General features: G+C 48.1%; 2 protein-coding genes and 1 long non-coding RNA gene across 3 annotated transcripts; all 3 read left to right on the forward strand.

Annotated features, from left to right (window-relative positions):
• The first annotated feature begins 5,975 nt into the window (after positions 1–5,975).
• On the forward strand, positions 5,976–21,291 carry dusp3a (dual specificity phosphatase 3a). The gene is made up of 3 exons (XM_086140145.1): positions 5,976–6,351; positions 11,615–11,847; positions 14,690–21,291. Exons 1-3 carry the CDS (start codon positions 6,161–6,163, stop codon positions 14,917–14,919), a joined length of 654 nt encoding a protein of 217 aa, XP_085996271.1. The 5' UTR covers positions 5,976–6,160; the 3' UTR covers positions 14,920–21,291.
• A 22,125-nt stretch (positions 21,292–43,416) lies between these two features.
• On the forward strand, positions 43,417–47,454 carry sost (sclerostin). The gene is made up of 2 exons (XM_086140144.1): positions 43,417–43,895; positions 45,759–47,454. The coding sequence occupies exons 1-2, from the start codon at positions 43,604–43,606 to the stop codon at positions 46,166–46,168; spliced, it is 702 nt and encodes a 233-aa protein (XP_085996270.1). The 5' UTR covers positions 43,417–43,603; the 3' UTR covers positions 46,169–47,454.
• Positions 47,455–54,785: 7,331 nt separating this feature from the next.
• LOC147215413 (uncharacterized) lies at positions 54,786–56,957 on the forward strand. The gene is made up of 3 exons (XR_015104234.1): positions 54,786–55,128; positions 56,191–56,311; positions 56,447–56,957. It is a non-coding gene; the product is annotated as an uncharacterized LOC147215413 (long non-coding RNA).
• The last annotated feature ends 14,922 nt before the right edge of the window (positions 56,958–71,879 follow it).

Consider the following 71,879-nt stretch of genomic DNA (forward strand, 5'->3'; position numbering starts at 1 on the left):
GACCACAGGGAAAAAAAAAAAATCAAGTGAAAAAAAAATTGGCCTCCATTGAATTATTCCCTTCTTTTTCTTGTTAATCCCTTGAAGGAACAACCTGTATTAAAACCGATTAAAGCACCAGAATTAGTTTTAAAAACAACTCCAGGCCCTGAACCTCGACAAACAACGACAGACTCTGAAACGCAGCACTCCTGAATACTCCGGAAGGATGTCTCGCTCTGGAGGTCGGCTGAACGTCGGACAGAGGTGGATGCAGCGTTTTTACCGGACGCCACTCTCGTACCCTAGCACGCATCTCATCACCTTTTCGGCAGTTTTCAATGAAGTTGGCGTTAAAACCTAATGACGGTTGCGAAGAAGGTCACGGCGGATCGGATCCGGGGCCGACGGCCGATTGGCCGGACTCGGGTGGCCGCCGTTGGATTACGCGACCCGGCGGAGCTTCACGGGGAGGGACGGCGTCAATAAAGAACGCCGGTAAATCAGCGCTTGGTCGGGATTCCTCCGAGCCAGATGGCGGCCTTCTTCAAGAACCCTCCTCCCACCCCACCCCCCGGCGCCGCAGCCATAACTTATCTCTCTTTGCATGTTTATGTCACCTCAGCGCCGCGGCTTAGTCCGCCTTGAAACGGGCAATAAAATGAAATTAGAAAATAAGAGGGGAAAAAAGGCAAAGGGTCTGATTGTCATGTAAAGAGCTCACAGCTGTTAAAGAGAGGAGGAGGAAATTGGCGTTTAATGGAGGAGCGGGAGTTTAATGCAAGGCGAGTCACCGAGGTGGTGAATCTGGAGGCGCCGAAACTCGGACGGGGTTTGGGTTATTTTGTTTTATCTATTTATTTTTTTAAAAGGAAATTCCAGTTGGTTTTCTTTTTAAATCGAAATTGCTTTCTTGCTTCCAGACGTTTAGCTGGTTGTTTATCGGCAAATCAAAACGCACCAAATAAGCAGACGCTTTTTAAATGTCGTTTTGAAAATCAGTCCTTTGCAAAAGATGAGTCTTTGCATTCATTTGAAAGTTTGCAGGTAATACACACACACACACACACGCACACACACACACGCAGATACTCGTGCTCCATATACATGTTATTTGCATAATGTGCTAAGCTAATGTTCCATTAACTCTCAGTTGGTCCTTTTCCAGCAAAAGCAGGGGTCAAGTCGAGCTGACGGTCCGATAGAATCTGCCATCAGGTGACTGGATCAGGACACACACACACACACACACACACACACACACACACACGGTGCTCCAATCTCACGTGTGTGTGTGCTCCGTATTTATTCCACAATATGTGTTGTTGCCATGGCATTGGACTGCATCCCCTCATATCGCCATGGAAACACAAACGGGCCGGTCCCGCGGACGCTCGGGACCCCGGCTGACGGAGACGGTCATCACTTTGACCGCTAGCCTCTCTGCTAGCCCTGCTAACGGAAGCGGGAACCAATCGTAGCTGTTATCCGACGGGAGGCGGGGTTTAACCCGGACGGGCCGCCTGTCAATCAACACGTGCAACGACGTTCACCCTGTACCGAGCTTCTGACGACCCCTGACCCCGTCAGCCAGGGTAAGACCAGTTACACAACACACCATACATAAGTTAACCTGTACATTTTTAAGATTAGCGACATCAGCTATGCAGTTCTTGTTGTTATTAGCGCGTTACACAAGCTGCGTGCTCGAAGGCCAGAACACCCACATGTCTGTATCAGGATTCTTTTTCTGCCGCGAGCGCCATTTGTTTCATATTTCGGCGTCACAAACGACAAGGGCGACGGCAGTGAACCGAGAATATAACTCCATAATTCTCCGATTAGCCCCGAAACTAGCGCGTACTGATCGGGTGCGTCGGCTCATTCCGGGTTAGACGTGCCCCAACGCCTCATTTCCCTCCTCCAGACCGACCCGTTCCGCCGAAAGGCGCCTGAACGCAACGCGACGAGGTGATTACGTGCAAATTCGTGTCTGCGGTTTCAGTTCCAAGAACATGCCGGAAAATCATTACGGGTGTGTGAATGAGAGGGCGAACGGCTGTATGAGCCTCTCCTCTCGCCCAATTCCAGCCCCCCTGGATCCCTGAGTGAACAAATGAATGCATGGCTTTTGTTATTGTACTTATTTCTTCTAAAAATTAAAGCCTCATCATTAACAACGAATGCAATAATAATAATAATACCGTGATTTCCAGGCATATATATTATATATAAACCACAGGTGTCCACGTTGTAACATGAGATATTTACACGTGCATTTATCTAAACTTTTAATCAAATACATCCACAAATTCATACTAGGGATGCTTTTTTCTGAACAGTGCCCGTAAATACGGCTGATGAAAAAGATGAATAATAAATAACACAAGGAAGAGTCCGTCCATGTTGAATCCCTGCTTCGTCCTACTCCAGCTGATCGCTACCTTGGTCTTCCTCCCGCGCATTAAAACCATTAAACTCATCTTTTTCGGTGTCTGAATTGAACGGCCTCAGAATTTCACGGTCATGATGTGACAAGGCTAACTGTTTTGGCGGCGTGAAGCTCCCAAGCTCCCCCAAAAATCCATAAATTAGCCACGCTGTTGTTTAGTAGCGGCTTTTCGTCCAAATATTACAGTAATAATAACTGGATTCTGGGTCAGAGGTGCTCAGTTTGCCTCGCGGGCCGATCCGATCCAAGCTAGCAAGCTAGCTAGCTAACTAGATAAACAGATGACTTTGTTCATCCATGGGGGGGGAAATGAGAAAAGCCGAAAACAAAATGTGAGAAACCAATAAGATTAGAAACATTTCAATGCAAAAGACAAAAATGCAACGAGAACAATCGGCAGTGCAGTTTTTACCAACACATTAGTGCATTTTGGGCCACTTCTCGCTCTTTCTTTCACACGTCTCTGTCATTTTCACAAATTGTGTCTCAAGGTACCGCCGCTTGATTTCCCCAAAGTGTTTTCTTTCCTTTATCTACGTACAATAATTAAATTGAACTGATAGCAATTAAGCCTGCTTTGGGAGCCACGGATGTAAACAACGCAGTTCCAAAGCACATTTTCCAGCCCACGGACGTTTGGCTCCCCCTTGTGGCCGAAGATCGTCTTTGCAGCCCGCTGATTGGCTCGTCCGTGCTTTTCCAATAACAAATCGATAATTTGCATATATTTATATACTGCTCCAAAAGAAAATAAAATAAATAAAGGGAAAACTTAAACAACACAATGTACCTCCGACTCAAACTGTCCACTTAGGGAGCGACACAGATTCGTTTAAGGATATTACATCAGCGTTGGATCAGCCTGGAGTGTGTTTTTCCACTTTCACGTTCAGTGTGACCTCCGTGGGTTCATACATTTGATTCCCATTGATCATTTCGGTATGATTTTGTTGTCGGCACATTCAACTGAACAAAGTATTTCATAAGAATATTTTATTCATTCAGATCCAGGATGTGTTCCCTTTATTTTTTGGAGCAGTGTATAAATATATATATATACACACACATATATGTGACATGCATCAGGTTTTCATGATTGACTTCTGAAAAGCAGCCGTGCTTTTGTGTTGATTTGATTTTATCTTCACTGACAAGATTTAAAAAAAAAAAAAAAAAAAAAAAAAAAGATTTTCCCAGCGACGTGACAAACGAGGAGCTAAAAATAGATCCAATAACATCATCACGTCAGACTCCGTGGAAAGCAGACCCACTCGCCGTGTCTGCCGCCACCTACAGTCGGGCTGTGTCACTGCACCCACGCCCCCCTCCCCCCTCCCCCCTCCCCACTCCCCGTGATGCGTTCAAGTGATTCGTGACGCGCGTCTGCAGAGACTCCCGTGGTCTCCCACGCAGGAAAAACCAAACCCACTGGGGAACATCGTGGGGTTGCGACTGCCCCCTAATTTCCCATCGTGTTTGCAAACGGGAGGGGGTGGCGTCGGTTCCACGCGTGGGAAAAAGGTGTTTCCCGGTGAAGCTGGTCTTTCCGGAGGCCCCTGAAGGCGGCACAGCAGGTGTCGGTCCGGCCTCCGGGCCGTCTGACCGCGCCGGGGTGTGTCTACCGTGGGCAGCCGCCGCCGCGTCAAGACGCACGCAAACTGGCGCAGGGAAACCGGGAAGCGTGATAATGTGACAGAAAAATAAAAGCTTCATAAGAATAAGAATAACTTTATTAATCCCGAAGGAAATTGCTGTGCCAGAGTTACAGAAAATATAACAGTAATAAATAATAAAAGAAAAGGCAGAATTAGAAATAAAAATAAACTATAAACTATAAAGTGTCTCAGTGAAACTATAAAGTGTCTTAGTAAACAGTGATAAAACTAAAAGTGTCTTAGTAACAAGTGAGGTAAGGAGTGCACAATAGTATGATAGAAGGGAAAATTGTAGTGTAGCTGTTATGAGATGAAATATTGCACAGGAATATCACGAACATTGTGGGTCAGCGATGCGCAGATTGTGGAGCAGGTCGATCTCATCCAAGCCGGACTTTATTTATCCACGGGTGGAAGTTAAATTGCAATGGCGGGAAAGAAATTGTTAGAGAGCGGTGAGAAAAATATCGACGCAAGAGAGGAAAAATACGAGACAAACCGGTGGAGAACGAAGCAGCGCGGTGGACCGGAATAACAACAAAATAATTACGATGAACAACAATACAACATAAGTAGGAGATTTTTTTTGCAACATTGCATTCCAATGTCACGACCTCGCTCGTTCACACCATTGGCTAATTTTGTTTTTAATCCATGTTGTCGTCACTCTGCTCTCATCCTGTTTATTATTGTCACCGTTATTGTCGCTTCATTCCTATTCTTATCCTTGTTGTTGTTCACTCTACCGTCTATTTATTTGTAGATTCTTTTGCTATCATTTACTGGTCTCTTTTATTTACATTTATACTATATTATATATATTACATTCAAATTTATTGATATTGTCATTGTTGCACTGCTGTGACAAAAGTATTTCCCCTTTGGGAATCAATAAAGTATGTCTTATTTTACTGAGTCATTGTTGTGCTCATCTGAAGAGACGCCTGGTTAAATACTGTGTATGCAAAAGAATATACTTAAAAACACATCATTTACAGAAGCTGGAAATAAATATGAGTTGTATTTCATTAAAAAAAAAAAAAGGCGAGTGAACTCCAGCTCAGGTCAAACATCATTTTTGATTCTACTATTTTGTCACTTTTATTGTTCTTATCTTTATTATGCATATGTATGTGAATGTATAGATGAGTGTCGACTAACACGACCAAACGATTAACTAGTTTAAGGTGGTATCACTTAGCAACGGGGTTATGTTCAAGTATTTGCATACCATTTGTACCGTACTAAATCACCTTTCCTTTTCCTTTAAGATCTATATTAGCATGAATAGAGGCCAATTATAAGGGCGTGCGATGCTGCCAGTGCATTCTGTGCATATTTTAATAGCATCGCAAAACCTGTGTCGTTGAGCGAGGACCACCTGTATTAGCATTGTTGGAATATTCAATATATTGTTTTTAATCGGCACTGGGGTGACAGTAAAACGTGTGTTTGTATAATTTTGTAACTTTTACTACTTAATTCCAGGTAGAAAAAAAAAAACAAACGTGTTGATTGCATCCCAAACCACACCCGCATCATTTCCCAACAACCCCAAAATCACAAGTATTAACATAAACACTGTAATGAGTCACAAATGTTGGGGTTCATGTTGATGCCTGTTTTCTGTGTGATTTTGAGGGTTGCTGGGAATTTTGTGGGTGTAGTTTGGGGTGCAAGGAATTTTATTTTAGTTTTTTTCCCCAAAATTGAGCAGCAACTGTTAGTTGTATTGAGTTTCGTGCGGAAAACAACAACTATTGCTTATTAAACCGACGTTTTATGGTCAGCGCGGTGTTTGGTGACTCGCTACGATATTGCCGCCGTGCTTTTATTTTGAAAAGACTCAACCGGAAGTGCGTCCGCGACGCCGCCGTCCGGCTTGACGCTTCCGGCGCGCGAAGGGAACCTCCGCGGAGCGCCTCGCGCCCCACGCGCGCAGACGAAAGCCCTCGCGGACGGAAGACGGGACGTCGCGCGCGCACGTGCAGAGGTTGTAGAATGCGGCGCCGGCCGTGACACACACACACACACACACACACACAGAGGCGTCCGTGCATCCGGACCCCGCGACATGAGGAAGCACCAGAGCCCGGCCAAGCAGCCGCAACCGCCGCCGCCTCCGCCGCCGCCGCCTCCGGCCACGGACGCCCCGGAGGTGACCGTCCAGCGGCTCAACGAGCTGCTGTCCAACGCCAGCGGCTTCTACTGCCTGCCCACGCAGCACTTCAACGAGGTCTTCCCGCGGATCTACGTCGGCAACGCGTGAGTCACCTCGCGCCTGACGCGCGCGCACACACGCACATATATACACAAACAAACAACGGAAGAGGCTGCGCGTGCGCGCGTCCGGACGCCGACAGGTAGCGCGGGTACCCGGATGCGAGCGAGCCGCCGGGTGCCGCACGCGCACACGCCCGTGTATTTGTTTAGCGTCGAAGCGGCGACCGGTTGATCGCGAGCGCGTGCACGTCGCGCGCGGAACGACCGCCTGTTGTTGTTGTTGTCGTCGTCGTCGTCGCCGCCGCGAGCGAGCGCACCGGCCTCGTGTCTGAAATTGTGGATGTGAGGGAGCGCGAGCGCGCGCACGTGTATAACGACAGATTGGAACGGAAGCGCCGCGCGTGGGCGGAAGGGACGCGCCCGCCCGGTGTCTGTGAAGGACGACACGCGAGAAACCCCGCGCGACGCCTCCTCCCGTGACGTGGAATCACGTCTCCGCGCGCGCGCGCAGCGTGCCACGTCCGTAGGAGCGGACGCCTCGTTCAGGCGCGCGCGCGCGCACGCACGCACGCGTCACGATCTTTTGTTGTTGTTGTTGATTTTCGGTCAGGAAACGGTTTGATGGTTTTTGATGAGCGAAGGATAATTTGCATCTTTAATTTTTTTGTAAATTCATATATGTGAACTCGTCTATGTTTTAAATATACATGGACTTTATTTATTCCTACATCGAAACTAGACTCCAGTTGAATTACACTTGGAAAAAAATAATAATTTGAAAAATGAAATCAAAATTATTTATAATATAAAAGGCATTATTTTTCATTTAAGGCTGTTCTGAGGAGAAATAAGTGATGAGAAAATAAATATCCAAAGACTGGACGAAACCACAACAGTAAACATTGATTGAAAAACTATAGATTTTAAATGCACTCAATATTATCCATAAAATTGTGCATCAAATAAAAAAAAAGTCGAGCATAAAATTCAAATAAACACGTGTTATTATTATCATTATTCATCAGTTATACCATTTGCTCAAAACAATCATACAGTTAATCCTATTTTACTTCTGAAATTCAGAAGTGTTCAGACGGGTTTATAGAGACATAAGTGACACACACACACACACACACACACACACACACACACACACACACACACACACACACACACACACACACAGTATATATGTATGAGAGTACCAACCATCAATATGGATGGAATACCGACTAGCCGACAGGCTGAATAACAACGAACCCGTTGGCCGATCGTCCTCTAGCATTGATTAATCGTCAAACCCGAGGGTAGGCGTGTTTCCGCCGCCCTCCCGTCGCGACGGCTCGTCCCGTTAGTGACGACGCCGGGACTTGACGGCTCCCGTTACATTCCCGACGCCGTTTAATGGAGCCACCGACCATAACAACCTGTTTCGTCGTTATTAATGTGTAATTACCGTACCGTTCCCCCTCCTACTGTATGATAAAGGTACAGGGGAAAATAGGGTTTTCGATCTCTGCAAGTTCAACACACACACACACACACACTTTGTGTATGACCATGGCAGTGCCCGGGCCATAAATCGCTGCTAGTTGCTCGGGCTGGATGCTATCGGGTTTCTAATGAACGTGCCGACTTGGCGGGGATTTACAGCTCGGTGTCGTGTTCTGTTGGAACGAGTTCCCAGCACGTCCTGCGCGCCCGGCAACGTGCCGCCTGGCTGCTTGACACACACACACACACACACACACACATACTGTTGTTACAAGGATGTTGTTGTTGTTGTTGTTGTTTTCCCTCTGAGGACAAACTAAAAGCTGCCCAGTTTTTGCTAACTGGTGTCTCTTTGAGGGCTCACTGCACCCCCTAGTGGTCAGTTGGGGGAAGTGCACACACACACACACACACACACACATTATTATATCTGTTCAAAGATTTTTTTTTTTTTTTCCAGAACCAGACATTTAGCTTGTTGTTAAGTTGGACCCCTTTGCTAATACCCCGTGTTGTAGCATCGCCCCAGTGGTGGAATTGCGAATATGATCCGCAAACAAAAAAAATTAAACTCCAATTGAAAAATGAAATGACGGTTTCATTGTGAAAACAAGACGTCCAGAAATCGGCGACGCGTCACAAAGTAAAACCAACGGGCAGAGAAGCACCTCGGCGGCGTGACGTGACACCGGCGGTATCGGGAGGTCGGCGTGGATACTCTGCGGTATAAATGGCCTCGGGCCGCCGAGCGCTCGCCTGAGAAAAAGTCATATCGGGTCCTAACGGCTCACGTCGGGTGGTTTTTCCAGCGCCTGATTCGGGGAGGGGGAACCGATATTTCCAAGGTTTGATTTCCCGGCTCGTCACGTAACACGAGCTCCGTCAAAGCGGCTCCTGATCTCCTTTTAATAGATTTCAGATAGAGAGGAGGGTGGACGGGGTGTCAGAGCTACAAGAAAATCAATGGATGTCAGCGTCTCCGGCCAAGTGTTGTTACCGATAAGGGACGGAGACTCTGGTAGCGTCCGAATCAAGCCCTGAAGGGCGGAGCGGTCGGTTCGAACATCTCGACGGCAAGCTGGGACCAATTGCTAAATCTCGCGTTAAATCCCCGGGGTGTCGTCAGGCAAATATGGGACAAACCGTCTTCCGGTGGTCGATTAGAATTGTTTTGAAAAGAAAAAAAAAAAAAAACAATGAGCCGACCCGGCGTTTCCATAAAATCCAGGTGATTCTGCCGAGTCACCCCGATGATTCGGATGTGATGCGGATCCAGAGGCGACCCGCCGCACCTTTAGTCGTTCGTCTCCGCCGCACCTGCCCTGCGCCTCGGCTACTGCTCAGCAGATTTTTATTTATCTATTTATTCATTTTTGCAGCGCAGGAAGTCGCTGCCGCTGCACTTCCAGCCGCACCGCTAAAGTTGTTAAAGTTCCCCCGCGGCCGACGTGACCCGCTTTCACCGGGTTACCAAGCGTGCCTGACATCGCTTTTCCTTTTTTCGGAGGGGGAGGAATAACATACGTCCGTCGGAAGCCATTTTGACTTTGGAGGACACGGCGGCGTTCGATCAGAGCATCGGGGCGCGTTCAGATCCGTGGTCGTCAGCACTACGGGGGGACGGGGGGGTCTGGTATTCGCCCCGGCTCTTTGTGAAGCCGGTGTTTAATAATGGATGCTGTGGGACTGCAGATCCCAGGGTGGTGGGAGGGGCCAGGTGAGCCGCTGGCTGCGTCAGCCCTTCGACCTGAAATGCGAGAGTTCAGCTCTGGTGCTTCGGTGGAGGCGCTTCCGCCCTTTTTCCCCTCACACACACACACACACACACACACACACACACATACATATACAGAGGATGGTGTCAGCGTTGAGGCACCTCGGCCCACATGTGTGTTTATGAGCGATCCGCCCTCGAATTGATGTACATTTGAAAGAAAAAAAAAAAAAGTGTCATCAGGTACTCCGAACCAATACCTTGAACCAATGATGCGTTTTTTTGTTGTTATTTTATGAGTGATTCCTCCTAGTCTGCGGTTAAATGTTCAGTAGGACGGATTGACCGGGTATTGATGATCAGTGCTGACTACATGTAGTTAGACATAGACGCACACGGCAGGGTGATAAATCCTATCAAAAACATAGCATTCTGGTATTTCCCCGCCCCGTCGTGTCAGGATGTGCTTAGTCATCGTGGGCTCGGTCCTTATTAGCAAAAAATGCTAATATCCCTCCTCCGGCGTTCACGTTTTCCGCTACGAGAGAGAACCTCGATGGGGGTGACGGCGACCGACATTAGGAAGCACTAAGGACCGCAATGAAAATGAGAAGCTCCTCCGGAGGCGCTCGTCTCCGTCCACGCCGGTGAAACAGAGCAGATGGCCTCCTCGTCCTCTCGGCGCCGCCTGTGACGCAGAGGCACTGGCGATAGCAGGGTTTTCATCATCTTCCGCAGACCCTCTGGCGGCGCCTCCCGGGAGCCGACCGGGGTCACCTGGCCTCGCCTCGTATTGACGGCGAGCAGATACGGCGAGAAAAACACGCGCGCGGCGCTGTCGGGCTGAATATTACAGATGAAGATTTATGGGGGCCTCGGCTCCGACCGGGAGATTGTCCTGCTTGTGACGCAACTTTTGAAAAATCAATCGTGCGAGGACGGCTTTGGCTCGCCGGACGGGAACGATCTGACGACGTCGACGTAAACCAGCCCGAAACTATGAAACGAGACAAATATTCTGCCTTCTCCCTCGGCGCCGGAGTCAGACGGACCCAAGGAAAACAAGCATCCCAAGCCGAGCGTAAGGCTAGTAAGGCGACTGAGTTTATGCAGCGATGCTAACGTTAAACGCTAATCGATCTCCAGTATGGGAAAATAATCCTAAAACGTGACATATGCGCTTTCTATTTAAAAATAAAGGCTAGATGGAGTGGACGTAGATCTGTCTGACAGACCTCTGAAAGCGACGGCCGCACGTTCCGGCTCTTTCCGCCGCAAACAGTTGCTCCGCTAGCGAGTTGCCGCAACCAAGTTTACAAAAACAAACAAAACAAAAAAAATCAAATAAATAAATCTATGCATCTTTGTTTCAGTACAGCTGCAATGCTCTTCAACACCCAGTGTGTGTGTGTGTGTGTGTGTGAGAGAGAGAGTGCAGCACAGCAGGCTTTTCAGGAAAATATGCAACCCATAAAGTCTGAATATCACCTTTAAACAACTTGTGCTGATGCATTACTTTTATATAGATATGTATATATATATATATATATATATATATAATTTTTTTATGACAGCAGTTTTGTCCAGGATGCCCCGCCGGGCTGAATTCGCACTCGTCCATCACTCTTTTATTTATTTTTCCTACTTTCTAGTCAGAGAATCAGCAGTATTCTTGAGGACACCGACAACACCTGGTGTGATGCCTGACTCATTGATAACACGGGTCTTTTTTTTTTTTTTTAAGTGTCTACGTCCGTTTACTTGTATGCAGAGTTGCAGATTCTTCAGAGAAATGAGGAGATGGAACTTAGAGGGTCAAAAAACTCCATAGAATGAAAAATAGAATGTGATTTTTAGAATTTAAACCTGAAAAAAATGAAATAAAATTCAGTAGTGCCTAGACTCGTTAGTGAAAAACAATCATCAGCTTATCAAAAAAATCCATAATCAATGAGCTGATCGGAAATAGACAATTCATGTTGGCAATATTGTTTTTCCGATCGGTCGTCGATCGACGTCATTGCCGACGACAGAAAAATTAACCGTTGAACATACAAGGTCCGATCCATGTGGTCTCACGCCTCTTTTCCCGCCCAGGTTTGTGGCCCAGAATGCAATGCGCCTGCAGAAACTGGGCGTGACCCACGTGCTGAACGTGGCGGAGGGAACCTCCTTCATGCACGTCAACACCAGCGTGGAGTTTTACGCCGGCACGGGCATCACGTACCACGGGATCCAGGCCAACGACACGGAGCAGTTCAACCTCAGTGCCTTCTTCGAGGAGGGCGCCGACTTCATCGACAAAGCCCTCGCGCACAATAACGGCAAAGGTCAGTCCGACGTTTCCGGGAGATGCGACAGACGAGATTCCCGACACTGGTAGAGCGAAGACGCGAGCGGTAATAATCTCGTGCTAATTGCGACGCACTCCCGAGCCCTGCTCTATTTTCCATTATCAGGCCACCTCCCTGGGTATCGGCGGCATCGAACGCGTACCTGTGGCGCACGCTAAACACGCTACAAAGCTACAGTTAATACACAGACGAGATGATGGGATGTAATTCCGCCGAAAAGACGGCAAAGATTATACTTATAGACGACATGATGATAGACTTGAACGATGTGCATCTCAGTGTCCACTCAGTGTTAATAAGACCCCCGGACCACCAGGGGGCGCTGTTGTTTTCCCAGCTAAGCCCAATCGGCACTTAAGTTATCAAATCAATAGCGGTGAGAAAACAAAAATGGAAGAGCGTATTTAAGAAGGCGGGGCCGGTGAACGCCAAAGCGAGAAGCGTCGTTTAGAGCATCGATCCGTGTCAGGGTGGCAGAATTGGACCGGCAGAGGACGCAGGAGAGGACGGGAGGACGGGAGGTTGCGCCACGGCGATGTCAGGGGTGGTCGAGGAGGAGGCGCGGCGGCGGCGTCGGGTTTCAGACAGAGTGCAGAATCTGCAAATCCGGGCCGAGCCAGGAACATCAGCTCCTGCCGGTTGCCAAGTCGAAATCCCTCGCGGGGCTTTGGCTCACCGGCGGTAAAAAGTGTTGCGTCGGACGCAGCCAGGTTCACACGACGCAAAGCAGCTAACGCTACACGACCCGTCGCCTCCGCCCGCCATCGACCAGAGATTTATTGCATAGCGAAGCCAAAGCACAAAGGACCTAATGTAACTTTTATTATATCTAACTTGACGTCTTGTGACTACATTTGGATCCATGTCTTCATCCAGGACAGGATGTCCTTCAACCCACCAGGCACGAAAGGAGAAATTGATTCTAAATACAATGAGGCGTTTAACAGCTGAAGGACAAGATATTTTCCCCTCCCCTGGCTGGTCGCACGGGATCCGTGTCCAAGTCCCGGGAAGGAAGCGGAGTTGTACTTTCCTCACGTTTCTGAGCTGCAGAAGCAGGCTTTCATGAAACGATGAGTCCCGTTATCCTCGTAAGTAACGGCGCCTGTCATCGGTTGCCTATTAGCTCAGGCAAACAACCCGACTTATTAAGGGACGCGGGACTGCGGGGCGGCGCCCGGCTCTTCCCACGCATCGATTTCGTCCAGATTTACGGATGTTAACCCCGATATGATCTCGAGGCTCCGGAATTGAATTTTTTTTTTCTTTACAAACCCCCGACACGGTACATTTGCACAGGACTGAGATCCCAGGTGACCTCTGCTTTTATTACGACTTGCTGGAGCTCCCCAGGTAAGGCTAGTCCCGTTTTACGAGGACTCTGGCAAGATTTTAGGAAGTTTTTATTGACAATGTGCATTTATAGGATCAGCTTTGAAAGATTTTCTGTGCTGTGAGAATGCCTGAAGGCCTTCAGGTACTGAGAGGTTCACTCCCGACTTCCTTCAGCGAGGGTTCGATGCAACAACCAACGGCCAGGGGCCGGTGACCGACAGCTGGGCCTTCCAAACGGCTCCCGAGTGCGAAATTGAAAATTGAGATGAGATGAGAACAACTTTCTCATCTCATTCATTCACTTTCTCATCCCCATTCTCATCTGACATGCGAGGTTGATTATCTGGAGGTGTCTCTTTCCGCAGAGACCCATCAGCTCAAATCTAAAACGCTCCGCAGTAGCGTGCGGAAATCGATCAAACCCGCAAAATCATTCATTGTCGATTCGGCTTATCCTGCAAACAAGGTCCCGGTAGGACTTGAGCAAATCCCAGGTGTCGCTGGAGCAAGAGGTGGGTTTAAGCCGGACCGGTCGCCTGCCGATCACAGGGGCCGCATCCAACCGTTCACTCTCTAATTCATCGACGCAGCTAATCTGAAGACTCCAAATTGCCCCTAAGTATCATTCGGTCGAGCAAACGGTTGGATGTCAGTAGGAATTCCTGTAAAATCCAAACTCGTCCATTGGCCTTTGTTGGGGTGGATGAATCTACGTAACCTGGAGATTCCAAGGTGAGCGTGACCGTTGCTATTCATTTAGCCCCACTGTCATTTACTGACCATAATTGGCCCCTGGCACAGCGACCGATCCAAACCCCTCTCAGGAGCTCTTCCTGCCGCTCCGTTGGCCAACGTCCTCGGTGATACTCCTTTGGCTTGTTAAGAGGTTGCGTTCGCCAGCAGTTCACGGAGGTCCGTCCAAAAAAAAGACCTTCTTTTCATCAGCCTCTTAATCCTCGCCCGTGGCGTCTCCAACATGGCGTTTGCAAAGAAAAACAGATCAAGCCAACCCCCACAATTTTCCTGGCAGTCCATGAATCAGGCCCACCTCCAGGCCTTCTGAAGCTTACCTACACGTAACTCTTCTACAACCGTGCCATAACACCATGCAGGCACTTGGCTGGACATCTGTGCCCTTTGATTACTGCTTAGCATTTGGGCTGTGCGGTTCGCGCTTTTGATTCCCCCGCAAGTGTCCGGTTTGGGATGCAGGATCCACTGATGCACGTTCATCGGAGGTTCTTTCAAGGTCCTCTACCATCCAGAGTCTGTAGTTGTGAATGACAGTGTGCCTCTGTATGGCCCTGTGACCTGCCGGTGGCCGCTCCAGATTACCTCCTACCCCCACACTTCCCGGCCCGGCGGCCCTGTGAGCAGGATCAGCGAAATACATAATGAATGAGCTCCATGTATTATTGATGCTGTAAAACAAGCCTTGCAAAAATGAAACCGGGTACTCATTCTACTGCTTTGTGCCCTCTAGGGAAGGTGTACGTGCACTGCAGGGAGGGGTACAGCCGCTCCCCGACCATGGTGGTCGCTTACCTCATGCTGCGCCACAAAATGGACGCTAGGCTGGCCGTGGCCACCGTGAGGCATAAGAGGGAGATCGGCCCCAACGACGGCTTCCTCCGCCAACTGTGCCAACTGAACGAGAAGCTGGCCAAGGCGGGCAAGCTGAACGGGGAGGTGGGCAAACTAAAGACCAAATGAGAACAGACCTCCCACCCCGTCCCCCGTCATGCCTTTCAAGGGTCTGCTCTTGGAGACTGCCCCCACGCCGACCCGACCAGCGCCCGCCTCACACAACTGGGGTATTCCCAAACGTACACATGCATTTATCTTTGTATATTCAATCATGTATACACACACTCTCATGTTCCACAGTCCACGTCGGTCTAGAGCAGGGGCGGGCAAACTACGGCCCGCGGGCCACAGCCGGCCCGTTGGTCTTTTAATCCGGCCCGCCAAAGACCGCTACAGAATTCATACTTGATGTAAATCAATTCAATCAAACAGGAGATTAATTCATTTTTGGAGCTACTTCCCGAGCCGTACGACACAGATTAGCTTTGTGATTTAGCTTTTGCTAAACACATGTGAACGAGCTGGGCGTGAAGCTACGTAAAGGGAAAAAAGAAAACGGTTTGCACGTGAAATGCAAGCAAACGTCAAGAGCCTTCAAAACCAAGCCGGTTTCATTTTCAAAGCAAAGATAACTTTCAGACAAACGTCAGACGAGTCTAATATGTACCGTAAACAAATGCGTATCAATATGTATCCTATCTTGTGCTGACCCGGCCCGTCTGTCAAGTTTTAAGCCGAAAAGTTTGCCCACCCCTGGTCTAGGGGGCATCAGCGATCCTCGAACTCAATCTCCTGGGACACAAACACACACACCCGCACACACACACACACACCCTTTTTATACTCTGACAGGCATCACACTCTAGCTCCCCGTTCATGTCAAATTCAAGCTGAGCTACTGAAAGCATTCCTTCACGTCCCCAAAGGTGAACGTCACCCTGATCTCTAAAGTTCCTTGGATACTTTATAGCACAATCATTCCATAGTTCTCCACTGCCGGGAATATCAGCGATGTCTCTGCGAATTCCCCCCCGAAAAGAAAAAAAAGGCTAAATGCTAGAGCAGACACGACTTGACGGTCTGCGCCCACACATGATGCAAGTTTTCCACAAAATGATGCGTGAATGAGTGAAGTCTAAAAAGAAAAAGGAAAAAAAAGATACATTCCATTTTGTTTGAAATGCCCCCGGAGTTTTGTTTCTTTCTCAACCATCAAAAAATCCCTTTTTTGAATTTACCGTCAAGGGCCGATATTTTATGCACAAACAAGATACTCGCGCACACACACACACACACACACGCACACACACACGCACACACACACGCCACGTCGCGAGCCGCCGCTCCGTGGCAAGCATGAGACTTGGCGCCCTGGAGTCTTTGGCCTCTAATTTGACAGTGGTAGCGTTAATGTTTTTTGGCAGCACAAATGGTTGTTTACGCGAGAGAGTCCCGTGTCAGTGAACCTGCACCATTGAAGCCTAAAGAGTCCCGTTAATTAAAAATAATGAGCCGCACGTGTTGTTGAAACAACCAGCTGTTTGAAAAAAAAACACCGATTCAAAGCCTGAGTGTTTCAGCCTCTCCTGGAAAAGGTTTGTGTTTTGTTTTTTTTTTTATGAGAAACTGCCCCTCTAGTAGAAATTAAAGAGAGGGTCTTTAGATGGGTTCGATTTAACGTCGATCAATTCTGCTGCGCCTGGGAAGTAAACCTTAAATCACTGCATCAATATGCCGACTGCAATCATCTGGCCATAACCAAGCAGACAGGGCTAAACTAGGCTAAGCTATTGAAACAGTCAAACCGGTGCAGAGGATTACATCCTTCCTAATACGGTGTGATTAAGCTAAAGTCGGTCTCTGACTCTGTTTCGCAGCTTAACCGAAACCGCCCGCTTCAGATCCGGAGTCCGTTTTCCGTTCATCTTTTTTTGTTGTTTTTTTTTTTTTATTTTCACTCTCTTCTTCCTTAAGGGTTCAACGCTGCTAGCAGGAAACGTCACGCTGCTAATTGATTAGCAGGGCGGTGCAGCCCAGCTAGCGTGCAAAGCTAGCTGTAGAGCGGGTCAGAACGGCGACACCGCAGGAGCCAGTGTCCTACATGAGCTAATTCCACTCATCTGACCGCAGTTCCCCGAAACTACAAATTTGCACGTTCTGTCCTTCATGCACATTAGCATCATAGCAAACTGTACATTGCTAATCATTCATAGCATGGGAATGAATTCTGCATGACCAGCGCGCCCAGAGGAAAACATGATTTGCGGGATTGTAGGGTTGAAAAGCCAAATGGAGCGCATTTTTCTTTGCGGGAGGTGTATTTTGTTTTTGCTGAAGGGGCTCCGGCGGTCGCCGTGTTTCCACGTCGCCGGGCGCCACGCCTCACACGCCAGCGCGTTTTTTGTTTTTTTGTTTTTTGTCGGCGTTAAAAGCCCCTCGCGTCAAATTTACCACCTTCAAACTAGAGGCCTCGGTTTTCAAACTGTCAGAGGCATCGCCACGGGAGGAAGCTGGCCGCTTCCAACAGAAAGTTCCAGTCGCCCCGCCAGGGAGTCGTCCGCTGCCAATTCCCTGATGCAGCATCCAGCATTCATCAAGCACGCTCTGTCAGAGGTCCATGCACAACATGTCACCCTGTCTCACTCCCGAGTGTGTGTCATAGAACTGACTATGCACACACACACACACATGCACACACACACTTACACAACCACACAGATCCCCCTTTTTTTGTTTTGGAGTACTTAAGCATTGCAATATATGTCAATACCCCATCAGATATCTAGAATGTAACGTGATTATTCAGGCTGTAGGAGTTACAGGTAGGTAACAGTAGTTCGGCGAGACACGCTGTATCTAATACTGGGCATATTATTGTAAATTAGACCCAGAGACAGCAAGAAATTGTGATTTTGAACCCGTGCGGTGGAGAATCGGACACAGGTGCAGTTTACGTCGCTTCAGGGAGGCTCACGAAGCCCCCTGGTGGCTTTTCGCCCGAATATCACGTCTCTGCATCTCCTACCGGAGGTTTGTTTTTTTTTCTTCGTGAAGCGGCGAAAAAACACAAAAGCCCAAATAAACTGCGCCTGTGAGGTGGATGCCCACGAACCCCAAGAGCGTACGGAGACTGTACTTACTTCCTGGCAGAGAGGGTCCGGTGTAAACGTCCACCTCCCAGCGCTTTAACGTGACCTCCGGGAAAGTCGTCCCGCTGAGAGAAGAGGGGAAAAAAAGTAGAACTAGGTTATCTCACCTCATTAATGGCACTATTTATTCTTCCACTGATATATATGTATACATATGGATATATACATGTATACTGTATATACATATTTAAGTGTTGACATATATGAATGTATGAGCAATGTGTCTATAATGTGTAGGTGTTGTCCTTATATATCATGTTATCTATGTGTGTGACATCACGGCACTTCTCTGTTCATGACATGAACACTCATATTCCAAATATGATGTACATGTACGACTTTCTGTGGAATTGTGATGTTTACGATCACAATTGTGCAAAACTCGCTTTTGGAATTGGGTTTTTTTTTTTTTTTTTTTTTTTGTTGGCTGCAAACTGTAGAAAGACCGAGGCGTGCCATGATCGCGTCAAAGTGGCGTTTTGCCCCCGTTTTTCCCCCCCGGCGCCGATGCTAATCTCTTCAGGATAAAGGGCATGATGCAGGTGGCGGCGCAGGATGTATACGGATTAGCCCGCGAGCGAGGCGGCCGCGGACACGTCGTTGCGGCGTCTCCACGCGCTCTTCGGAGCTGGGAACTGGAAGCCAGAGTGCAGACACGCTTCATTTCCATGCAGTGCGAGACGCTAAACTCTCACCGGTGCTAGATTTTAGGATCCCAGAGCCACGAATGGCTAAATGCTTCAGTATTTGATCTGTAAAATAACCAAACCGGCGTTTTTTTGTTTTGTTTTAACATTGGCTAATCTTTAAAAATCAGCGGATATCGGTTTAGCGACAGCTTACAAGTTGAGTATTTGCAGCCCCCCGATGCTGCCGTTGTTCCTTCGGTTACGTAACCGTTGGAAGAATTCCAAGCCCAAATTTATATTAAGCCGTCTGACGGTTTGACGAGGGTCAATGGGGAGAAAGAGAGAGAGAAAAAAAAAAAAAGAAAGTAATGCCGCCTCAATTTTAAATAAATGCAGCCAGATGCACTGCAGCCATCTGATTTAATAAAATCCAGCTCTTGGATGGGAGCTTTAAAACATGCATCGAAATGTCAAGCGCCGCCGCCGCCGCCTCTTGAGTGGCCGGCCAGGAGGAAACGGCAGGGAAGGTAATATTATCACGGGGAGTTGGAAACCGGGGGCGAGCTGTTGCGGACGCCAGCGGCCAGAAGGCGAGTGCGAGCTACGAGGTCTCTGGCGAGGGGGCGTCACGGGTTGTTTTTTTTTTTTCCTTTTTTTCACGCCGTGCCGTCGACTCGAGCTCTGGCTCGTCTCTCCGGTTCACGCTCGGGTTGATCCCGTTCCACGCCGAGCGCGGTCGTCTTGAAGAAAAAAAAAAAAAAAAAAAAAACAACGAAAAGAAACGGCCAGTCCGCTTGATTCCACACACCTTGCGGCACGACACACACACACCCTCTGCTGGGACCCCTCCGCCGCGGTACTTCAAATCCTGAGGCCTTTTATTTTATTTTTTTTAAAGTATAATTCAGCACATGTGTGACACGGTGTTTTCCCACCACCTCGGCGTGAACCCTTAACCACACAATGAGGGTTAGACGAATGTATAATCGCAACATTAACAACCACTGTGTGTATGTATACACAACCCTAAAGGTGCACCGGCATGCAAACACACACATACACACACACACACACACACAATTCCACCATCTCTGCCAAGTGACCTACTGTATCGTGCAAGCGCTGTTTATTTATAAATGTTTATGAAAGGCTTTGTCGTCTTTACAACGGACGCGTACAAATATTTGCCTCAGCTCTACAATACTGCCCTGCCTGCGAGTAAACGGACGCTCCCTATTTATCACTTATTACGAGAAGTGTAGTTCTAAATTTGCAAACGTCCGGAGCAGGCTGCCTCCTGTCGGTCGGGGACGGGCTCGGCGACCGTCGTGCACGCCTCCTTTCCGCTCGCATTACGGAGCTGCTGCCGACGCGGCGTTTTATCCGCCAAAGTGATTTTATTCTGCGCTGTGTATATTTTGTTTGCCTGCCTTCAGAAGTATTTCAGGCGTTCATAAAATATCTTTTTTTTTTTTTTGAATTGGGTAGCTTCTTCACAGCAATGGTGAGAAAGTCCCTCAACTTATTTTCAAGCCAGGGCGAAAACTATTGCCACTTTTGAAGTCAGGATTCGGAAGTGTTTGAATTCCAATATCGACATTTCCATGGAAACGGTTCAGAGACGGCTAGGAAGCCGGTTTTATGCATACTGACGAACACTGCCACCTGCCGTTCAGTGACTCTCGACGACACGCAAACTGCTTCCCCCCCCCCCTCCGGTCCAACCGCCGTCTTTCCATCGTAACCGAGTGCAACGCCGTGGCGTCGATATCACCTTTGTTTACCAAAGTACCGGCGTCATTCAGCGGGGTCGAACCCGGGCGAAGCGCTCTGTGTATTTAACCAGAATGTGCAATGTGAGTCCGTTCTATGTAGTTCTATATGCCGTATATGTGTCACACGCCGAAACCGGCCTGCTGTATAAACGGGAAGATGTTATCGGATCCCCCCGGTCGGAGTTTGGTACTCCTTCCTCGCCTCGGTAGTAAGACTTGGTTGCGTCCCGATCCGCGCCTGAGTGTTCTGCCCTGCTCATTAACAAGAAAAGACGACTGTTTTGAAGATACTTTTGACCTACTTTTTTTTTTTGTTCTTTTACGTTTACTTTCACTACGTCCGGGTTGCTTTTGGTGAAGTCCCTTCACTTCTTTTGCTCAAAGAGTCGGGGCCAGACGGGGATGGTAATTAATCCAAAATGCCCCCGACTCGCCCGGCGTTTCCGTGAATTAAATCGAGTTCATTGGAAGGACAAAGTCTGGACCAGGTAGGTTACAGTTATTTTCTTGCTGACATTTGGATGACTGGTGCTAGCACAAATGAGTCCATGTTTATGGTTTACAGTGTGTGTGTGTGTGTGTGTGTGTGTGTGTGTGTGAGTGTCACCACCACTGACATATTAAAGAATGCATCCCGACAATAGCGACGCAGCGCCCCACCCCGAAGCCTTACGGTACTCGATCGAATTCTGTCGGTACTTTTTTGTTGTTGTTGTTGTTGTTGTTGTTGAGTTAGTGTTTTTCACTTGACAGCACAGGAAGGGGAAGCGGGGGAAGGAGGCGTGGGCTGGCGGGGGGGGAGGGGGGGGCAGCTCCCTCGCACCAGGAGACATTTGTCGAAGTGCACTTGATTTTGACCTGCTATGTTGTGATTTTCATTTCTTGAACTTGGGACGAGTGTGCTCTTTCTTACGTTTTACGAAATAAAAAAACGGCTGAGGTGTCGACGTGGTTTATTGCTTCGTCTCCTCGGAGGAACCAGACGTTTTCTGGGATCCCTCCCTTCAGAAGCGTGACAGACCATCTTCATCCGAGAGCCGCCATCACACTCTTCCCCGGAAGAGGGCAACCTCCGGGCACCTCGGGGGAAATCGGGCAGCCCGGCTACATTTGGTTCAGCGCAAATGTCCAGCAGGCCGCCAGCGAACATCAGTGAAGCTCCTGCGTGGTTTTGGACGGTGTTAGGAGACTCCACGTGGAGACTCCACACAGAAAGGCCAACCAGGGAACTCCTCGCGAACAACTGCGCCACCCTGTTTAGACGTTGTTTCCACGATGCCGCAGCAGGAAACCTGGAGAGCGGCAGGTCAGTAAGGTGCTAACTTTGGTAAAATTGTCCCTGAATCTTCACCTATTTTCAACAAGCAAACCGTCAGGGATCAGAACTTTCTCGAAGGCCAAACAAGACGATAAGAGCCTGAATGAGCGCCTACCGGTACCAACTGAAGACGAGCCGTTTTCGGATTTCTCCTCTAGCTTGGTGGTTGAAGAAGCGTGAGAATGTTGGATTCTTTTGGTCAATTTGAACAGCGACAGCGCGTATCATTTGAAAAAAAACAAAAACAAAACATGGTTTGCCTGAGAAACTTTCAATTGTTGCACCAACTTTATGGGATGAGTTGATCGTAGGACCTTTTTCTGATTCCGCTTGATTTTTACTGGCCGGTTTTACGTCTCGTTCGCTTTGATTTCCACTGACAGCCGGTTCCAATCGCCTGGGTTTTATTTATTTTATTTTTTTGTTGGCGGCCCTTTTGCGAGTTCTATTTGCTTGAATTTTACAATCACGGCGTTTGATGTTCCGTTTGATTTTAAGACGCCGTCCGTAGCACATGTCTTCGTAAAATTGCTCGTCACGCTTTTTAAAAAACACAAGCAAACAAAAAAAAAACAACCGCAGATTATAAATGTCGCAAATAGAAACAGATGTACTTTTCCTTTATTTCCTTAAACTTTGTTCCTTCTTTTAAACATATGGCAGAAGCAGAGTTCTATAAACAGTCGTGTTTTAAGGCAATAGTTATTTTCTTTGGTGTAAAGTTTTAAGACTACGTTACAACTCCATTTATTTATGTCTTTAAAACACATTCATGGGAAATTGCTGTGTCGCAGCAGCTCAGAGCCACTAGATGGCGGCAGATCTCCGTCCAAACACCAACCAGCGGCTGGAGACCCAAAATAGACGTTGGCCAGCAGTGGGAGTGGGTGGGAAGGAGATGACAAAGCCCTACAACACATCTGGATGGACAGTTTTTTAAGGTCTGGGGGGGTCACAACTGCATCGTACCCACCAGACATGGCGGTAACTGTCGAGAAGTCTCGAACCAATCAGGACGAGCCTCTCATTCGCGCTTGGATGACCCGACCCAGAGGTCGGCGGCACGTCCTAAGATCGTTTTTCCAGAACCGAGAGAATCGCAGTGGCTGTGACGCGACGATAAAACGAGAATTTAAAAACACAAACCGTTCTTAGGATACAGCGCAAAACTTCAAGTCACAGATCGAATCAACAAGCTGAAGGGGCAGCAAAGCTAAAAGCTGTTTCAAGTCCCGGGACTCGAGACGTTTAGACGACGCGCTCAAACAAAGCCCGTCCTCACAGTAAAGAACGGGCTGGAAAGAAGTCGCAGTCGCTGGTTTTCTCTCTGACCCAGCAGTTCGTTGCTTCTGACTCTTCACCTTCTCGTCAGGGTTTTCCCTCCACGCTCCCCTGCGCGGCAATTACGCCCGGCCAGCTGTGCGGTCCCTTCGGAGGCCCCGGCGAAGTCTGCGACCGACCCTCGCACGCCGGCCCCGATTCGCCGAGACACGAGGGCGCATTTATTTCGCCGTGCCGGTTACGCGGGCAGGAAACGGGAACGGGTCGGATTGCAAACGGCCAGATACAAACACAACGAGGCCTTGAATCTGGAAGGGAACGACGCGGCCGTTGCCTTCACGGCCACGTTCGGTTTTCGGCCTCAGCGCGAACCCGCGACCAGGAGTAATCGAGTACTCAGGAAGCATTTGTGTGTAAGATGCTTTACGAAGTCGGGTAAAAACAGGAGACTCGGGCCACACTTCTTTACCGTCAGTATTTGAAACTTGCAGTTACATTTTCCTGGAAATACTTCACTCTTGACTCGGATTTTTAATTCTGCAACTTATGCGAGGTAATATCAGTATAAAAATACATATATATGCGTGTGTGGTACTTCTGGACTGCGTTGTTTTTACATTTACTGGAAGGAAAGGTGCCACGGACGCGGCGCTTGAGACGTTTGATCCTGTTTGATCTGCTCCATTTAAAGGCGTGCAAACATTTTTAAAAGCTTTAAAATCAATACTTTGACTCACGGGACGCCAGGATTCGAGAGCGGCAGGCGAAGCGGGGCGGGAGGGGGGGGGTTAAAATCTCCTGCGTCGCGGTTGTGCTGAACAAAGGGGCTCTTTTCAGGTATTTAAAAGAATGACGCCAGTCAGAGCCGGACCGGAGCGCCAGAAAATTAGCGCGTGGCTAAAATCCAGCTGAGGTTGGGTTGAGAGGCGGGGTTTAACCTGCACGGGTCACCTGTCAATCACAGGGGCCACATGTGCAGACACTCGCCCTCTCACTCCCGCGTCGGAGGCTTCAATTCAACCCACCGGCTGATTTAGGACCGTGGGAGGAACACGGGGGCTCCACACATGAAGGACCCAGTTGGAATCCAACTGAGACGGGAGCGCTAACCGCTTTGCCACCGTGCTACATACTGGAAAGTTGTTTCATTTATTGAAAAGGCCAAAAAAAAAAGAAAAAAAAAAAAAAAAAAAGAGGCCTCTGCAGCCGAAGTCCATGTTCTCCTCCCAGGTGCTCGTAGGGGAAATACTCCTGGTACGATGTTCGCAGGCGCGGAGGGGAAACGTTGTGTAACGGTTCACGTGCCGCGGAGAAAGGTTATGGGTCCCTCCCTGCTGCTCTTAAAGAGGAATCCAGGATTGGTGTTTTTCTGGAAACCCCGTCGGGGAACACACACACACACGCACACGCACGCACGCAGACACGCTCACACACACGCGCGCAGCCTCGGTGTGATGAGGTGACACTCATTCCAAGCATGTGCAGCACGGAGATGTTTTACGGCTGGCGTCGGAGTCAAAACAGGCCAGTTCCTGCTTCCAGCCGCCGCCGCCACCGCGGTTTGACATCAGGTCAACTTTTTGTTTGTCTTCGCTGCAGGTTTGGATTTAAGATTCGAGGAGGAAAGCGCTGACTGTTAATAAATCTACAAAAGTTTTATTTGCTTTGTTGGAATTTAACTTTTTTTTTTTCCTCCCTCACGTTCACTTTCAAGCAATTTAAAAGGGGGATTTCTTGGGAATTTTAGATATTTTTGATGATTTCCTGTTTTTGTTAAGACAAGTCAAAAATCACTGTTAACCGGGGTGTAAAATTTCATCCATCGATTCCTGCATTCAGGGTCTGCCGGAGCCTATCTGCGCTGTCATTGGACAGAAGGTTTGGTTTTACAGGGAAACATACTAAGACATGCAACCATTCTCGCTCTCATCCACACATCATAAAGAGACATAGACAATTTCACTCACTCATTCATGCATCTGGAAAATTTAGGGTCTGTTTTGGACTGCGGGAGGAGGCCCGAGGAGCAAAACATGGACTCTTGCTGCAAGGCGGAAGCGCTTTCCACTTGTTTCTTTTCAAATGTTTATTTTCTTTCAGGGTAATTTTCCAGTTATTTTTCTATTCCTTGAATAGCAACTGATATTGTTGGTTACTTGCTATTGGGTGTTTTGGTTTTTTTTTTGTTTCTTTTTTTCTGCTCATCGTACAAATGCCACAAATACGTCAGCTTCGGCCCGCTACAAGGTTCACAGAGCCTCCTGCACCAGGCCAAACTCCAGAAAAGAAGCATTTTACTGTCACCATGGACTTGGATCTGGGTTTGTGCCTGGCGGCGTGACATTTCGAACAATGCTGCGCTGAAATGTCTGCTCCACAGGAGGAGCGCCGGCGATGACTCACTGTCGTTTTCACTCGCCCGACTCCCGGGACCTCCGACAAACTCGCCACCTTTGAGCAACGTGGAACGGAATCTTGGGTTTTGATACTTGTTTACAGAGGAAATGAATCACAGTGAGAGACAGGATATCCAATCAGTCACAAATTCCTGTACTTTTGTCGAAATTGGGGAGGGAAAGGGGGCCAGAATATGAATTTATCTCCAATAATCCCTCTTAATAAAATTACCACCTGTCAACTGTGACACGTTATTTACAGCTCCGTTCTTGTTCATCCGATTTCTCGCAGGCTTTATGAAGTCCATACGGTTGATTTTTTAAACTTTCCGTCACTCGCAGTTTTCTTTTTTCCTCCCCCTGTCCGGCCATATGTTTGGCTTCATCAAACCACTTATGATTAGAGTCCTTAAATACGCTTCGTCCCTAATTCTCCACAGCTCCTTTTGCTGTTTTTTTCCCTGAGCAAGTGTGTGGGCCATTCAGCTTTCATCTCCTTCCTTCTCTTAACGGCTTTATGAAATAGGAAGCATATGATTTTCTCCTCTGAGTCCTCGCCCTTGCATATCGGGGAGAAGGTGGAGAAAGCAGGAGTGTGAGGAGGAGAGGAGCGGCACATCTGCGGCGCAGCGCTAATTATTAGGAAAATTCTCAGGAAGGGCGAGCGAGAGAGAGGACCGGGCTTCAGATCTTCTTCCAAAGAGCCAGTGCCCGCGGTGTCGCACGTTTCATCTCCGCCGACTTTATTGCACTTGCTGTGGCGTGTGTGGATCCCGGGGGCTCAGCGTTTACGCGCCTAGAATCCCCACGCAGATATGGAAATAACCCTGCCACTTGAATCTATTTACATCACGCCTTTCCTGACATTGGTGTGTTCAAATCAGCAGATATGACCAGAGCTTGAAAAATTCCTGCAGGAACTTAGCCGCTACCTGATGTGGCACAGGACACAAAACAGCTTTTTGCAGATGTGATAAGACTTTTTCACCCAACAGGAACACATAGTAAAATAAAGAACTGAGTGCACATTTATGTAGGGTACGTGTTGTCAATGTGGACAGTGATGGTGGAATATGTCTGAATGACACACACACACACGCACAGCGTCAATTATGCCAATATCACTACAGGCTGAAGTCATCGGGAATCCACATGGGAATTGTTTTCCCAGGTTTCTGTCACCGTCATTCTGTGCCTCTTACAATCTCAAGACACTATGATCAACACCGTTTGTGAATCTTTCTAAGCTGCAGAAAAAGGAATTCACCAATACGCAGCATATCCACTTATTTACCCCTGGGCGTTCAGCTCGCTTTGAATTTGCGACGGAATCTGAGATTTGTAAGTCAAACCTGATGCCCATATTTCCCCTTGAAGTTTCAAAACTCACAAACAATCCCACTGAATACTGATTTAATTAAATAAGCAGACAAAAATAACTCATTTGAGTCAAGGGGCATCTTTTGAAGGGTTTTCTAGGGGACACAAAAGGCAGTAATCTCAATAATACACAATAACAAACACTAGGATTTGTTGGGGCGGTTAAAGAACAAGCTAAAGGCAGTCAGGACTTGAAGCGCAACGTGAAACTCAAGCACATAACCATAAAAAAAAAAAAAAAAACAGTTGACTAATTTACCATCTAGCTCGCTAACTACTAACAAAACACGCCAGGGAAGGAAATGCGGAAAAAAAAATAAGTGATGGCTCCGCTTAACACCAAGCTGAAAAAAAACGCCGGCTAACTAGCTGATGAGCCACAGGTGAAGGGGTACTGAACACTTACAAGTAAAGATGCAAAGAAATAATGTCAAAGTACCATCAAAGGCAGTAATAACACACTAAATAAGGTAGTGAGTAGAGTTTTTAGTAAAGTAGTAACGAAACAAGCCAGGGAAGGGGAGCTTAGGTTCAGTTTAAAACCTAGCTAAAACAAAACGCCGGCTAATTAGCCAACTAGCCGCAGGTGCACTACACGGGCCATTAACAGGTGGCGGGGTATTCAAAAGTGGAGAGTAAAGATGCAAAGGAATAATGTCATATAAAGTAGCAATAATGAACTAAATGACGTAGCAAGTACAGTATTTAGTAAAGTAGTCACTAGACAAGCCAGGCAAAGTAATATACCAACCGGAGACTCAGCTTAACACCTAGCTAAAACAAAACACTGGCTAATTAGCCAATTGGCCGCAGGTGCATGACTCAGGCGATTGACACGAGAAGGGGTGCTTGACAACGGTGGATAAAGACGCAAATAAATGATTTTTAAAGTGCTAAGGAAAGTAGAGAGCAAATTATTTAGTATACTTTTATTAAGGGGGTAAAGACAACGACGATACCTGACTTTAAATCCCGCCGTTAGCAAGCAACTACATTCAACGCATTGTAACTCACCCGCAACGGTTGCTGTGGCAACGCGGTGCGTCGTCCGGGAAACGGTGACACGTTCAACAGAAAAAGCGTCTCCGTCATACCGCCGTCCGTTCGCCAACTCCGGTGTTCCGGTGTCCGCCGGCGCCGCCAAAGCCGCCGGCTAGCCGGTTTTAGCGCACTTGAACGCCGCAGCGTAGGGTAAGCCGCACTTCCGCCCTGCACCGGAACCGGAAAGAGGAAACACTTCATTTCCGGTTTCGCCATTTTTTGTTTTGTTTTTGTTTTGATTTATTTAGTTATTCATCTACCCATCTAAGGAATTATTGAGGGTATGCTTTAATATTGAAGATAATATTTGTGGAGACAACATTGATACCACAGACTATATTTTTTCTCATGCAAAAAGGTACAGGACTTTTGGGCAAAAACTCAAAAATGGGTTAAAGACTAATTTCCATGGTCACCAGTTTCCTTCTCAAGAGATGATATAATATTTGGTTTACTTTTAAGCAACAAAAGAGAGGAACTCTGTGTCAATGTTATTTTAGGCCTGGTCAAGTTTGTCATTCACAAAAACAGAATGCAAAAGTGTTCCCCCAATTTTACGTTCTTTATAAACAATTTAGAATTAGAGAAAAATCCTGAAAACTTATGGAAAAATCCCAAAACCAAAAGATATACAGTTTGATGTCTGAGATTCCTTCTTAACCACCAAGTTAAATACATATTATATTCCCCTTGCAATTTATTTATTTATTTATTTTTATTTACCTATTTATTTTTACGTCTGTTTTCATTTATTTTCTTTTTCTTCAAGCATTAAACATTTCTCACAAACCTTTAAAAAAAATTTTTGTTTAGTTATTCATCCATTCATTCATTTATTTATGGTCTCTACTTTTTATTTGTTTAATTTTTTTTTCTGATTTTTTATGGCTTTATTTGTTCGGTTGTTTGAATTTTTTTTGTGCTGTTCATTCATTTTCTTTATCATTTATTTTTTCACTTCATTCAAGCTGGATACATTAAAAAGTCAGATCTGGGCCGGTGGTCCAAATGGGGCCCACTTAGTACCAAAAAAAAAACAAAAGCAGGAAAATAACCACGGGACAAAAATAAACAGTTCAAAACAAAGCTGGAAAAAACAAACAAAAATAAAGGAGAAGAAAAAACAAGTTAAAAACACACAGAAAGGCAAAGCGGGGCATCTTAGATAAAGTCCAGATTAAAGAGCATGTTGGAAAAGAACAAACAAATATCAGATATCTGAAACAGAGTCACATGAAGATTCCAAACTGGATTGTGACTCATTCTGATGGTAAAAACCTCTGCAATAGTTTGATAACTATAACGAGCCATTTACAATGTGCGCGGTCGACTTCATCCTCATTTCATTTTAAAATCCAAAATAGTTTTCACTGTAATGCATATAAGACATGTGGAAAAGACTCAGAACGGGTCTGTGGTCACAGGAGGAACCTAAAAGTGTGTCTGAGCAGAGAGTAGCCGAGCGGCGCTGTCGAAGCGCAGGCCTCCCGCCTGCGACTGTGAAACAGATATTTTTCAACCGCGCTAATTGCAAAGGGCTGCACATCATCATCCCATTTGCGTTGCCAGATGTCCGGCGAGGAAACACGCGCACACACACGCACACACATACGTGTACGCACACACAACACGCGCTGCTCCGAAACAGCAGGGATGCAAGTTAATATTCCCAGACCACATTACCTAAAATATCTGTTCATTACAGGCGCGAAGACTAATGGACTGTCTGTTGCATTGCCCTCGTGCACGCCGTCTCACAGGAAGTGTGTTTAGGGCGATATTCCACTTAAACAGCTCCAGATGGGCCACGGCGAACGTTTAGCGTCACCTGCCCCGTGCACGGACGAGACAGCTAGCGTTAGCGCGCTTTAACTGCACAACAACAGCGCAGTCAGGATGACTTTGCATGTTGACCATAATATTAAGAAACACTGTTTCCCGCACGGATGAGGGTGCACTTCTCGGACAATAACACACACACATACAGCCGTGCACGTGCACGGGGTCTTTTTTGTTTTTTTTCCTGTGTTTAAAGCGAAAAATCTCAGCCCTGACGAAACACGATGACGTTTCTCGAACGCAAGCGTTGTTGTGTAACATCATGCGGTGTGTGTGTGTGTGTGTGTGTGTGTGTGTGTGTTTTCCCGGTATTGAATGTCGTCATGTCGTCGTGCTTTTGGTGAAATGTTTAAATTTGGGCCGTGTTTCGGAAACGCTGTAATTTCCGAAAAAGTTTTCGCCCACCGTACCCGCCATCCCGCCGGCAGGATATTATGACAGCTCCCACCGCCCTCCGAGGGGAATCCACCCCGCTCGCCACGGCGTCGGCCCCGGAGGCCCGGCGCAGGGGCCGGGCCCCGCCATGGTTTCTGTCCGGCCGTCACGCACTGTGAAAAGGTTTAGGGGGGGTGAGGCTGGACTGTGTCAGGGAGCGGCGCAGTGGGTGGGCTGCGGGACTGACAGCAAACTGCAGCAACATGACAAGCCGAGGCACGACCTCTTTCTGATTCACCTCTGCTTATAATTAGCCGCCGCCGGATTAAATGTTAGCGCGTTGGATTATTCTCACATGCTGGACGTCGCCCTTTGTCCATCTTGTGAGGTAGAAAAAGAAAGAAAACTTTCTTTCCAAGCTGCCCACACACACACACTCACACACACACACACACACATCTTTTCAAGCAGACGGTCCAGTGCTGCCTGTCTGTGTTTTCATGCTAAATTAGCGCACCTTGCAGTGAATCCTGGGAGATCCAGCACTGGCAAAGGATGCAGAACCCTCCCTGCCCCGCGCTAATGACTTCATAATTTCCCTTGTTCTGTTGGACACGTGTGAAGAGATGTGTGTGAAAACACACACTCCAGCAGGAGGTCACGGGAGACATCTGTTGAAATATTAAAAATGATTAAAGAAAAGATAACAACCTCAAATTTTGGGGAAAAGAGTCATGGTTGACTCAAAGAATTTTTCAAAAAAACAATTTCTTTGTCAAAAAAAAAAAAAAATTGAATATTGGAATATAATCCGAAAACAAGGCGACCTTATGCACAATGTAGATGATGAATATTTATTTACGGCATGAACAAATGAGATTTTGCTGCAAAGTCGTTTTTGTTTTCATTCCGTTGTCCATTTTTATCTTTGTTGTTCTTCATTTTCCTGCCTACTTTTTATGGATTTTTTTTTGCTATCTTTAAATCGTCTCTTTTATTTATACTCACATTTATTGATATTGTCATCATTACACTGTGACATCTGTCACAAAATAATTTCCCCTATGGGGGTCAATAAAGTATATCTTATCTTATTTTATTTTTTTCTATTCATTTCATTTATCTGAGTCAAGGTGTTCTGTTACAGTTCGGTAACAGTAGGGAAAATTAGAGGTGATGATTCTGGTCGATTGCATTGAAAATAAACCCTAAAAATGCAGTTATTTTATAATAAATAGCTTTTTTTTGTCCTCCTGGGCTCTGCGACGTCACCAGCAGGCATGAGACTGGGCTCGGGAAATGTTTAAATGAATAAAAAAAAAAAACGGCGTCCGCTCGTGCTGCACTCATGTAAAGGAGAAAACTGCGAAAACTGCATAACGGCGAGCGGGCCGGCGTGATCTTCCTCGGTTTCCAGCGCGTCATCCATTCACGTCTGGCCTCTTTACTACGCCGTCTGATAATTTACAGGCCCGCAGCGAAGGCACGCCGCGCGTTTTCGGAAGCACAGGATGTCACGGAGACGCGAGCGAGAACCTGAAAGCGCAGATGCTGCTGGCAGCTTCTGGCGTCCTCAGGGGAGGCGCCGCCGCGGCCTCGTAAATCGGCCCGCCGTCCGACACCAGGTTCGCCGGTTCTCGGCGTGAGTTTGATTTATTCGATCCCGATCTGCGTGAGCGCCATCGGATCTATGGCGGCGGCGGCGGCGGCGGCGGCTCGCGGGCCGAGGCCGGCCCCCGAGTTTCCTACAGCCGGCAATTTGGCGTGATTTACACCTGCGATTCGGGTGGCCGTAAATGCGAAGCGCAGATGTTCGACACTCTGCGAAACACGCTCGGTAATGAGAACGCGGGTTCTCCGTCCAACACCTCCTGCAGAGGGTTAGGAGAAGACAAGGCGCCGCCAACGGGACGCCGCAAAAATGAGTTTGCAGAGAGAGAAACCCCGAGTCTTAACTCGCTAAGGTACGCAAATGACACGTGTTTATACTAACAACATGGACGTCGTCTCCGTTTTCTTCTCCGCGTGAGAAAACCGAGCCGACCGGGTGTGAATTTGTGAACCCGTTGTCAAAGCCACGGGTTTTCAGGTGAGACTCTTGGACGTTTTTTTGCGGGATTTACACAGCAATTGCGCAGCGATCGGCCTCCGTGTCTCCAGACGTGGCCAGGGTTCTGCCAGAACCACCGCCACCTGCCGGATGGAGAAGTTTGCCGGCGTCTGAAGCGAAAATGGCATTTCTTATTAACACGTGAGGTTTTATGGCAGGTGCAAACTCAAGGCCCGCGGGCCGAATGCGGCACGCCGCGCGAGGACGTCTTAAATATAATACAGATCGTGTTACCCGCAAAATGACGGCATCACAAATGACACCAAAATGTCCAGAAAGAGAAAAATTTTGGATTTGAATGAGTTATTTAACAAGAAGGAGGAGTTCTATTTATTTTTCATTACATTTGCTTCCATTTGTTCTGTTTGTGGCCCTTTGAGGGCGACCGTCATGCCTGGAAACGAGTTCGACACCCTTGTTTTATAGTGTGTAATGTGTGTTGGCGGCTCTTGTGCGAGCGCTGAGCGCGCCCAAGCGGCAGAGCGGCGAACAGCTCGCGGTCCTGGAAGGCTGGAGGGCCGGCGTGATGTTTCATTTCTTTAAGGTCCGCCCGTCGCCCCCCCGCTGACCCTCCGATGGACTCCCGGCGGAAACAAACCTCAACCCCCCCCCCCCGCCGCCCTCCCGCCTCCGACGCCCCTCCTCCTCTCCACGAGATCCAGTCCCTGACAGAATCTCGCAGCTGATTTTTCCATCGCCGGCGGCTCTGGACGACCTCCGGATTCCTCGGCGTAATAAGTGATGCAGCGACTGTCAATATTGAAACAAATACATCCAGAGTCGGGGCGCGGCTGTTGATCATCGCCACGGCGGCGCTTTGTAGCGGCTGGATTTATGGAGCCGGACGGTAAACGGGGACGGCCGGTCGAAGCGGGAATTCCAGATCGGGGTCATCGGGAAGCCTCTGATGGAAAAAGCTGCCCCCGCGTGGCGGACGGCGACGTAATTCACGGCGTCTGGCCGAGAGATGAGAATATGGAGATGGATGCGTCCCGGGGCCGCGGGGTCCCGAGGACGAGGAATCCCTTTCCAGAGGGCCTCTCGGTCCGGGTCGGGAACCGCATACCTGCACAGGAAGAAGCTTTCCCGAGGAGGCGGGATGGAGACCGCATCAAGGAGAGGAATCGGCCATCTCCCGGTCCCGTTTGGACGCGGAACCACACGGTTGTGGAGCGACCGGCTCGGCCCGAAAGGTCCAAGTCGTCCATTTTTGGGTGGATTCGGGATCGTCCACATCCTGATCACGTTACATTACATTACATCTGGCAGACGCTTTTATCCAAAGCGACTTACAAAAGAGGACATAAGGACTGCAAAAAACACTTGCAAATACAAGATGCACAGGAAATATACAGAACAGTAAGCTTGGGTTAGTGAGTTTTTTTTTTTTTTTTCACACACACACACACTGCATAGCCTAACTTGGTGCCCAACCTGATCTGGGGCATCAGCGCACTTTCCGAACCCCTCCTATTTAGTCGATCAGAACGTGCAGTGATTGGCTCACCGTAAAGTCTAAATCTACGTATCATCCAATCGGTTCAGCCTATTTGTCGTTTCACCATAAAATAAAAGTCTAAGTGACGGCGTCGCTGCAAAGTCCGATCTCCGAGGTGCACCTTGGACCGATATTATCCCATCGGGATCGGTCTGTTTCCTTATTTTGGGGTGTTATAAGAAGCGGGAGACGCGGCGACTGTATTTCCGCTCATTCGGACGATCTTGGCGTGACAGCAAAGTCCGAGTCGTCCAGTTTTCGGCCAGATATTCCTCTCGGGGGTCGGGGTTGGCGGGCGTGTCGGGGGTTATCGGCGGCGGGACGTCACTCACCCTGAGCGACAGGGAAGGAAAGGAAAAAACAGCTCCGTGATGCTGAAATTCCCCGTCCTCTCTCTCGCTCGCCGTTTCTATGGAACGACACAGGAAGCAAAACAACCGACCGTGAACCGGTTTTGCATAATTGGATCGGACACATTATGAATAATTCACCCTCGGACCTCGAGGGGGGGGGTGATACAACCTCATTATTTACTTTTGTCCGCCTGAGAGTTTTGTTCCTGACGAGTCGCGATGGAGCGATTAGCAAAAAAAGTTGCGCGGCGAATAGCCACGGCGGGTTGTTTACGCACGTCCTCTCCGGTTACGAAAGAAAAATAACGAAAAAAAAAAAAAAAAAAACACCAGCGTCCTCGGCGTTTTTCCTTTCTTTACCCGCAATCCGATTGTTATTCCTCCTCGTACCGTTATCGGGATATGACGGCGGAGAAAACCGCGGCGGCGAGCGGCCCGAGGGCTCGGCGAAGGACGCCAGAGACGTCTAAATGCAGACCGTGACTGACGTGCGTCGCGGCGCTGGTGCGAAGGCTGTAATCAGAGCTGTCTTTGTGCAGCCCGGGGAGACACGGCCCATCCCTCGATAAAATAAAATAAAATAAAAAAAACCTGGCTGGAAGGCGGCGGCTGCAGGGTTACACACAATCGCAGAGCGTAACTGTCTGTTCTGGTTACCATAAAACCCCCTCATGTTCGCCTTCGGAATTCATAAATCTTACAACGGCCCCGTCAATGCTCGCGAACATAAATCACTCCCGCCTCGAGAGCCAGGCCGCGAAACCGAACTCCGATATAACTCCCGCTGCCCGCGGACGCGCCTTCGGATTTACGAAGACCCGCTGGATTTTGTTTTGTTTCTAGCCGGCGCTCGTCTCGCCGGCCTACCGGGGGGCGGCGAACGGCCGTGGGAGCCCGAGCAGGTGCAAAAGCGGCGTCCTCGGAAAAAAAAAAAAACGACAAAAAAAAAACACTCAGGAAGGGAAACAGAGCCCGGCCAGGGCTGTGTGATAGCATCAGCTTTCCTCCCGCTATGACGCACGGTGTTGTGTTAGCCCGGCCGCGGGGCCGGTTAGCTAATCTGTAGTCTCGATCTGCAGAGCCGTCAGACGGTCCCATTCACAAGAGCGGAGCGGGTCATTCTCGCCAATTCGAAGTCTGGCCGACGGCTACCGATGGAACAAGACGCAGCTACGGGGGGCCTCATCTGACGTCCAAGTTACACTTTGGTAACCTCGTAGGGTGAAAACAGCCCTGGTGTTCAGGCGGTGTTTTCTTGCTCCATAGCCCCTCCTCCTTGGGGGCGGGGTCACCACCAAGCCGCCGCGGAGTCGTTCAAGACTCGATTGCACGAATGCTGGAAGGTATTGGTACACAGGGTGAGCAGGGGAATGATTTCAGCCGGTTCAAGAGGCCTCACCAGGTTGGGGATAAGAGGAGCCTCCTGCTAGCCCTTCGGGGCCAGGCAGTCGTCTGGAGTGGGTCCCGCCATATGGACTCTACTCCCAGTTTCCATCCATCCATCCATCCATCCATCCATCCATCTCTTCCTTCCTGGTAGGTCTTCATCTCCCCAGTTCCTATAGCTCTCAATGCCTCTTCCTGGTACCAGAGGGTCCCAATGCCTCTTCTTGTCCCCTTTCTAGTTCCAGAGGCAGACGCCTCTTCTTGCTACCTTACAATTTCCAGAGGCCGACACCTCTTCTTGCCCCCTTCCTTGTCCCAGAGAACCCCAATGCCTCTTCTCGCCCCCTCCCTAGTTCCAGGTGGTTGACACCTCTTCTTGCTTCTTTGCAAGTTCCAGAGGCTGACGCCCCTTCTTGCCCCCTCCCTAGTTCCAGAGGCCAATGCTTCTCCTTGTCCCCTTCCTAGTTCAAGAGGATCCCAACGCCTTTTCTCGACCCCTCCCAAGTTCCAGGTGGCTGACACCTCTTCTTGCCCCCTGCCAAGTTCCGGACGCCAACACTTCTTCTTGTCCCCTTCCTAGTTCCAGAGGCCAACGCCTCTTCTCGCCCCCTTCCTCGTTCCAGAGGCCGACGCCTCGTCTTGCTACCTTCCTAGTTCCAGAGGCCAACGCCTCTTCTTGCCCCCTTCCTTGTCCCAGAGATTCCCAACACCTCTTCTCGACCCCTCCATAGTTCCAGGTGGCTGACACCTCTTCTTGCCCCCTGCCAAGTTCCAGATGCCAACACTTCTTCTTGTCCCCTTCCTAGTTCCAGAGGCCAACGCCTCTTCTCGCCCCCTTACTTGTCCAAGAGGCCAATGAGGCCATCTATCCTTGCCCCCTTCCTAGTTCCAGAGGATCCCAACGCCTTTTCTTGCCGCCTCCAAAGTTCCGGAGGCCGATGCCTCTTCTCGCTTCCTATCTAGTTCCAGAGACCGACGCCTCTTCTTGCCCCCTTCCTTGTCCCAGAGAATCCCAGTACCTCTTCTCGTCCCCTCCTTAGTTCTAGAGGCTGCCGCCTCTTCTCGCCCCTTCCTAGTTCCTGAGACTGCTGTGAAAGGACACCGGAAACTACCTGGACCCTGCGTAGCCCTCCATTCACCCCCTTTTACCAAATAAAACCCCTTGAAACACCTCACCTGCTGAGTGTCTTTGTGTTTGGGTCAGGCACACCCCACAAAAACCATGACAGAAGGTGCTTGTGGACCTGATGTACATGCTAGCAGGTAAATGCCAGTAGCCAGGCTAACGTGTAGTGCTACGGGAGGTTCCTTTAAAAAAAAAAAAAAAAGATAGTGGGTCTATACAGTGGTGACTGTCTAGAGAAAGCAAGGGGTACCATGTACGATCCCCGTCCGAGGAGAACCAGGTCTTGCCGTAACCATGGAAACGAGCCCAAAATCACACCTTCTTTTGTTTACGTGTCCTTGAGGGACATTTCCGAGCAGTTCCGACCACACAAAAGGGTTTGGCCTCGAATTTGCACCACCTGCCTTCGTTCGACGTCGACGACCCACACACACATCTATCTTCTTAAGACCCACAGAGGTGAACAAAGAGCTCCCATCTCCTCGGCGTAAATCTCACGACGCTCAAGTGAAGACAAACAATTACTCGATCCTCTCGGAGGAGACGAAAAGGAAAAAGAGGGGAGTCCACCAAGGAGCTGCTCTTTTGGGTAGGAAGACAAAACAGACAGTAGATCTTCATTTGGGCCAATAAAGACTTGGCTGGGATCGCTTCATTCTTCTCGTGTGTGTGTGTGTGTGTGTGTGTGTGTGTGTGTGTGTGTGTGTGTGAGACACCTCGCTGGACGGAGCTGTCGGGGGGGGGGGGTAACAAAAACATCGACCCTTTTGACGAGTGAAAAACATGGTGTGATTCGAGCTCGTGTTTTTAAAAAACAACCAAGACGCGCCTTTTGCTGCCCCCAGCCCCCACCCGAGTGTGTGTGTGTGTGTGTGTGTGTGTGTGTGTGTGTGACTGCCTAATCCCGACCAGATAGCTAACGGCGACGTCGCCTCCGCAAGCGAAAACCGCCGGTACATTTCAAAATCCACTCGGGTGGGGGAGCAATCGTCTGTATCTGACCTCCCTCGCCAAAATAAAGGTCACCGAAAAGCCCCGGCGGCCGCACGCACTGTGGCGCAACAGCGGACGCCATATTGGAATTTGCCTGGTGTGTTTATCTTCGCGCACGCCCGTGCTTAGCGCCGGCTACTTCTAATTATTGCTAAATTGTGTTCGATTTCTGGGAGTCATCTGACAGTTATCTCGCCCGGCGTCCCGGAGGGGCCTCGCTTTTGGAACCCCGGATCTCATGATTCACTTCGTCAGCAATTATTTGTCGAGCATGAGCTCATTCGAGGGAAGCTGACTTTTTTTTTTTTTTTCATATCAAAATGTACAAACAGAACATTTTGATTTAATAATGCTGTAACCGCTGTCTCGTCTGGAATTCACTTTGAGTTTACGCCCCGTTTTTGGATTTGGTACCGGCTTATAATTACAGTTAATACTGACCTAGGATTTAGGTCAATGAATGATCCTATTAGCATGCTAACCAAGCTAGTCGCTACATTCACGATCAGCTTTCAAGAAGATTTCAGTAACTACTAAACACACACACACACACACACATACACTAGCCTAGGATGTAATATCAATTTTGTGAAATGTTGTGTATAAAAAGAAAATCTATAACAATATATATTATGTTATCAAACTGTCTGATTAGCATGCTAACCAACCAAGCTAGCTGCTACATTCATGATCAGCCTTCCAGATGATTTGAGTAGCTAATATCTAACCCTAGACATACAAACACACACACACACACACACACACTGGCCAGAAGTGTAATTAATTGCATTATCAATTTTGTGAAATGAAATGTGTGAAATGTGTGAAATGTGAAAAGTAAAATCAATAGCTTATATGTTATCAAACTATCTGATTAGCATGCTAAGCAAACAAGCTAGCTGCTACATTCACAATCGGGCTTCCAGAAGATTTGAGTGGCTAATATTTAACCCGAAACACACACATACACACACACACACACACACACACACACACACACACACACACTGGCCTGGGATGTAATTAACTGGAATATCAATTTTGTGTATGAAAAAATAAAGTCAATAACTTATATGTTATCAAGCTATCCGATTAGCATGCTAACCAACCAAGCTAGCTGCGTCATTCACAATTAGCCTTCCAGAAGATTTGAGTAACTAATATTTACCCCCAAGCACACACACACACACACGCACACACACACAGTGGCCAGATGTGTAATTAATTGTAATATCAATTTTGTGAAATGTGTATTAAAAGGAAAATCAAGATTAGCATGCTAACCAACCAAGCTAGCTGCTTCATTCATAATCAGGCTTCCAGAAGATTTGAGTGGCTAATATTTAACCCGAAACACACACACACACACACACACACACACACACACACAAGCACGCCCTCGGCTAGGACATAATGAATAGCAGTATCACTTTAGTGAAATGTTGCGTATAAATAATCATATAAAACCCAATAACATATGCGTCACTGATTGATCCGCTCAGAATGTCTTGTGGTCGCCGAGTGCGACCCATCTGGAAGAAAAACGATTAAAAATGTCTTTTGGGTCCGCAGTCACGTCTGCTCATGGCTGCGGCTTGACGGAGCCCAGATTTAAAGGCGGCGGCGGCAGCGGCGGCGGTGGCGGCGGCGGCGGCGCAGCGTGGCGGCGCAGCGTGTGATTATGGAAGCGTCAAATGAGCGGTTACTGGATGTGGAAGGAAAAAGAAACACAGGAGAAAAGCGGTGATGTTGACCCAAGGTATTTAAGGGATTTTGGCCGTCACATCTCTGGTGTTATTATTTTATCCTCCGTGATGTTCTCCCGATCGGCCTCCGCATTCCCGCAACCGCTACGAAAGCGGCGATAATCCCGGCGGGACGCCGACGATCCCTGGATTTGGTGCTTCCCCCCGAGGGGGCGGCGTTTTTTTTTTTACAACTGACGTGGATAGATCCCCTCCTTTCTTTTACCCGTCCAGACTTTTCCCTCAAATGCGTTCTCCGTGTTCCCGCGGATCAAAAACCTCGGATCTGACGATGTGCAGGGCTCGTCAAAAAAAAAAAGCCACCCGAGATCCCGCCGTTACGTCAAGAGCCCGATTATATCACACAAGCGAAGATCGGCGCTGGGAACCGGAGTAGGAGAGAAGAAGACGAGGAAGAAAAACAACGAATGTTTCGACATCGTAAATTTGGACGGGCCCCAGTGCAAAATATTAAAAAAATGTGAGGAGAAAGAGCAAAATCTCGCATTGTTGTGATGTCTGCAGGAGTGTGTGTGTGTGATTTGATTCGATCGGTCCGATGTCACCGCCTGGACAGGAGTGTATTCAAATACGTGCTAAGTGGCTAATTCCCACGCCGGTTATGGCGCCCCCTGCACGACCCCGTTTTTTTCTTCATTTACTTCTTGCTTCCTTCAGATGTCACCGGCCTTACAGAGCATTCCCACCACAGGGGGAAATAATTATAAGTTATAAGTAAATATTCAGAGCCTCTTAAGTGGCGTCAGAATAAAAAGTATTTATTTTCAAAGCACAACCTGTGTTTAATAATTTTCTTATTTTGTTGCGATGTTTGTTTTTTTAGTAATAGCCCCCATGGGACAAATATTTTTCATTTCTTTATTTATTTTCTTGTATCTTCTTAAATATCTCATCTTGAATATCCTGCTACATGGATTTTTTTTTTTTTTTTTAGTTAAGCGAAGGTTTATTGCATTGAAAGGTGGCAAAAAAAAACCACAAAAAAATCATCAAATTTGGATAATTTTATATTTCATCAAATTTGGATAATTTTACAAAAACTCTAATCAGAGGTTAACAGTGTCAACGGCTTGTGAGAAATGTACAATGTTAGACGAAAAAGAAAGTAAAAGAAAATAATAAAATAAATAGATAGACAAATAAAATTAAAAAGAAAGGGAAAAAAACTTGCAAGGGGAATACAACATGTATTTTACTTGGTGGTTCACAAGGACTCTCAGACATCAAACTGTATTTTTTTTTGGGGGGGTTTTTGGATTTTTCCATTAGTTTTAAGGATTTTTTCATATAATTCAAAATCGTTTACAAAGAATCTAATATTTGGGGCATATTTTTGCATTCTGTTTTTGTGAATGAAGAACTTGGCCAGACCTAAAATAACATTGACACATAGTTCATCTCTTTTGTTGCTTAAAAGTAAACCAAATGTTATGTCATCTCTTGAGAAGGAAACTGGTGACAATGGAAAATTGTCTTTAACCCATTTTTGAGTTTTAGCCCAAAAGCCCTGTCCTTTTTTGCATGAGAAAAAATATATGGTCGGTGGTTTCAATGTTGTTATCCTGCTACATGGAGCTGTCACATTGCTGCCTGTAAACATTGTAAACTTATTCTGAATAAGCCTTATTCTCCTTTCAGGTCTCACACCAACTAACTTCATGTTCAATCTGGTCTAAATAAAGAAATAATAAGTTGGGTGTTTTTTTAAAAGGCCAGAAATGCCATTCTCACAACAAACATGTTTAGCCAGGGGAAAAACAAAGTTATACACTGCTCCAAAAAAATAAGGGGAACACCAAAATAACACACCCTCGATCTGAATGTATGAAATATTCTTATTAAATAGTTTGTTCTTTACATAGTTGAAAAATGAAAGTGTGAAAGTTTAAGTGTCCTTAAAACAAGTCAACATGAATCAGTGTTGCTTCTTAAGTGGAAAGTTTGATTTCACAGACTTGGAGGTAAATTGTGTTGTTTAAGTGTTCCCTTTATTATTTTGAGCAGTATATATACATTTATATAAATGCAAGCATCAAAAAGCCATATAGAAACAAACACACGCACTTTCTATGCGCTTATACACAAATATTACATTTTCCAAAACAAAGTTCATTCTTACCGCCTTCGGGTTCTGAAGTCCAGTCTCGCCCCGCCCACTTGTACATGGCTGTCTGGCCCCGCCCCCTTAATGGTCTATGTCCAGCCCCGCCCTTTTATAAGCCTGCTTCTGGCCCCGCCCACTGATGTGTCTACTTCCGGCCCCGCCCCCGAATGTGTCTACTTCCGGTCCCGCCCCCTCCCCAGGTCAACACGCTAAGAGTCAGTCAGTTTACAGTCAGAATCAAAAAAAAATAAAGTAAATAAAAATAAAGAAAATAGATATCTGAAGTAAAGTTGCCACGCAAGACACACACAGGAAGTCATTTTTCCGTAGAAAACATTTATAGGAAGTAAAGTTTCCATGTAAAAAAAATTAAAAAAATAAAAAAGTTTTCAGTCCGAATCAAAAAACTTTATTGATCCCTGAGAAAAGTGAACGGTCTTAGTTTCTCCATACAGAAAGAGATCAAATAAATAAGAACAAATAAATAGAGATAATAAAGACAATGAAATAAAGCTAATAAAGTTACAAATAGAACCAGATGGATTGTAAGATGCGAACAGGTGAGATAGTGTGTGTGTGTGTGTGTGTGTGTGTGTGTGTGTGTGTTTGTCTGCGCGCATGTCCAATCTGGTTTAAATAACTTTTTTTAATATGTCTTTTAAAGCCTTAACTGCCTCTTAAGTGACGTAAATGTAAACATTTGCTTTGTTCACTCTTGGTCTCACCCTCTCTTCACCCTGTCACCAGCCTGACAGTGTGTGTGTGTGTGTGTGTGTGTGTGTGTGTGTGTGTGTGTGTGTGTGTGTGTGTGTCATATCTGATAAGTTTTGAAAAAATGTAAAAGCCTTAAATGCGTCTGAAGTGACGTCACGGGACTCGTCAGAGGAAACGTTCTCTTTGTTTGACTTGATCAGATCCAGTTCTGCCTCTTCATCCTCCTCCTTTCCTTCCTCTTCTTCCTCTTCTCCTTATTCTCCTTTTCCGTCTCCTTCTCTTCATCTACTTCCTCCTACTCCCCTTCTTCTTCTTCCTCTTCTTCACCCTCTTCTTCTTCTTCTCCTTTTCCGTCTCCTTCTTCTTCTTCTACTTCTACTTCCTCCTACTCCCCTTCTTCTTCCTCTTCTTCTTCTTCCTCTTCTTCTTCTTCTTCCTCTTCTTCTTCTTCTTCTTCCTCTTCTTCTTCTTCTTCTTCTTCTTCTTCTTCTTCTTCTTCCTCTTCCTCTTCTTCTTCCTCTTCTTCTTCCCCTTCTTCTTCTTTCTCTTCATCATCTTCTCCTTCTTCTTCCTCTCCTACTTCCTCGTCTTTTTCTTCCTCTTCTTCTTCTTCTTCTTCTTCTTCTTCTTCTTCTTCTTCTTCTTCTTCTTCTTCCTCTTCCTCTCCTTCCTCTTCTTCTTCTTCCTCCTACTCCCCTTCTTATTTTTCTTCTTCTTCTTCTTCTTCTTCTTCTTCTTCTTCTTCTTCTTCTTCTTCTTCTTCCTCTTACTCCTCTTCCTCTTCTACCTTCTCTTCTTCTTCTTCCTCTTATTCTTCTTCTTCTTCTTCCCCTTCTTCTTCTTCTTCCTCCTCCTCTTCTACCTTCTCTTCTTCTTCCTCTTCTTCTTCCCCTTCTCCTTCTTCCTCTTCTCCTTCTTCCTCCTCCTCCTCCTCTTCTTCGTCCTCTTCTTCTTCGTCCTCTTCTTCTTCCCCTTCTCCTTCTTCCTCTTCTTCTTCTACTTCCTCCTACTCTTCTTCTTCTACTTCCTCCTACTCTTCTTCTTCTTTTTCTTCCTCCTACTCTTCTTCTTCTTCTTCTTCTTCTTCTTCCTCTTCTACCTTCTCTTCTTCCTCTTCTTCTTCCACTTCCTCTTCTTCTTCTTCTTCTTCTTCTACTTCTTCTTCCTTTTCTTCTTCTCCTTCTTCATCCTACTCCTCTTCTTCTTCTTCTTCTTCCTGTTCATCTTCTTCTTCTTCTTCTTCTTCTTCTTCTTCTTCTTCTTCTTCTTCTTCCTCTTCCTGTTCCCCTTTGCTCTCGCTCTCTCCCCCACTTCCGGCCCCGCCCCCTCCTCCCACGCGAGCGCCTGCGGAAGCGCTCCTTTAAATAGCGCGCGCGCCTCTCTCGCGGGCGGCCGGAGCTGGGACGGAGCAGCGCGAGCACCAGCGACCCAGAGTTCGCGCGCTCTCTCCCTCATCACTTTCGTTTCTGTGTCTCTTTGTCCCTCCATCCCTCCATCCTTCCATCCCTCCATCCGGACCTCCCTGGTTCCTCCGATCCGGTCCCTCCGTGTCGGTCCCCGCGGGTCCCGGTGCGGCCATGCCGGCGTCCGGGGCCTCGCTCGCCCCGCCGCCGCCGCCGCCGCTGCTGCTTCTCCTGCGGCTGCTGCTGCTGCTGCAGGGCTGCGGCTGCGGCTGCTGCGGCTGGAGGCCGCCGCTGAGCAACGACGCCACCGAGATGCTGCCGCCGGCGCAGCGGCACCACGCCGCGCCGCACGGAGCCGCCGGAGCCGCCGGAGCCGCCGGAGCCGCCGGAGCCGCCGGAGCCGCCAACGCCAGCGCGGACAACCGGCCCAAGAGCGGGGGACGCAACGCGGGAGCGCTCTCTTACAGTGAGTGAGACCGGGATTATTGCAGATTATCCCGCGGTGAGGGTGATGACATTATCATGAGTATTCGTATTCTGCCCGGATTAGGATGACGAGATTATTGTTACCCCAGATTAGCGGGATTACTATGATTATTATTATTATTCTTCCCGGATTAAGAGGATGAGATTAGTGTTCCCCCAGATTAGCGGGATTATCATGATTATTATTCTTCCCGGATTAGGATGATGAGATTATTGTTCCCCCAGATTAGGGAGATTATTATGATTATTATTATTATTATTGTAATTCAAGAATTAGGATGACAAGATTATTGTTCTCCCAGATTAGGGGTATTACGATTATTATTATTGTTCCCGGGTAAGGATGAAAACATTATTGCTGTTGTTATTATTGTTCCCTGATTAGGGGGATTTTTCTTGTTGTCGTCATCATTATTATTATTATTATTATTCCCCAATTAGGATGATAAGATTATCCTTATTGATATTCTAGCGGTATTATTGTCAGTTGTCCCGGATTAGGTTGACAAGTTTACTTTTATTATTTTATTCAGATTAGGATGACAGGATTATTGTGTTTATCGTTGTTGATATTATTAGTACCAGATTAGGGGGATGAAGATATTGTTGTTTTTATTATTATTTCCCGGATCAGCATGGTGAGATTATTATTATTATTATTATCATTCCAATATTAGGATGACAAAATTCTTGTTATTATTATTATTATCATTATTAATTTCATTTTGTCAGAAGATGCATAGATGTCATTTTGTAAATATCCTCTGGTTAGGGTGACAAGATCATTATTATCATGATTAGTCTCCTGGAAAACGGGGGGCTCTCACATCCGTCCCGGGGGATCTGTGCAGATTACAGCTCGGATTATAATCCCACAATTAGACACTGAATTCATCGACTCATTTTTGTTTCTAAACCGCTTTTAATCGGCCGTCGAGATTTAGACGGATTAACGGAGGGGATGGAATTCACCGGATTAGAATCGGAGTAACTTGTAACCCATAGCGCACAAAGCGGAGGGCGACGAGCACCACACACACACACACACACACACACACACACACACTCGTGCACGCTCACACAGGCATTCCTGTGGTTTCTCCCTGCATGCGGCTGGAAGTGGGACCCCCCTCTTCCTCCCGCCGACGGTTTCCTCCTCTCTTTACACCATTAGTCAGGCTCTGCTTGCGTCCCGGACCGTCTGATTGCAGCAGCATGTCGCCGCCGGCAACGGGGTCTCCGGCCGTCCTGGAAATTGGTCTTTAAACGCAACGCTGCCTCTGAGAACGACTTCCACCTGCGCCGCCCGAGGCCGCGCTTTTCCGACGGGACCCGAACCCGAAGTCGCGGCCGACCGATCCGACTGGAAGGACGCGCTTCGGACGAGGAGGAGGAGGAAAAAATAAACGAGGAAACCTCAAGGATTATCCCGGAAGCGTTCTCGTCCTCGTGAAGCCTCCGCCGAGGAGGACGACGCCGGATTAAGCCGCCCAATCCGGGGCGGATCGGGGAGGGACGGGGAGAAAAAGAAAAAAAAAAAGAAAAATAAGAAACTCCCGGAAGTCTTTTGTCGGGAGTGTTGGGAGGAGAAACCAGATCCGAGGCGAGCGTATCGCTTCTTCACCCGCCGTCGCTTTTGTTACCACAATGCACGTTGATAAAGAAGTGTGTGTGTGTGTGTGTGTGTGTGTCCTCCTGGTCTTCCTCACAACCTCATCGAGCCTCTTCCCGCCCGCCCTGGTTTTGATTTGTTAGCATCGCCGCTAGCTGGATTTCTGTTCCCGCCGTCGCCTTCGGGGGATTTTTTTAGTTTTAACCCCGCTCTCCCGCTCTCCCGTCCCAGGCGCCTCGGAGCTGAGCTGCAGGGAGCTGCGTTCCGCCCGCTACATCACCGACGGATCCTGCCGCAGCGCCAAACCCGTCCGCGAGCTGGTGTGCTCGGGCCAGTGCACGCCGGCGCGCCTCATGCCCAACACCATCCTCCGGGGGAAGTGGTGGCGGAACAACGCCTCGGACTACCGCTGCATCCCGGCTCACTCGCGGACCCGCCGCGTGCAGCTGCAGTGCCCCGGCGGCGCCGCGCGGACGTACAAAGTCCGCGTGGTCACGTCGTGCAAGTGCAAGCGCTTCAGGCCGCATCACAACCAATCGGTGGCCAAGGAGGTTCCCAAGGCGGCGCGGAGCAGGAAGCACAGCCGCTTGGCTCAAGACCGGACCAAGAACAACACGCCGCTGGTTGGGAATTCATACTAAAGCGGCGGCGGCGGCGTCCAAAGGACAAGGGGCGCTCACACACACACACACACACACACACACATGCAAACACTCACATGGGATTCAGAGGGAAAAGCAGAGAAATTCAAATTGATAAGCGGTGGAAAAAAAAAAAAAAAAAAAAAAAAGAGAAGTCGGCGTCGACTTCTCTTTTTTTTTTTTTTTTTTTTTTTAAATTCTACTCCACTGCATGACAAGCCGTCAACGCCGCGAGACATCTGATTACCCGACCAGCTGACCCTCCTCGCCGCCGCCGCTGCCGCCGCCTCCCGTCTTCCAGCCCGCCCGTAAACGCATTCGTAGCGGAGTGAGAGCTCTTCCCCGAGGCCTCGGGCCCATCTGTGCAAACACACACCGGATGCACGGCCGCGCCGCTCAGGTTTAAGCTGAAAAAAAGGGGGGGTTGTCATGGCAACGCGGTGTCAGATGGCGGAAGGTTTTAAGGGAACCCCCCCCCTGCACTCACACACACACACACACACACACCTGGCCTGGATCCTGGATGGACCTGGATCACCTTTTTGTGTGACAGACATGGACCAGGACCTTTGGACCTTACGACCATCTTGACATGGGTTGAGTGGAGGTGTGTGTATGTGTGTGTGTGTGTGTGTGTGTGTGTGTGTGTTGGGGGGGTGAAAGTCCACTTAATTACTAAATGAGTCCATTCCTGTGTTCGGATCTGAGTCATAAAAACCCATTTCCTCTAGATGTAGCCACTTCCTGTTTGCTGGAATCACACACACACACACACACACACACACACACACACACGTGTATATGTGTGTGTGTGGACGCAAAAAAAAAAGTGTGTTTGCATCGCGACCTCGAGGCACGGCGCTCTCGTGCACGCCCACGCCAGAATGCCTTTCGTGAGAGGCCAGAAAGGCCTGAATCCACCTCCATCTCCCACACACACACACACACACACACACACACACACACTGTCGACTCCTCTCCGCTCCCATTCTGTAAATAGCTCAGAACGGAAAAGATAGGAATACAATATTTCAATTTTTTTTTTTTTTTTTTTTAATTTGTATTGTACGTTTGCAGGGGATGTTATGTTTGCGGCGCCCGTGTACATATCAGACAGACGGAGACGGACAGAAGGGCCGGTGTAAAGAATGAAATGTATATTTATTTCTCATCTCCACATTTAAATTATTTATGCAACCTCTTTATTTTTATTTTATTTTTTTTTTTGTAGCAAATGACCAGCCATTTATCAAGTTCTGTACAGCTTCAATAAAGGAAAGGCAGATATATTTCAACATTTGCTCTGATTCCTTTTCCTTCCTCTGTGTGTGTGTGTGTGTGGGAACTCCCGTTATTCCCTGCACTGTTCATTTTCCAATTTCTCACTTTTATTATCATCGTAATAATTCAGTGTTAGCCTTGATGGCATGTTGCCACGGCAACGCACCTTTTTTTAAATTTTTCCCAATTTTTGGATGAAACGTCCAACTTTGCACGGGAGGAGAAACACGCAAAATATTGCACACACACACACACACACACACACAGGAGTGCTCTTTTTCTCAGGATTTTCGCTCTCTTTATCGGACTTCCACTTTCGGCCCTGAGCCGCACCTGTCCGGCGTCGTTTGGCGTGGACGCTCCCCGCCGGCGTGATTTAACGTCACCGCCCCCGAAAACATTTGATCGGAAGCGGACGAGTGCGGCGGTTACACAACACTGTAAAATAAAAAAGACAAACAAGAGTGGTGGGGAAAAGCCCCCCTCCTCCTCCTCCGAATGATGTGTTTATCTCTGGATGTACTTTTAATTATCCGCTGCCTCCGTCATGGCCGCCAAATAAAACACAACCAAAACAAATCTCCGTGGCAACCGGAGTCCCGCGACCCCAGGCGCCCGTGCCAGCGCAGGAACAGAGGATATTAGATTTCACTACATCATCCGCAACGCCGCGGCCGTTATGTCATTTCCATGTCGCGTTTCCACAGGATTTTTTTTTTTGTGTGTGTGTGTGTGGGGGGGGGTGTCGTTGCCGCGGGCGACCGGAGCGCGGCGAGCTAAGAGGAACTCGAGATCACGTCCCGTGCAGAACGTAAGCGAAGCCTAAATATATTGACGCTGACAAAGCATCTGCACCGCGTTACCCCGCGCGCACACACACACACACACACACACACACACTCTGCAGCCTGCAAATGACCCCCCCCCCCCCTGCTAGCCCTGATGAGTTCCCAACAAATGCATAATGAGTCTGCAACACTTCGCTGGGGGGGGGGGGGGGGGGGGGAAATACCAGGTGTGGGGGGTCCCTAGAGTGTGTGTGTGTGTGTGTGTGTGTGTGTTGGGGGGGTCCGCCTGGCCTGTCAGGAGCTCAATTAAGAGACAGCGCTAGCATAAACGGGCTGACTCGCGGCCTCCACCAGTACAGAGCTGACACAGAGAGCGTCAAAGATGGCCGCCGTCGGGCGCGGCGCTCGCCACGCTAAGCTTATCTCAAAACTGACAATTTCGCCGGATAATCACGGCTTCCCGGCGCAGGCGGCGTGACAACGGGGCCGACCTCCGCCGCATCTTTATTTTTGGGGACGGAGCCGAAGAGGCGCTCGGCGTGGGCCGGTTGTTTATCGCCCCGAGCGGCGCTGAGCGGGCGGCTCGGTCGCTGTCAACGCGGGCGTAACTCAGGACACCGCGGGGAAAAAAAAAAGTCGTAAATCATCGGCGAATAAAGAGATTCCTCGCCGAAGCGTGTTTATGTCTCCGCTAAAGGCAGGCCAGTCTTTTTTGGTGAGTGTGTTCGCCACAAACAAACAAATGGGAAAGTGATACGAGGGAACTTCCCGCCGCCGCCGCCGTTCCATCTGAAACGATAAAAACTATTTTTAAAAGCGTTACGTCCGGCAACCAATCAACAGCAACATCAGGCGTCAACTGAACCTTTCTGAAATGTTAATCGCCGGTCGCCTAGGTAACGCACATCCTCTGGATTCTCACGTTCCTGGTTCGATAACCAACTTTCCGCTCAATCCCACGCGGGTTGGAACTAGCTAGCTGGGCGACGACGACGACGACGATGATGGTTGGGAGGAGGTTCTCCACACCTGAGAAGCTACGTCCTGACACCAAAACACTCCATGTGCAGATGCCGCGTCATGGAGAAACCGTCTGAAGGCCGTGAAAATACGAAATAACCCCGATCCCGGCCTGGGCGTCGCTAGGCTACGCCGCTAACTCTGCGCTAACTGCTGTACGGAGGGGGACTCGGACAAAACCGGACGGAGCGCTAGGCGACGGAGGAGAAACAAACGACTTTCAGGTTCTGGTTCTGGATCTGAGGTTCTCCGCTTAGCCATCACCTCGTGGAGCTTCTCCGTCTCGGAGAACGTGGGGAGGAACCCGGTTCTGTTTTCTCTTCACGCAATTACGCTAAACCGCTCGTCGACGTTTTCTGGCAAATTTTCCGATGTGTTTTTGCTCGGGGCCCCCGGCCGAGATGCATCTTGAACCTCCACACACCCACACACACACACACACATATATGCATACACATCCGTGCGCGTGCACGTGAAGGCCGGTCTTACATGTGTAGCATCAAGAGTTTACACATCCTGTCAGCCGGTAATTAGCTCAAGGTCAGTGGAAGTGATGACTCAAGGAAAGCTGAGCAAGGTCGACTCTGCGTGCGCGCGCACACACACACACACACACACACACACACACACACACACACACACACACACAAAGAGACTCGTACGCACACACTGAAGATTCAAACGGTCTGAGCGTCTCTGACATCGCGCCGGCATTGGAGCGAAACGCTAAATATAGCGGCGTCCCAGAAGTAGCCGCTCGTAGCTTCCACTCCTGATTATATGTTTGCTGACGACGCTGCGGTTTTCGTCGATTTCTTTTTTTCTGTTTAATTCACGATTAATCTAATTTACCGCGAGGGTCCGCAACCGCATCCAGCCCAGACATTTTTTTTTTTCCCCTTCAAGGCCGTTTTAGCGAGTTGGAACAACCAGACTCTGGACCCGTCGCCATGCCGACCAACAAAAAACAAAAGGAGAAACCGGTTTATGTTTCTTTTCTTGATAACTCAACAACTGCGTGCGTGTGCGTGCATGTGCACGTGCACATGCATGTGTGTGTGTATGTGCATTCCCATTGCGAAATATGGTCAAGCAAACCTGTAGCGTTTTTGTCTGCAGAGCTAGTTTTAAGCGGTGCTAATACTGAGCATATTGTATGACATTATAATATTATTATATTATTAATAATATTTTGAATCTTCTTTTGTTTGGCCCGTCAGTCCCGAAATCTGCCATACAGACACTGCGCTGGAATTATATCTGCCGTTTCAGGTCCCGGGTCTGTTTAGAATTAGCGCTAATACCCGAGTGGATCTCAGATGATCAAAGTGTGTGTAAGAGTGCGTGTGTGTGTGTGTGTGTGTGTGTGTGTGTGTGTGTGTGTGTGTGATCAGGGAGGCTAGGGGACCGGGTCGGTGTTGCCTCAGGGAGCACAGTAGCCAATTAGCGGCGTTGACTTTAGCGACGGCGTTAGCGACCGAGCTAGTCAAAGTCAAAGTTATCTTGATGGCGCTCGACGGGCGACGAAACGGGGATTCCAAATATGTGGCGTTTGGCGTCCCTCGCCGTGACAAGCGGGATTTTTAAAAACCGACGAGAACGGCGTTGATTAGGCACGCCGCTCCAATCAGCGGGAGGCGGAGAAGAGAGAGCCTGGATGTATTTCGGGTGAGGAGGATGGATTATTCCGCATCGCGGCCAAACACGGAGCAGAAGGCGGGCGCCGTGTTTTTGTTCTGGTTTGAATTTCCGGACCGCCGGTCTCCTGGCGACGTGCCGACCCCCTCCCGTCCTCCCCCGCCGTGTCACCGTGGGATCGGCCTCTCTGAAGAAACGAACCGAGGAACCGCTCAAACCCTGCAATCAAATCATAGAATACCCAATTCGATATCTTGGAATCCCGCCGGTCACATGAGCCCCCGACTCCCCGCCGAGTCGGCCCGGACTATCAGGACAACCCGATCCCCCGACCTGGGGTTTGGCGATGCTACGCTTGGGTTGAGCGCGCCGCGGTGGCGTGTTTCGCCCCGAGCGACTCCAGAAGATTTCCAGGACTGGGTTCGAGAAACCGAAGAGCTGGAAGGGCGGCGAGGAAGGCGCGGGCGCTAAAGCGTCCACGCGGCCGAAGGTGACGGCGGTTCGCTTCCACGGCGCCGTCTTTTTGGAGCGTTAGCGCGGGCGCTGGACGTTAGCGCCCCCCTCCCCAAGAACCAGACGGCGCCCGACCAGAACCTCTCCTCGGGTTCTGAGACAAACACAAACGAGAGAATCGATTTCCTTGATGTCATCGTTTCTGACCGCAGCCACAGATCGGATTAATGTGGCGGAGCCAGACGGACCGTGACCGCCGATCCGCCCCCTCCTTCCTCCAGACTTATGATTTTATTTTTTCTGTGAGCGCGGGACGGAGGCGTTGAGAGCCGAATCATGACACAGCTCTCTGGACGGCGACTCCGCCGATGACAACGGTGACTCGCGCTCGGCGGAATCGAACTAATAGCGCGGCGTTGAGTCACCGGCCCGGAAAAGTGAGCTAACAGCTAGCGGCTCGTTTGACTCCCCGAGTTCCCGTCCTATCTTGCAAAAAAAAAAAAAAAAAAAATCAAGCCGCAGACACCGTGCTCGGCTCGCAAAATAGCACTAGCGACGGAGAAGTAAACAGTGGCGTAAACTCCTTCCCAGAACAACAAACCAGAGCGGCTCCCCCCGAGGCTTTATGGCCGCCTCCACAGACAGGACGGTGCCTTTGTGCTTGTTTGCGTGTTTGTGTCACGGATTCTCAGCCGAGGGGGTTATTTTCGGCCGCCCCCCCTCCTTCCCCTCGTCGCTAGGACTCGATAGCATTTCCCCGACGCATCGCGGGGACGTTTGCGGGAAGCCGCTTCGTATTTCGAGGGTCTTTTTCGCAATCAGAGGCGACCCCGGTGTAAATTACCTCCCGTCCGCGGTCGCGCGATCCCAGAAAACTCCGAGGCGCACATTTCCTCAATCCCTCCCCCCTCGGCTTAGGGGGGTTTAAGACCGGGATCCGTTCGGCTCTCCGGCCCCGATCGGATGTCAAAGAGCCCCTGGAACCCAAGGCCCGTGTCCCGGCTCTGACCCGGATCCTCCCAGACCCCAACCCGCGACCCCGAATCTAGTTTTTAGCTCTTCGGTGGCCACGATGGACGGACATACCGCCGTCCGGCTCCGAAGAAAGTCCGACCACAAACATCCAGGGAGCCGAAGCTTCCGTCTTGAAGGTGAATCTCCTGACCTGCGACCAAAAACAGTTTGTTGAGGCCCCGATCCAAGCTGGGATTGGCTCCCCTGTGACCCAAGCCAAACTGATGGTAAACAAAGCCAATGGCAACGATTCTTCCCTGTGATTCGCTAGCAAAGCTGCTAACCACAGGTGAGGGCGGAGCCACTAACCTGTTAGGACGTCCGACTTTATCGACCGATTCTAGTAAAATCCTTTTCCCGCTAGGACAGCATCAATCCGGACGCACAGCCTCGCTTCCTCCAGACACCGGCTGGTTTATCGATAGGGGGGGAAGAAATACGGCACCCAAAATGGCCGAGGATCGGGGTTTCCCGGGATTTGCCGGGCTAAGAAAAAGCAAACGTCGCTTCCTTCTCCGTGTTGACAGAAGGGAATCAACTGTAGCTCCTGGAAGCGTCCGGATTCGGGTTTAAAAGAAGAAAGAGAATGTTTAAAGCGATAGCATCACTCAGGCTAACGGTTATGGATAAAATGATTGACGCTGACAGTTAAGGATTATAAGATACGAGGTAATAGTTGGGAAGAAACAGATGCAGATTAACAGTCAAGGGTAAAGAGGTACAGGCTAACAGCTAAGGGTAGCCCAATTGAAGCTAACAGTTATGGATAAATTAATATTGGCAGCTAACAGTAAAGATACACAAGTTAGCAGGCAAGGATAAACAGATACAGGATAGTCATTAAAATAAATAGAGACAGGCTAACAGTTAAGGGTAACCTGATTGAAGCTAACAATTAAGGATAACAGATACAGGCTAATGGTTAATGGTAACCTGATTGAAGCTAACAATTAGGGAGAACAGATACAGGCTAATGGTTAATGGTAACCTGATTGAAGCTAACAATTAGGGATAACAGATACAGGCTAATGGTTCGACCTTTATGCATTAGCCTGTATCTGTTATCTTTAACTGATACAGGCTAAGAGTTAAGGGTAAACTGATGCAAAATAGCGGGAAAGGACAAACACATCAAGGCTAGCAGTCAAAATAAACAGATAACGGTTAACACTCAGGGATAAACAGATACAGGCAGTTAACATAAACATACAGGCTAACTGTTTGGGGTAAACAGATATAGGTCAACACTTGAGGATAAACAAACCCAGGCTAACAGTTTAGGGTAACCTGAAAGAATCTCAAATGTAAGTGTCAACTGTTCCAAGCTAACAGGAAAGGATTAACAGATACATGCTAACTGTTTCACACCAAACAGTGGACCAGGGTGTTGTAGCTCTACCAGTTAGCAGGGTTACCCAAGCTGTATCCTCTCCTATCGCTACCGCTAACGTCTCTTCCCTGTCACTGACTAGCACTCATGAAAGGTTAACTAGCATCTTTTGTTTTGGCCAAACACCATCACAGACAACCGGCGAGTGAACGCCAGACCTGAATCAGGTTGTGCCGCAACTTGCCCGTGTTCTGCGACACTAGCCAAATGTCCTGGAATTAGCTAACTTGGCGCCATCTTCTCGTCCGGCAAAAAAATAAACATCGATTTCCAATCGCTACCGCTAAACAGATGAGCTTTTACATCACGTCATCATCTGGGTGAGGAGCGGCTTCATCCGAGCCTTGGTTCCAACCCACGTTGCACCGTGGCGTTAGCGTCATGCTAACTCAGGAAACCGGATGGCGCAACGTTGCGTTCCCGCGCCGCCTCGCCAGGAGAGATCATCAGGAACGTTAGCAAACTGCCGCGCAGGCCGGAGGCCAAACATCTTGAGAAATGGCGTCAACGGCGGGGATGATTTCTTTATGACACCATGATCTATTACACTTCGCAGCGAGTTGGCAGGAACGAAGCAAGCAAAACAAAAAAAAAAAAAAGGGACGTGGAGAGCGCCGGATAAATAAAAACCCGATTGCCGCGGTGTCCACAGTTCACCCTCTCCGGCACATTGTGTTTTTTTTTCCGCTCTGATATCTAAATTATCTGTCGTGGATCTGGTTCGGATCCCGTCTTCGTCTGGACGCCGATGAAACGCCGACGGAGGGGATCTCGTAAAGCCGGTGTTTTCTTTCTTTATTCTCTGCGAATGCCGAGACGGAGGCGTTTCGTAACGTTACCACCCGCGCCGTCGGAAAACACGGCCGCCGCCGACGACTTTCTCGTAAAGACTCGGACTCCGGGTCTGAAACCACTCAGGACGCCGTCCCAGGTACCGCCTCGCCATTTCGCATTCTTGACCGTCCGATTTCAGACCGTAGGATGCGGCGGCGGCGCCAAGTGCCGCTAGCGTCAGAACATTCCAGTGAAATATTACCTCAACACAAACGTGAAGTGCTTTCGTAACACGTCCTCCTCCTCCAAAACGGTCCTCCGGGAATGTCAGGAAAACAACCCGAGGCTTTTAAAGGACGTCCGGGGACGATATAAAAACTCGATTAAAGGCGAGGGAGGTGTTTCTTTGGATCTCGGCAGGAAGTACAAACATCTCGTCCTGGAACGCAGGGCTGTTAAATGAGCGTTTGTATCTAATATAAGCAAAAAAACAAGGGAGATTTATGGTTCGGAAACAAAGCAAGGGAGTCGGCGACATGCTACGTAGATTACCGATGGGAAACTTGATTCTTTTAACTGAATCGAGTCATTTGAATCACTGGGTAAGTTAACCATTTTCAGAGCTACCCCGAGCTACCGAGTGATTCGTTCGTTCACTTACAGAGTGAGTCGGTCATTTTGTGAGTTGGTGAGGCGACTCTGACCTACTGAGTGATTGCTTTGTTGAGTTACAGAGTGATTCGTTCATTTTGTGAGTGGTGTCGGCCACCTTAAGCTACTAATTGATTCATTTGTTGAGATACAGAGTGAGTCGTTCGTTCAGTTACAGAGTGAGTCGGTCATTTTGTGAGTTGGTGAGGCGACTCTGACCTACTGAGTGATTTGTTTGTTGAGTTACAGAGTGATTCGTTCATTTGTATGCTTGGAGGGCTCATCTGTACTACTGATTGATTCATTTGTTGAGTTACAGAGTGATTCGTTCATTTTGTGAGTGGTGTCGGCCACTTTAAGCTACTAGTTGATTCATTTGTTGAGATACAGAGTGAGTCGTTCGTTCAGTTACTGAGTGAGTCGGTCATTTTGTGAGTTGGCAGGGTTACTCTGAACTAGAAACTGATTCGTTCATTGAGTTACAGAGTGATTCGTTCATTTTGTATGCTGGGAGGGCTCAGCTGAACTACTGATTGATTCATTTGTTGAGTTACAGAGTGAGTCGTTCATTTTGTGAGTGGTGTCGGCCACTTTAAGCTACTAATTGATTCATTTGTTGAGGCACAGAGTGAGTTGTTCGTTTTTGTGAGTTGGCGGGGTTACTCTGAACTACTGACTGATTCGTTCATTGAGTTACAGAGTGAGCCGTTCGTTTTGTGAGTGCAGAGGGCGACTGAGGAAAGTTTACGGATTAACAATCCATATACCTTTTATTCTGGGGTCACAACAATACTTAATACAATATTTATACCAACGCAGGTGGACAAACAGCCATGCAATAGTGATGTGTTGTCAAGCTTTTATTTGCAGTTAGCTTGCCAGCAGTAGCAAGCACGACAACTTAATAGAGCCCAGGACTCTTGACTCACGAGTCGGTAAAATGACTCACGAGTTTTTAACGATTCGCCCACAACTCGTACATCTCGCTCTTTATCTGTTTTCCCTTAAAAAAGTTCCTTAAGTTTTGTCACGCAGTTGGACGGAAACCCAAAAAAACGAGTCCCTTCTCCCGATCCCGCAGCCGTGCACGGACACTCCCAACATGCAGCGGAGGCGTCTTCCCTCCACCGTCAGGTATGTTCACGCACGTCGACTTCGCACGACCGGCTTCGGCGGATCGGCGGGCGCCGGAGAACATGATTGCTCTAACAGCCCGGGCTAATTCTTGCGGTCTGCCTCACTTCCACCTCTGGAATGTCCATATTACAGAGCTGCGATCGCTTCCCATCTCCAGGAAAACTGTTACAAGCATGTCCTGTTCTTCATCTCAACGTCCCCCATCAACTCTCTTGGTTGTGACGCCGCAGAGACCTGTTTCGTCCATCACGGGGGGGCTGAGGAGGAGGAAGTGGAGGAACCCCATGTGGGAGCTTCACGCGGCCGTTAAATACCCTTCTGCAGAGGACGATGCCCGACATCTGTCGCCACGGAGACGCCTTGCAACGTCCGCCGATGACCTTTCCTCCGAGAGGACGGTTATTACTCCGCAGCAGGTGTTGGACGTTAGCCAGGCGCTAAAAAAAAAAAAAAAAAAAAAAAAAAAAAAATCCATGGCGGTTTTTGTCGTCGCGGGTAACCAGAGATGTGTTTTTGGAAAAAAAAAAAAAAAAAAAAAAAAAAGGAAAATCAGCAGTTTCTCTTCGGCGGTGAGGTCATGTCACGGTTTCCATGGCGACGACGGGCCGTCACCGAGCTGAATCACCCCCCCCCCCCTCCTCCGGGACCGGAAACCCAGTGTTTTTTTTTTTTTTTTTTTTTTTTACAAGGGAGTGGATCGCAGGTGCTGGAAGGATTCCCGACCCCGTCAACCCCCCTTTTTCCCCTTCACGCATCTGGACAAATAGGAGGAGGGGGACGACCCAGATACGTGTGGTTATCTTCACTTATCACTCCATTAAATTGGAAAAAATATAAGAAAGGAGAAACAAACCTCCCCCCGTCGGCTTGTAAAAAAAAAAAAAACAAAAAAAAAAAAAAGGGTGTTTGCGATTAATTAAAGAGCAACGCTGCGGACTCCCGCCGCCGCCGCCGCCATGGGTTTGATGCAGGTCGTCCCACAGATGAGCCGCCTCCCCCTGCACTGCACGCCATGCATGCCAGGGATTCCTCCTGACCGCCGAGGAAGGAGAGGCCCCGAAATGTCGGCCGGCGTGATTTCCCCGCGGCAACGGCGGCAGACTTCAGCACGTGAAAGGACTTATGTCATCACACACACACACACACACACACACACACACACATGCACGCACATGTGTTCATCAATTTCAGATGCGTCTGAACTGAGAAATACCTCGCGGACATTTTTCTCAGTTTCGGACTTTTTCTTCTTTTTGATCGATTATTTTGTTTTTATGAAAATAGACTGACGCCTTCAGGGAACGGCGAGATCGGGAGAAAAAATCCCTTATTTTAATTAATTGGAAAGATTTATGATTGATAATCGGTTTTATTGGTTTTATTGGTTTTGATCAATACTTAATACTACCTGAACTTTTGACAGTTTGTGGGTGTTTACACTCCGGGATATAAGTTGCATCAATCCACAAATGCACCATAAAAAAGAAAAAAATATTCATAAATGTCACTGGAGTATTAGTTGCATTTTTGGAGGGATTTTTATTTTATTTTATAAAATCAGAGACCAAGAACAGACTTTTGAAAGGAAAGTTACAATAATAATGATAATACCATCTGTCATAAAATAAGCTAAGATAAGCTAAGATAAGCTAAGATAAGCTAAGCTAAGCTAAGATAAGATAAGATAAGATAAGATAAGATAAGATAAGATAAGATAAGATAAGATAAGATAAGAGGATCATTCTTTTGTCACAGCAGTTTGATATCACAGTGTCAATAAATATGAATATAAATATAAATAGATAATTAAAAGATAGCATATATCCACAAATAAATAGAGAGCAGAGAGAATAACAACAACAACATAAACAAGGATAAGAATAGACAACAGAATGAAAAAAAAAGACAAGAAAAAGAGCAATTTTCAGTTATTCAGAAAACTAGCATAAACAATATAGCACAACAAGTTTCCCAACCGCTGCATCTCTGCACCTTTTCTTCATCTCTCACTCCAAACTTTCTTTCTGTTTCTCGATTACTGTTTTTATTTCACTACTTGCAGCTTGTAATCTGCGGATATGATTATCTTTAGAAAACCATGAAAAAAAGTGCGACTTATAGTCCCCAAAAATATGGTACTTCAAATACACTGTGTATTTGAAGTACCAGAATATGACTGGAAGTGTTTATCTAGAATAAATATAGATAGTTTCCAAGAAATGGCAGGAAAAATAAGCAAATAGCTTTAAAAATAGGGAAACACGAACCCCACACACAAACACACACACACACTCCCTGACACTGTGGGTCAAAGGTCACGTGAAGCCTGTCGGAGCGTGAGGAAACGCAGCATCTGCCCCGAAGCGTTCCTCATCCTCCACCTGTTAAACGTGATGAACGATAGCCGTGCTCATAAAGCGTCTCCACGGGCGCCGCGTCCGGCGGGACGTCCGCCGCGTGACAGCGCCCATAACTCTCCGCCGACGGCGAGCCGGACGGGGGTTAGCGGACGACGCCACGTTTGGTCGTTAGCGAGCGGGAGGGGAAACGGAGCGGGTGGGAGGTATTGGATGTCACATCTGACAACAACTAGAGGGGAAGGGTAACATGCGTGTGTGTGTGTGTGTGTGTGTGTGTGTGTGTGTGTGTGAGTCAGAGGCCGATCGAAGGGATGGAGGTTCCCCGGCAGCGTCAGCGGTTCTGGGTTCTACCGGCAGGACGAACGCCGCCAGCTAACATTAGCATAACCTCGGATGCCATATGGAAGAGTCCAAAACTCTTGTTGTCATGGCAACCGGACTTGAATTTCTTCTGTCTTCTTCGCTCGAAGACGTCTCAATTCATCTGAGAGGATCTTCAATCCTCCAAAACTATGATTATACGGCGGACCTTCACCTTTCAGGGGAGTTTTGATCCAAGTAAAGTGAATTTCCGAGTAGAGACGTGATCATTTTGATGGGATTTACAGATAAATTAACCCTCGACGAACCTCACTCAACCCTTAACCAACCTCCCGCAAACTGTTATCAACCCACCGTCGACTGGATTGCTCTTCCCACGATGCACCAAAATGCTCAAAATGTTACAGTACAAAATGAGTAAATTACGAAAAAAGTCCACGAGGGCGCGAAAGCCAAACCGCGAAGTAGCGAGGGTCCGCTGTATATTATATGATCTACTCATTATGGGATATTATTTCCTCCCACAGTCCAAAAACATGCAGGAGGTTCACAGGAGTATACACAGGAGGGAATAAAGAAAAATATCATTTTATATTAATATCAATATTGTTTTTCTGGAAGGCTAACTTTAGCATACTTAGCGCCGTGTTTGCTGTCAAAGGATGTAGATTGTACTCTTTGACAAGCCACGCAAAAGACAAACGGCTTTTTCTCCCTGAAGCACAAACACGTATTCGCCTTCCAATTATTCTTGAAACATCCTTCCATCTGCACCAAATTTTCTCTTCCCGGACATTTAAGGATCTCAATTTCTCAATTCCACTTTGAAAATCCCATTGATGCCGTCACTTGGTGGGTCACATGATCGGCGTGAATTGTGGAAAATGTAGTTTATGGTCAATGCACGCGTTCGACTTATATATTTCAAGACAATCTGACCTTTTAAGACGTTCTCGTGGGCCACTTAAAATGAGGTGGCGGGTCACATTTGGCCCGCGGGCCTTGAGTTTGACACACGTGGTGTAGATAATGAATGCATATATTTATATTATCTATTTAAAAGAACGCAAATTGTAGTTCTACGGTCGAGGTTTGGATCTGATGTGTTACATCTGTGTACTTTTAAACTTCAATTACTGCTTATTATGTGTACTAATAGGCCACGTCTGTGATAGAATGAGAGTGAAAAGAAAGGGATTGCTTCTGTTGCACCCCCTCCTGTGTGTGTGTGTGTGTGTGTGTGTGTGTGTGTGTGTGTGTGTGTGTTTGGTCACCTGGCATGGACAGCGATCTTGAGCGCTCTTCTTATTTAATTTTCTTTTTTCCCCTTCATGCCTCCGCAGCTGCGATCTGTTAAAAAAAAAAATAAGCAAGCAACTTGACAAACAATTAGTGCATTTCATGGTAATCCAAGTGTCAGACACACACTTCCCGACACACATACACACACACACACACCCGAAAACATCTTGGCGTATTACGGACGAATTAGCTCATTGTTGTAAAAAATGGTTTGTTTGGAAACAGAGCGAAATAGACGAATATTCCTCTCCCTGCTTGTCAAGACGTAATTGGCAGCGTTAGCGTAATGTTAGCGACTTCTCAAGAAATGCTAATGAAATGTGCACAAACAGGAAATCAGCAAAAAATAAGAATAAGAATAAGAACAACTTTATTTATCCCGAAGAAAATTGTTGTGCAAGAGTTTCAAGTAAAACATAACAATAACAGATGATAGTAGGAAAGAGGGAGAACAAGAAGTACCAATAAAATATAATATTTAAATAAATACAAGTAATAAATACAAATAAATACAATAAATACAAGATTAAACTAGCAATTGAAAAAATAATATCAAGAATACGAGCCCTTGCCGTTTCCACGGGGGAGAGGCACGTCACCCGTCGCTCAAAAAGAAAAATAGACAATGCTAATTTGTCGAAGAGTTGCGTCCGAACACGCAAGAGCAGGAGATGTGCGGCTTCTGACGGGCTAAGATTTGGTCGAACGGCTCAAATGAGCCACCGCAGCAGAGGAAAGACGGCGAAACCCGGATTCTGGACCGGCCGTCAACCCTCCGACACATAACTGAAAAAACCTGGCGACCGTCTCACATTATCCAATAAACCGATCGCAATCTGACGTTTTTATTCGCGCGTCACAACAAAGCGGAGAGTCAGCGCAGTTTTGCGGCTGTGGCTCGGAAAAAAAAAAAAAAACTTCACGCCATTTTAAATGGATACAATCCCAAAGATCTGGTTGAAGCAATAAAACAACACAGAGCTGTTTAGACAAGATTATATTTGACGTAAAAGCAACATTTGGCTTAATGTTACGAGTTCAAGAAGAAGGAACGGGGCGAAGGCGGGATTCCACTGATGTTTGCGCCATTGAAAACACGCGTCCTCTGGTGAAAAACAGCGGAGCGTCCTCCAAATGGGCCGCGGCGCGGAAACCTTAGATCACCGAAATGGAGCAAGAAAAACATTTTTGAGAGTTAATGTCTTCCTTTCGGAGCCACCGCGAGACATGTTACCGCGGCCGGAGAAATGCGGTGCCGTTCAAGCGCCCCCTGGCCCCGGGACCCGGGTCGGGGAGGAGGGAGGGGGAGCCGAATGCTAGTCGCCGTGTGTTTTTCTGCAGAAATATCCATTAGGAACAAGCTCTCGGAGGTGATGATTGAGGCTGCAGATGGACTATACATTATGATGAAAAGGCATCAGCAAGGTCAACCCCCCTCCCAACCCAAACCCCATCTACGCTTAATCTGCAGCCAAGGAGAGATTTTATTTTTCCTTGCAAGATCAGGGAAAAAAAAAGGCCGGGGAATCATTTTACAAAACCCCCGGTTGGCAGGCTCTGCCTCGGAGTGGTTCAGCATCTGTCTGTTGCTTTATTTTCCAATGAAGCTTTCAACTTTTTTTTTTCTTTATTATTTCTTGCTTTTTCTTGCTTAAATCATTTCTTGCGCTATGTGAAATTAATTAATGGCAATTCTCATACAGAAAAGGAGAGAGAAGAGAAAAAAAAAATGGAAAATTCGGGCCTGGGGTGAAATGGTCTGTCTTGTTTTGCGACGCAGGAGTACGAAATAAATGGTACTTGTGTTTTCCTCAGTTTTTTTTTAGGACGATGATAAAGTGCCACCAGTTTACAACGGATGTCAAAATGTCACAGCTGGATTTCGTATATATATACATTTTTATATACATGTATAAAAGGCAAGTCTCAAACTCGAACGTCAGATGTTGACTGATTTTAAAAACATAACCAAAGACACGTTGCCTACTATAATTACTATTAATAATAATACATATCATTATTAGTACTAGTAATTGCATCAACAAAAACAACTGTAATAATTATTACGATAATAATGTTACGATATTTACATTAACAATGTTCGGTTATCATTTTGTTTCAGATTAACATTTTGTTTTTATTATTATTATTACTGTTGTTGTCGTTGTCGTACAACAAGCACGTAGGACAAGCACGCGCGCCTAGGAAGCGAGAACTTCCGCACTGTAATCCCGCGAGAGTTCGAGGTCTCACCTCGCTGAACGGTGCGTTGGATGTAAACCAATATGGCGGCGAACTCGCACTCGTTAGCTTCCGGATGGATCCCGTGTCCGGCTGTTTCTGCGCACAGGCGACCACGACCACCAGCGGATTACTTCTAATAAAAGGTGGAGGTGAGTCGACAAGTTTAATTTGATTTATTTGTTTGCATCGTTGTGTTAAACGGTGCGTCAGCTAGCCAACTAGCTTGTGTGCTGCAAGTGAACGGTCCCCGCCGCCCGTCTCCCAGCGGTCTTTTCAGTGACGTAATGTGTGCCGCTGTTTATCCACCAATAGAAATCCTTGATATCGTGACCTCATGTTCGGCGTCATCGAATTAGCGCGGAGAACATTAGCAAACGGCTAATGGTGTTGTTTAGTTGTTAGCTTCTTGTAACTATGAATTTAACTATTTTATTTTCATTAACTTATCGCGGACCCTTTCATTTGAAACTGGCCTTTATTTCCATTTCTGTTTCTCATACTTAAAAGTTGTCAGTAGAAGAAGTACTTCTGGTTGTATTACTTGCAGTATTTCAAGGATTCAAGATTTATTTTCATAACACAGAGTGCAACGAAATGTAAACTTTGCGGTGTGAAATTGCGAAATTAGTAAAATTGTGTTGTGATTTTTGTAAGAGCCTCTGTCTTCATAGGTGATTACTTCTTCTAAGTGTCAGTTCAATTGAAAAATAAATAGAAATACAGTAGTCCCTCGTTCTCCCATCGCGGTCACACTATAGTTTTATATGATATATTCTATAATACAGGGGTGTCAAACTCATTTCTCATGGCGGCCGGACCGTTAAAATAATGGCATACTCAGCAAGAAATTAACCAAAATATCATGTCTTTCCTCTGTTTTGGTGTAAAGAAGTACAAGAACTTTAGGAAAATCTTGGAATTTCATGAACAATCCCTTTACAAAACATTTCATGAAACACCTCATATTTCCTTCGACAAAAGTGCAATTTACTTTTATCATTCACATGTATGCATTGCAATCATGTGATCATGCGATCCCACTGATTGTACAAAGGCACAAAACTTTAACAAGTAATTGGTATTGAAAAATACAGTAATGCACTTTAAGATTAAATGAGACTTGTAAAGAAAGGGATATTTAAACCATTTACACATGTGCATATAAAATCTGAATTGAATCCCTGCCTACACCCGACAAACTAAAAAGAGTGCTATTAAATGAGTAAGGAAGAAAGTGTTCACCTGTTCTGTAAATGTGTAAACTTCATACATGAAACATGCAAACACATACAACACATACTGAAAATGTATGGAGTTGCATGAAAATTGAATTCCACCACACTCGTTTGTAGTGAAGCTGGTGACTAACTTTAAATTGCACATTTTCGCTAGCAATTAGCTAGCTGGCTTTTACCGCTGCTTCGCTGATTTCTCGGCTATGGGTGAAAGTGGACGCTGTTTCCTCAGACCCGCCAGCGATTGGTTGATCTTATCTCTTCTCAGTCGTCTTTGCAAGCTGTCATGTTTTTCGCTCTGATGGGTCTCGTAGTGGTGCCGTATATTATACTCTTTAAATACCGAAACTTGTCGCAAACACGCCAAGCACGAAGGTTTCCCGTGCGTCTCCGTAAATAAATAGGACGTAGTCCATTTTTCTTTGAAAATTCTACACTCTTTAACTACTTTTCTCTATTTTGATAACGACGTTTTGGCTAATGAGGGCGTAGCGGGGAGGTGGAGAACAGGGTAGAAAAAACGTCGTAACAAGCAGCAGGTGGTACATTGATAACGTCTGCTGATTGGTTCGTCTCAGTGATGCAAATTGCCGTCTACTCTGACCAAAATAGTACGCATCCTAGCGGAAAATTCTTAAATTGCATTTAATTAAAAAAAATAAATCCTTGTCTTTTATTCATTTTTTCACTTTCAAAATTATCCTGCGGGCCTGGTTGAACCCCTTTGCGGGCCGGTTCCGGCCCGCGGGCCGTATGTTTGACACCCCTGCTATAATATATATTGGCCGATAGAAACCTGCGAAAAATCCACAATATAAAATTCTGTTGTGGAAATAAAATCCAGATTTTTAATTTTAATGTCAATTAATCTGTCTCAAGCAAAGAGCCAAGTTTTCTTAGAATAATGTGATGGCTTTACCGGTGCTGCTACCAGGATATAGAAGGATCAGTCTTGCTTGACGTGTGCATTTTAATTTTAAAATTGTATTGCAGATTCAATAAAAAAAATATAATTGGGGTAAAGTTTTTGAATTTCCAAATTGTTTTGTGGATTATAAAGTACATTTTTTTAATTTTTTTTTTGCTACCGTCTGGGGTTGTGCGGTATAAATATATTTTTATATATCTGCTATTTCAATTACTTTTATGGCAAAATAAGCATTTTCTAGGGTGGCGACCAACCATAGGTGTGTGTTCCTTGTCCTGGGCTCTGATTGGCTCAGAGACAGCAGCATCGTTCATCGTTAGCGTGCCTTCGGCATCTCGCTTTGTCCATTTTACAGCGACATGCGATCGCTACTCATTTAAGTGTTTATAAGATGATGAAAACGTTTAATAAGAATGTGGGGAGGGTCATAAAGCTTTAAAGTATATATATTAATAACGAAATAAAAGTGCGGTCGCTACTTTGTGGATTTTCGTTTATCCGTTGGTTGTGGACTGTTACCCCTGAGGGCATCCTTTAAATAAATGCTGCCCCGCCACACACACTCACCCATACACACTTCAATTGGTGTTCTGCATCAATCCGCCGTGTTTTATCCTGCTCACGGGGGGGGGGGGGGGGAGCGGCGCCGTAAACCGGGACGACACAACTATCCCCGTTATATTTCACCGCTGCGACGTCGGCGAGCAGAAAGCGAAACGAAAAAACCCCGCCAGGAGCCGTTTTGCGATTCCCGCGCAGTCATTTGCAGCGAAGCCTGACTCCGACCTTTTTTCCCCGTGACTCCATCGTGCACCTGCGCCGCTCCCCCGTCGGAGCCCCGAGCCTCCCCCCGTCCCATCTTGATGTATGTTCACCATGCCCCCCCTGTAGGTGTGAGCCCGCCTCCGGGGGCCCGATTAAAACCTCTCTCAGCTGTGTTTGCCGCTCGTCAAAACGCTCCTGCTTTATGGGCTTCATTAGTGTCGGAGGTGGGATACATATGGCGGGCGGCGTGTTTTACTGCCACTGGCTGTCTGTAAAGTCCAGAGATCACAACTGGCCCGGCACGCCGTAAATCAACCGGGCTTTGGCGCGTTCTTGCCGCGGTCGGCGGACAGGAGTGCAAATCGGCCGGGCGGAGGAGGAGGAGGAGGAGGAGAAGGAGGAGGAGGAGAGTGTTACAGTGAAGAAAAAGAGAAAGTGTCATCAGCGTGCACTTTTATTTTACTGCATGTTCCTCATGGCTTCCATGTGTTTATAGTAACAGTATTCCGCATGAACACTTGAGCTCCGTCAATAATGAGTTCAGCCTGATGTTTGCCGAGAGCCCGCTATCTGAGGACAGGTTCGGTGTGCGTGCAAAGCCGGGATTATCCGGGCCATTTTTTTTTTCCGTGCTGCTTCATCTGGGAATTTCACCTCGCCGTTTGGTTGGCAGGGCTTCCCGATTTCCTCCTCTTTTCGCTCTTTTGTCGTTCCAATTTCCAGTCGCTCTCCCCCCCCCCCCTCACCCCTTTTTTTTTTTTTTTGTTCAATCAGCTCCTCCCCTGTCACCTTAACTCATTCACGTTTATGACCGGGCCGATTCCCGGACAAATCAATTCATGAACGCGAAACGCCGTAGTTCGCGTACAGGCTGTAGGTTGACAAATAGACTGGCTGCTAACAGGCTGCTAACCGCTAGCTGAGATACGTCAATCGTGCTGCATCATCCATTGTGTGATAACGCTGAGCTTCTCATCGGTTCTCAGTGCTCTCTTTTTAGATATTATTGTGCATTTATTCACCCTGAGAACCACATTGTGAACCATCGTGTTTTCGATCTCGTTGAAATTGTGTGTCTGTTCCACTTTAGAGAGTGAATGAGGCGATAAAGGACGCTAACGGTTTTTGATTCGAAGCGGTCGTCAGCATGGAAAGGATGTTTTCTCGGCTCCCCGAGCAGAGAAGCTCTTCAACACACTTAAGAAAGATTTTATTTTGGCAGGTCGGGGATTCATCCGTAATCCATTGATCCTTACGGGAAGGTTTGTTTTAATACAGGACAACATTTGGGAGCTGATTAAATTTGTAAATGTTGCTGCTGTATTATAATACTACTAGAATGGGCTTAAAGCCATCCATATAGAAATGAGAATTATAAGCTGTTAATGAACCTTAAAGAATTAAGAAATGTTCAATTTGATCATCTAATTAAGCTCCGTGTTTTTGATCTTGTGATGACGAACAGTGAAACAGAACGCTGGAACGACCTCCGCGGGTCGGACCACCTGTCGGTCGTTTTCGGGTTCCTGCGGTTCTTCCATTATTTTTAATAGTTAAACAGAGGTCGGGGGCCTCTGTTACCCCATTCGGCATTCTGTTAACACACCTTTTGCCCGCGTCGGGTCGGGGGTTCGGTTTCTCCCGCCGGGGAACACTTGACCCCGGGAACATAAAACCCCAGGAGCCCTCGGCCCTGCAGAGTGAAAGCCCAGAAAGTCCAGACCAAACAAGGGGATGCGTCTTAGAAAACATGTTGTTTTTCGTGCATCTCCTGCCCGTCTTCCTCCCTGGTTCTCTGCACCCGTATCGTGCCGGTCGACTCGTCCTCGCGCACGTTTCCTCACGCCTCGCAGGCCCGGCCCGCTCCCTCCCTCCCCGCCCTCCTGTGCTCGCCGCCTGTTTCTCATCAGCGTCGAGCTCGATTTCGCCGACCTGCCCCGTCCAATTTGGCGCTTTCGGTCTCTGGTCACCTGCTGGCGGGATTCCGAGGCCGATCTCTGTCTTTGCGGCAGCCCGAAAGAGGCCGAGCAGACTTTTCTTCTCTTCGGTCAACAGCTAACCTCCCCTTACGCTCCTACCTTCCACAGGGATCGCACAGAACGGTCCGCCGCCGCAGACGTAGTATTTCAGACTTATTTGTAACCTGCCGGCCAGGAATCTGCGCTCCCAACATCCTACCCGATATGTTTGCTAATGCGGTGAGACGTAAGAGCACTTAATGCCAGTGAGTGAACACACATGGGAGCAAATTTGTTCCATCTCCCAGGGACTTAGTCGGAGGTAACCTTATATGCTCGGAGCGTTTCTTGTGGGGAGCCGGCTGGCTCACCAGACAGGACCGCCGAATCGCACCAGAAGCCCCGATTTGTTCTCCTTAACGCAGACGCACCGTTGGCTGTGACCGCCGTTTTAATTCTCGCCCTAACAGCCCACTTCTGCTGGAAAAACAGTGTTTGAAGCCGGGGCCAGTGCGGTCGCGCTCCTCGAGACGCTTCTTTTTTTTTTCCGCTCGATGACGCAAAAGAGAAGGACGGCGTTCCCCGGAGCTTTCGCACGTCTATTTTTCACGCCGCCGTACCTGTCGACCCATCTTCTCAAAAACCTGGAAAACGAAACGATCTCTGCCTCCAACCATCCGACGCAACGGGCGCGAGAAAATCCGAACGTCTTTTCGCGCCTCCTTCCATTTTCATCCTCCGCCACCCCGGTGGTCCAGCAGCCGCCGAGGCATCCAGTCTCTTCAGTGCCCATAAAAGGAGCTGGCAGGGAGGCCGAGCTGGCAGAGCCGCGCGTGTGTGTGTGTGTGTATGTGTGTGTGTGTGTGTGGACGAGGAGTTGTCGTGAACTCACATGGCTCGGCGAGGACGAGGCAACGTCGGCGCGACGCTTCGTTAAACAATCTCACCCCCCCTCACGCCCCAACGTGAAAAAAAAAAAACCAAAAACCCCAAACTTTCATTCTTCAACAGCACAGATGGCGGTTGAATAATTCATGGCAGCGCGAACCCGATGTCCTCATGCTGCAGCTCTATAAAAATAATCCCATAACATCATCACGCTCGCCCCGTCGCTCGCGGCGCTCAAACGAGGCACCTGGGAGAGGCCGACCGGCCCGCCAGCCCCATGACTCAGAGCGAGCTCAGAGAGGGGGCAATTTTTAATCAAATCTCACTCCCGGGTCCAAAAGCAAGGGAAGCGTGGCGCCCCCCCCCCCCCCCCCGCCTCGCCGCCGGAGGAAAGGCCCCCGCGTAAATGTCACGTCGGGCCGAGACGTTTCATTGGATCTCCCCGCCGGAGTCTCTTTCCCGACCGAACCCCCCCCTCCACCGCTGTAATGGTACGATCGGCTCGTCTTCGTGACGCGACCCGCGGACGACCCCGTCCGCCTTATCGGCGCGCCGGTTATTAAATTTCACATTACCGGGCAGGTAGACGGACGGCGGACGTGATGTTCCCGTTAAGGAAGTGACGGAAAGGAAAATAAATGTGCATTAGCATTCATACGAGAGCTAGCGTCGCCATGCGAGCGTCCGGTGGAAACGGCGGCGCGACGTTCTAACGCTAGAAGAACCTTCTGCCTAAGAACCCTCCTTATTTTTTTAGTTTTGGAGCCGGTCGTCCAAACAGATCACGTCACCGTGTAAATTAAATTACCGCCATTAATCTGAAAGCTCTTAAAGTTGGGGAGTAATATAAAAAGAACAGTTAATCCCCGCCGCGATCAATCATCGGCCATGCTAACCCATTCATCCGACGCAGATGTTTATAAGTTTGGCTGTTACATCGGCGACTGTCAAACACCGCGGCAGTTAACGGTCTGGTGTTTATCACCGGGCCGTTAGCTGGTTCGCTCCTGCGCCGGCCGCCTTCGTAAACCTCGTTAAAGGAACGTCCGTAAGTCATTGTCCGACGTCCTTGCGCGATTGTAAACAAACACGTTCTCCACCACATCGCTGGCTTTTAGGCCGAGGCGGTGACGGACCGTCAGTGAGGAAGACCACATGGACGACATGATCCTCGGACGAATAAACTCAGATTAAACCGTCTGGAGGGCGGCGGTGCCGAAGCACCCTGCCGTCCGCTAATTTTAGCCAGAATGTTTTGTTCCTCTGCGAGCCCCGGAAATCCGTCTGAGGCGTCGCAGGCCGGACATCTTCGTCGATCTCTTCCCTCGAATCGACCTTCTCCACCTCGCCCTGTCCTCTGGATCCTAAAGGGTAAAGTAAACCGCCGTCGAAGAGCTCAGCGGCCGTGATGTTCAATCACACCCTAAATGGAAATATACAGCTGTTTAATGCGAAACATCTTTCCCGCGGCCCGACGGCGTGGTGTCCAGACTCCGCCGACACGCACGCCGACGCGCACGTAGCCGTGGCCTCATCCGCGCGCCGGGGGCCCCACGAGGCCGGGGCCGGGGCGAGTCCCGTCTCCGCTTTTGTTCTCGCCGAGCGGCTGATTGGAAACATCCGGCGTGATCTCCTAATTGGGCGGCTCTAACCGCTTTCATCTGGGGAGCGCGGCGGCGGCGGCGGCGGGCAGGTACGCCGCGTAATCTAATAACCGTGAACCTGCGGCCTGCTCTCGCCACATGTGGGGGGGGGGGGGATAGAGGGGCGCTCATCGTCTGACTCAGGCTTTTCCATGGAAGAACTGAGTTACCCCCCCTTCCCCCTCCAGAATGGTGCGGCCCGACGTTCACCTGCGCTGCTAGCGTGCCTCGCTAAAACTGCAGACGCTCTCGCCGTATGGTTGACACTTCCTGGTTTGTTTCACTCCGTGCTCTTCCGCTTTGGTTCTCGCTGCTCTCCTTTCCGAGTTCTCCGTCTTCAGTTCAAAAACGGCAGTTACGGCGAAATAATATTCGCAGGGATCTTCAATGCTAGCAGCGCTGCATAACAATCTAGCATAACAATCTAGCATGACGCGCTCAGAACGCAGGTGAGATTGAGTCCACGGGAACCGAAGAACGCCGAGTCCAGGAAGCTGAAGACGAGGGCCGCGATGAGGACAAACAGAAGAATCTTCTGGAAGGCGTGGACGGTGGAGTTTCCCCTCAACCGCCGCCGCCGCCGCCGCCCTTCCCAGACGCTGTTTGAGCTCTGGGTTCGAAACGCTCCTCCGGGGGATGGAAAGTAATCACTCGTGCAAATAAATCCCACACCGTCCCGTTCTTCGTAGGGCGAATGTAAACAAACGTGAGTCAGATGCGAGGCGGCGGCAGAGGGCCCCGTTACCGTGGCGACCTTAAAAGACGACGTCAGGCGCATTCCTCGGGCGGACCGGACCGCAGGGCGGGCGGCTCACGCGTCGCCGATGAAAATGGCGGCCTCATCACGAGCCTCCGTCAGACCCAGTAAACCGCCATTACCTGCGCCTCCCTCATCCCCCCCGCCGTCATTCACGCACCCATCATCCCCCCCCGCTCGCCAAATAAGGGTGTGTTGAGTCTGCGCTCCTTCCCCACCCCGAGTGGAGACCCTTCACTTTCAAACTTAAACTCTTATCAGATGCAGAGTCACACCGGCGTGGTGGAAAGAATGTGGCGGAGGTGGGGTGGGGGGGGGGGCGTGGGAACGCCGCACGTGAGAGCATCTCGCCGTAAAGATGCCGGCGTGGCCCCGCCCTCTCCACGTTTCCCCCTTCCTGAGCGCAACAACAAAAACAACAACAACAGGCCAAATGGGATCCCGCTGTTTTGCTATCTGTCCTAATCCCTTCTTGGAAGAGCCGGCCCACATCTGCCGCGCCGGAAAACAAGACTCCGCAGGTGTCGCTAATCGCTCGCAGCGCGTTTCCACGCCCACTTCCTGCGTGTTTTCCGAACGCCGACCAGTAGGAGGAGGGAACGACGACACGAACAGAAGCGGTTAGCTTCTTCTCCCCTCCTCCCCCGACCTCCGTTGACCTTCCCGACGAAAAGCATCATATTCATATTCGGAGACGAGGCTACAGGAGCATCAGATGCTACATGAAGGCTCAATGTGTGTGTGTGTGTGTGTGTGTGTGAGAACTAAAAATATGCTTTTGTATGCTCATTTCTTTCCTTTTTTTGAATCATCCAGCGTTCTCCTAAGGACAAGTATTATTAATAGCGTGTTTTGTCGGGAAGCGCGCGGTGTGTTTATTAGCACGGCTGTAAATAACATGTCGCATCTTCGGATGGTTGTAAATACCTGCGGGGTTTTACGTCTTTTGTTTATTTATCTTTTTAAATCGTTTCATTTGGACAGATGGGCTTCGCCGCCGCGCTCTCAAGATGCGTCGGGCGGCGAGGGGGGCTTTTCTTTTCGAGAGCCCCGGCGCTCCCTCGTCCCCGGCACTCGATGGCGCCGAGCGCCGTAAATTAAAACGTCTGCGCGGATTACGCGGCGGCGTCTTCCCCGGTCTGGAGACCGAGGGCCCTCGAACCG

This window comes from Fistularia commersonii, chromosome 32, assembly GCF_037954325.1.
Source record: "Fistularia commersonii isolate RoL2024-O1a breed Wild chromosome 32, RoL_Fcom_v1.0, whole genome shotgun sequence".
NCBI classification, from domain to species: Eukaryota; Metazoa; Chordata; class Actinopteri; order Syngnathiformes; family Fistulariidae; genus Fistularia; species Fistularia commersonii.

Coding starts and splice junctions, on each gene's coding strand:
- dusp3a (XM_086140145.1), top strand. CDS start 6,161: ATGAGGAAGCACCAGAGCCCGGCCAAGCAGCCGCAACCGCCGCCGCCT. Junction 6,352..11,614: donor CGGATCTACGTCGGCAACGC/GTGAGTCACCTC, acceptor TTTCCCGCCCAG/GTTTGTGGCCCAGAATGCAA. Junction 11,848..14,689: donor CGCGCACAATAACGGCAAAG/GTCAGTCCGACG, acceptor TGTGCCCTCTAG/GGAAGGTGTACGTGCACTGC.
- sost (XM_086140144.1), top strand. CDS start 43,604: ATGCCGGCGTCCGGGGCCTCGCTCGCCCCGCCGCCGCCGCCGCCGCTG. Junction 43,896..45,758: donor CGCGGGAGCGCTCTCTTACA/GTGAGTGAGACC, acceptor CTCCCGTCCCAG/GCGCCTCGGAGCTGAGCTGC.